The sequence below is a fragment of the Arachis ipaensis genome, chromosome B10 (genome assembly GCF_059453495.1).
Source record: "Arachis ipaensis isolate K30076 ecotype BB chromosome B10, ASM5945349v1, whole genome shotgun sequence".
NCBI lineage: Eukaryota > Viridiplantae > Streptophyta > Magnoliopsida > Fabales > Fabaceae > Arachis > Arachis ipaensis.
This window is the reverse complement of record NC_142435.1, coordinates 108524910-108596998: the sequence shown is the minus strand read 5'-3', so window position 1 is coordinate 108596998 and position 72089 is coordinate 108524910. Positions and strand designations below refer to the sequence as shown.

The window sequence follows — 72089 nt, the reverse complement described above, 5'->3', positions numbered from 1 at the left end:
ATCTAATGCCCTTATCTGTGATGAAGAAGATGCAAATCCAAGAGGCACAACCCACAAGGATAGCATTACAGATTGCAGACAAATCTGTGAAGCCTGCATACAGATTAGTGGAGAATATCTTGGTCAAAGTGGCCGGGTAAGTTCTTCCTCCCAACAGATTTTGTGATTCTTGACACAGGGGAGGATGAGAATGCCTCTATCATTCTAGGAAGACCTTTTCTAGCCACAGGAAGTGCTCTTATTGATGTGGAAGAAGATGAATTAGTGCTTAGAGTGCATAATGAGCAATTGGTCTTTCATGTCTTCAAAGATATACGTTCAGCATGTGAAGAAGAGAGGTGCATACAGACAAACACCAAACTTGAATTGTTGCTTGTCCTCAAGCAACCAAAACTAATACAAGATTAAGATGTGAATTTGCATGAGAAATGAGAGTTCAGTTATGCTTGTGTCTCTTCTTAAAGTGGGATTTATCTATTGCAATCCTGAACAGTTTTGGCATCTTACTCTCCTTTGAATCAGAGGAATGTCAATGTCATGAGGAATTAGAATCCAAATCATATTATGAGTTCTCTGATCTTTATACCTCAGTTAAATCCTTGAACACAGCAGATATCCCTTAATTCTCAATTAACTGGTGCTTTGCACCTTGAGCCTAGCTGTGACTTTAAATGTTCTGTCTCAAGGGTTAATTGACACAAGAACACCACAAGCACTTAACTAGGGAACTCTTTTGAAGTTCTAATTTTTCTTTCAGCTACTCCCAGACAGTGGTGCTCAAAGCCTTTGGCATACTCTACTAATTGCAATTGATCTTGACTCTAAATGTTCTGTCTCAAGGATTACTTGACATAAGAACACCACAAGCATATGAATAGGGAAACAACTCTTTGAGCTTTTAATCATGTCTGACCTCCCTAGTCATTGATGCTCAAAGCCTTGGACCTTGCTTTTATATCATTTTTTTGCTGTTTCTTTTGCTTCAAGGATTAACTGTCACAATTTTTCAGAAAATTCATAATACTTCTCTAAATTTCTTTTCCTTATACGTCAACATTTCTTGATTCAAATTCAAACATGCACGATTTATGTCATGCATTCAGAATCACAGAGAACACCACCACATTTGAATAAATGAGACTACTCTAAAAATTAAACTCAATTTCTCATGCACTACCTCTTTTCTTCTTACTTTTTGATTTCAAGCTCAGTGGGCAATACATGAGGTACCTTTCAACATAAAGTAAATAACAGAAAATTTCAAAATAGTAGAACTAAACTAAAACCTAGGAATTTATCTAATAAAGGATCATGCAATAAACGAGACAAAATAGCAGAAAACCGGAACATAACATAGTAAAAGCGGGAAAGAATGTAGAATGAAAGGAATTCAACCACCTCAGTTATCCTAGTGGCCATTTTATTCTTCAGGCTGTGCTCCTTCGTGAAGTCGTGAAGATGATTCGCCCCCCTTTGGTACCATAAAAATAAACAGAAAAACCATCAGTGAAGCGACAACACCAAACTTAAAGGTTTGCTTGTCCTCAAGCAAAGAAGAACTAAAAACAGAGAGGGACATAGAAAGACAAAAAAAATAGTATGATGAAAGGAGAATAAAAGGATAAAAGAACAAGAGAGAATTAGGATTGGGGGTGGATGATTTGAAATCAGGCGCTGAGGTGGTTTAATTGGGCGTCGCATGGGACGCATATGCGTGATGTTGGTTGTACGAATGGCGTGAGGGCAGCCCCGCGCACGCACAACTCTCTGTTTAGATACGCACGAGAGCCAAAATTGCATATGACGCATGCGTGTTAGGGACGCGTACGCGTGGACGGCCAGGATGGAAAAACGACGCGCACGCGTCAGGGACACGTATGCGTGATGGGGCTTGTGCGCCCAGCACAATTCCAAACCTACACCATCATAACTCTCTGGCCAAACACCTTTTACATTGATTTTTCATGGTCACGCGTGCGCATCAAGGACGCGTCCGCGTGATGGGCTGAAATCGCAAACGACGCGTAGGCTTTCAATTCGGTTATGTCTTGACCCATGGTTGCAAGCATTCCTTCTATCCTGTTTAATTGATCTTGAAATTGTTGGTTCGGATTAGGTTGGGTAGGTTGATTATTTTGGCCATGATAGGATGGTTGGGAGTAAGTGTTTTGTGTGGCTTGGTATGATCTTTGGTTGGAGTTTTGGTATGTGGACTTGTTATGTTGGTTTTGCTGGTTTCCCCACCCAAAGTTTGAGTGGTTTTTCCAGCCTGAGTTGTAAGTGTTGGAATGTGGATCATATGGTTGCCTTTGTTGATTTCCTACATAATTGGCCTCTTCCCAATCACCTCCTTCAGTGCTTACTTCCTCTTGATCTTGTGTGTGTATTGCAGCCACTTGCTTTGTTTCTAATTTCCTGGTGAGCTCTGCTAGTTGCTTGGCAAACACCTTGTTTTGGGCTAAGATTGTATCAACATGGTTCAGCTCCATAACTCCCTTAGTGTTGTGTCTCTCTGAAGCATAGTAGTACTCATTCTCAGCCACTGTCTCAATCACTTCAATGGCTTCTTCCACAGTCTTTTTCCTGTTCAATGAACCTCCTGATGAATGGTCTACAGCCTTCCTTGATTCATAAGAAAGTCCATCATAGAAAATATGCAATTGCACCCAGTCATGGAACATGTCTGGTGGGCATTTCCTTGTCAAATCCTTGAACCTCTCCCATGCCTCGTAGAGAGTTTCACCATCTTGTTGTCTAAAAGTCTGAACCTCAGATCGAAGCCTATTGACCTTTTGTGGGGGGTAGAAACGTGCCAGAAACTTGCTTTCCACCTCATCCCAGGTTGTTAGGCTCCCCCTTGGGAATGATTCCAGCCACTTAGCTGCCTTGTCCCTAAGTGAAAATGGGAACAAGAGCAGTTTATAGGTATCTTCCTGGACTCCATTGGACTTCACAGTGTCGCAAATTCTCAGGAATTTTGTGAGATGTTGGTTTGGATCTTCATTAGCATTCCCACCAAATGAACAATGATCCTCCACAAGTGATATTAGCTGTGGTTTGAGTTCAAAATTGTTGGCCTGAATGGGTGGTTTCTGAATGCTGCTACCACAATTCCCAGAGGTTGGGTTTATGTATGAACCAAGAACCCTCCTCTCGGGAATGGCATTGTTTCCATCAGCTCTCTCATGGTTGTGAACTTCTCTATCCATGTTGAGATCTAGAGCTTCCTCAAAATTGTCCTCAGATTCTCCTTCAGATTCTTCTTCTCCCAGTACTCTCTTCCCTCTTGCTTCCCTTCTAAGTTTATGAAGGGTCCGCTCTGGTTCGGTATAATGAGGAGTTGATGTCTCTCCTCTCCTACCTGTCATACAAGAACACAGCACAGGCAACAAACAAGTGAAATACTCTTGGTTAATGGAAGAGTATGGTTAGAGCAGTTGAGGAATTAATTCAAATAGTTAGTGAGTCAGTGAGTTAGTTGCTTGAATTTAAAGGCATAAAGAAAGAAAGCATGTAACAGAGTGCAGAAATTAAAATTCAACAAGTAACTTGAACTGAATTAACAAAGCAAGAAAAATGCTCAATCTAGTTAACTTCCAATTTGAGAATTGTCAATCGAAAACCAATCCCCGGCAACGGCGCCATAAACTTGATGCTACGATTTTAAGAAATTGCACGATCGGCAAAAATTCCTTCCGGCAAGTGCACCGGTTATCGTCAAGTAAAAACTCACAATAGAGTGAGGTCGAATCCCACAAGGATTGGTTGAGTGAGCAATTCGGATTAGAAGTGTGTTCTAGTTGAGCGGAATCAAGATTTAGATGAGAATTGCGGAATGTAAAATTGCATGAATTAAAGAGCGAGAAGCTAAATTGCTGAAATTAAAAAGGGATCGGGGTGATTGCATGAATTTAATTGCAGAATGTAAAGAGAAGTGATAGATCAGAAATGGGGAATTCATTGGGTTTCAGGAGATATTGAGATCTCCGAATCAAACATTTTTTTTATCCCTTCCTCAACCAACGCATTCATTGAATTTTGCTTGGCAATCTTATATGATTGGATCCCAATCCCTTGGCTCACCAATTCTCTCTAAAAACAAACAAATTCCCAATCCCTTGGTTTAAATGTTCATAAGAAGAGATGATGCTCGATCACTGATTATACCACACAGTTTCATGAACCACAATTTGGTAGGATTACATGTCACAATATCCATCCAAACCCCAATCCAATTCACTGTGAGAAAGCTTCTCTAGCATGAATCCTCCATTCCTTTCCCAAGGTTCCGAAGGATTCCAATTATGGATAGTTTCTTTCCCAAGACAACTAACCAATGGAATTAAATCGAGAAGCTTTCTAACAAAATTCAAGAGAAAAGATTGAAGAATAAGATAAAAACTATTATTGATTCATTGAATTACAATAGAGCTCCCTAACCCAATGAAAGGGGGTTTAGTGAGTCATAGCTCTGAATTCAATTACAAAAAGTATGAAAACTAGAAAAAATGATCCCCCAAATTCCCCCGAGTGCCAACCAACTTAAATTCTATCCTATTTATACACTTTCTAAATTGAGCTTCTGTTGTGTTTCTTGGGCTTTGAGGCCTTTCCCTGATTTTCTTTTGCTTTGGGTTTATGATCCATAATCCTGATGAGGCTGCTGATCCAATTCTGTAACATTCATTGAGCCAACTTAGTGATAATCAAGTAATGACACATGACTCAACAAATTGAAATTCCAGACTCATCAATTCTTCAGGCCCAATCCCATAAACCATGATATTCAATTGGGTTTCATACCAGACTACATTTAAGTTAATGTTTGTGCTCAAATGCTAACTTAAACTGCAATATCTTTGGCCCAGAAACCTTTTCAATTAGTGGCGTTTAAGTTGCAGTTTAAGCTTAAACTGCAACTTAAACGTTGGACACTCCTGGAGGTGGTATAATTCAAGCACGTTTAAGCTTCAGTTTAAGGTTAAACTGAAGCTTAAACGTGGAAATGGAAGAAGGCAAGTCTGGAGTGTGGAGTTGTCGAACACGTTTAAGCTTCAGTTTAAGGTTAAACTGAAGCTTAAACGTGGAAATGGAAGAAGGCAAGTCTGGAGTGTGGATTGTCGAACACGTTTAAGCTTCAGTTTAAGGTTAAACTGAAGCTTAAACGTGGAAATGAAGAAAGCAACCCTGGAGGAGAATGGTCGAACACGTTTAAGCTCCAGTTTAAGCTTAAACTGGAGCTTAAACGTGGAAATGGCTCCCTGGTGCATTTCTCATTTCTGGCGTTTAACTTCCAGTTTAAGGTTAAACTGGAGGTTAAACGCCACTTTCAGCTTTTCCTCAGCTTTCATGATTTTGGCGTTTAAGCTCCAGTTTAAGCTTAAACTGGAGCTTAAACGCCACTGATAGTTCCCAGCATTATATGGCTTGGTAGTTTGAGTTCCAGTTTAAGCTTAAACTGGAACTTAAACTCCACATGTGATATTCAAGCTTCCTTTATTGATTTTGTTGCTTCCTTGCCTAGCCTCTTCTTCCCTGAAATCATCCAAACAACTGCATCAAAGTCTTGCAACATTTCATGAGAAATCTTCCATTCATAGCATTCAAGTAATATAACTAAAAACTCATGGAATTTGCATCAAAATCATACTGTTTGGATGGTTCATTGCTTTGTTATTCATTTAACCATTCTTGGTTACTTTAAGCTCAAGAAAATGCATAAAACAACTAAAACTAACAGAAAAATGCTAGTGAAACTAGCCTAAGATGCCTTGGCATCAACGCGTGAGGGACGCGTGCGCGTGGTCTTGCTTGTGCGCAAGGCACGCTTTCAGCACCACTCCGGCCCAACTCTCTGGTCAATTCCTTGGTGGTGCAAACTCACACATGACGCGCACGCGTCAGGGATGCTTGCGCGTCGAACAACCCCTTTTTTTTTCGAAGTGTTCGGTTCCTGTTCTAAAATAGCTGCATGATCAGAACACACTTAAAACGAAAGAAAAATAGTAAAAACTCAATAAAAATCAAATAAATAAGAAAATCACTACTACAAAAAATAACTAAGAATACGAAATTATCGGGTTGCCTCCCGACAAGCGCTTCTTTACCGTCACTAGCTTGACGGTCAGCTCCTCTAAGTAGGAGGGTCATAAGGGGTCAGCTCTTCATCCCTTACTTTGAACTTCTTAACTATGTCTCCATAAATTAGCTCAATATGCTCCAGAGAGAGGATTCTTTTTACTGTATAAATTCACACTGGATTGCTAGTCAACACCACTTTCATTCCTGGGGAGAAATCTTCAGTGGGATCTTTTTGTTTCTCCATCCTCTGGGTACTTTCTTTTTAGGATCCTCTCCCTTGGTGGATGATGTATTCCCAACACCAAACTTATGTTTGATGTCAGAGAGAAGTTTGTTGATTGTCACCAAGGGAGATTTGAGCTGCAGATTCTGTGGTGCATCATCAGGGGTTTTTGAAAATTTGGAAAATTTCAAAAATTACAAAATCTCATAATTTCATACCGAACTTCAAATGCGCATAACTTTTTTGTTTTAAAACATTCTCCATCCGTTCTTTGAACATTATAAACTACACCGAACCAATTTTTATTCAAAGCAAGTTTACAAAATCTTGGAGGTTTGAAAGTTAAGCTATGGCTCGTTGATGAGTGGACTTTTGTGTGGTTTAGAATTTCACAATTGAAATCTCGTTGAAGTATAGTTTCTAAACCAAGTAATAATCCTTTCATACAAAAATTTGTTTGTCACAAGTACAAACCCCTAAAATCTATAAACCGAAGTATTCAAACCTTGGGTCGTTCGCCCTAGGAATTGCAATAAAGTTTCTTGTTATTGGTTATGGAGCTATGTTTGGGGTTTTTGAGATATTAGACATGAAAGGTAAATGACAATGAAAATAAACTAACAATAAGAAAAGCTCTTGGAAAGGTTGTGAAAATTGGAAGTCCTATCCTAGTTATTCTCCTCAATTGTGACCACAATTGTCCATTGCTACCACTTAGTTAACCTTTAACCATGGAGGAAAGTCAGATGGATGAATCAACTTGATTCCACAAGTCCTAGCCAACTCCCAAGGGAAAGACTAGCATTAGTGGTATCCAAATCAATTAGCATCTTCTAATTATCGACCAATAAAGGAATTAGATAACTCAAGCGTCACTAATTACTCCACCTAGGCCAAGAGGAATGAAAATCTATACTAAAATCCAACCAAGCATTTTATCAAATACTTGGGAGGCACAAAAGAAAAGCATAGTAAATTGATAACGAGGATAGAATCTAACAATAATTGAATGTAAGAAATCAACAACAACAATCAAAGAACACAAGATCTACAAGAATTACATCAAATTGCATTAAAAGAAAATAGAATGAACAAAAGTAAATCTACAAACAAAGTAAAAGAAAGTAATAACAACAATAGAGGAATGATGAATGTAGCAACAAGAAATTGAGAAGAAGAAGTAGAAAAGAGCATGAATTAAAACCTAGATCTAAGAACTAAACCTAATCCTAATCCTAATTCTAGAGAGAAGTGAGAGCTTCTCTCTCTAAAACTAAAACTAAACTAGCCTAATGTGTGTGTATGAACTAACATCATGCCTTCCCCTTCATTCCTTGGTCTTTTAATCCTTTTTCCGCCAAAACTCAACTCCAAGTGGGCTTGGAAAACCTCCCAAAATCGCCAGACACGTGTTCTATTAAAAAATCATATATCAGCACTGATGCGTACACGCACAGCACACGTACGCGTCCTTGGGCGACTTCGCAAAGTGCGCGTAAGCGCCTTGTGCGCGCGTGCATCCATGGGCGAGTTTAATTCTTTGGCTTTTCATGATCTTCTCCACTTGCATGCTTCCTTCTTTGCTCCCTCAATCCATTCCTAGCCTTTTTCAATTCTGAAATCACTAACAACCACATCAAGGCATCTAGTAGAATCAAAGGGAAATAGAAATTCATTAAATTATAGGTCTAGAAGCATGTTTTCACATTTAAGTACAACGAAGGGATCAATCACAAAATCATGCTATTCCATTGGATAAATGTGAAGAAAGGCTATTAAAATGCTCTAAATTCATCACAAGATAAATCCTACAAATGGGGTTTATCAACCTCCCCACATTTAAACCAAGCATGTCCTCATGCTTAACCAAGAATGAAGTAAAGGGTATGGCATTTATTCAATGCAACTAAACTACCTATATGCAACTATCTAAATGAATGCAGCTAACTATATGATTGCTATTGCTTGGTCAAAATAAATCAAATACCAAGAGAATACATGTAAGCACAAAGGCTCAAACAATGGGAATCAAACCCAACCCACAATTGTATTGAATTATCAAAAGAGTTTACAAACTTGCTTGAATATAGGTGATAATGGTGAATATGTAATTGAGCAATTGAATCCTCACCGGATGTGTATCCGCTCTACTCACTCAAGTGTTTAGGGGTTGATTCACTCAACTCTCTCCTAATCATATTTTTCAAGATTTATTTTTCATCTAACAATCAACAATTATTCAATGCATGCATACATTCATCATGAGGTCTTTTCATAGGTTGTAATGGGGCTAGGGTCAAGGTAAGGATGCATATTTGGTCAAGTGAGCTTAAAATTTGAATCTTTAATAAGCTTAAACTTCCCACCTCACCTATGACATCTTATACAATTTCAAAGCTAACCTAACTACCCATTTTTTCTCACTTTTTCACATACTCATGCATTTCCTTTTCATTTCACAACACTTATGTATTGATCCTTATTGAGCTTTGCTTTGGGGCATTTTGTCCCCCCCCCCCCTTTTTTTTTGTTTCTTTCTTTTTCTATTTTTTTTTCTTTTCTTTTCATTTTCTTTTATTTTTCTCATTTGTTTTTTTTCTTTCTTTCTTTCAAACTATACACAAGAACATCAATGCATAAGGTCTATACATTTTATCAATATATGAGCATGTACCCAATTCCCAATAATTTCAATAAAAATACAAAACTACCCTTTTATTCTCCCAATGTCCCAAGATTCCCACACTTAAACCAAACTCACACTCACTAGCCTAAGCTAATCAAGATCCAAATTAAGGATATTTATTGTTTTTCGCTTTAAGGCTTGTAATGTGCTAGAATTAAGAATAAGTGGGTTAATCGTAGGCTCAAATTGGCTAACAATGGAAGATAAAAGGTAAGGCTATTTGGGTAAGTGAGCTAAGTGAAATGATGGCCTCAATCATATAAATGCATGAATATAAGAAATAATTGATCATATAGAATTAAACAAATTAAGGATCACAATCATAGGATGAGAACAATTTCACACAAGAAGGTGAGTAAGCAGTTATAGGATGTAACCACATCAATAGATTCAAATCTCACATACTTGTGTTCCTAGCTCAATACATTATTCACAAAATACGAATTCAAGAAAGTTACAAAAATTTTCAATCAATTGGGTTGTGCTCTATAGATAGATTCTTTTGAAAATTTCATCATTTTGACTAAGCATTGTTGTGATTGAGAAGTTCCAAAAATTCCGTAGTTTACCCTTTTCTTTCTCAATCAAAACAGGTTTCATATGAAAAAAAGGGTCAACTAGGTCTTAACAATTCCAAAACAGTTTCTAATCACAACCACAAGCTAAAAGGCAAATTATATAAAGAAAAATCTAACTAAAGTATGAAATCCAACATCTACACTATCTACATCCAAAATGATAGAGTATGCAACATAGAAGTATCCAAAATATCCAAAACAACCAATATATACAATAGTGTGCCAAATAAGATAACTAGGAAAGCATAACTAAGAAAATAGCCGAAATGTTCACCGATCTACCGACGGTGCCAACAGCAACCTCCCCACACTTAAGATCAAGCATTGTCCCTGATGCTAATCCTCAGGCTCAGGAAGAGGTACACCGGTCGGCTCTGGCTCTGGCTGGGACTGTGGCTAAGGCTGAGGTGTCTCCTGGGTAGCCTGGGTCATCTGTGGTGGTGGTGCCACACGAACCGGCTCTGCCTCATGTGTATCCTCATCATGTAATTCCTCATGCCCCTCCTCATGGGTCTCCTCATCTGAACCGGAGGACTCTGGAAGAAGGGGTAGATCAAAACCTTGGGCCACAAATATCTGGTCAATCCGGTCCAGACGACGTATGAGCTGGCACTTGCTGCGCTCCATGAACCGAAAAAGACGCTGAACCAGTAAGTAGGTTGGCTGGGGCGCTGGTGGTGGTGGTAAAGGAATAGCTGCTGCTGCTGTAGAGGCTCCTGCTAGTGCTGATGACGAAAATCTGCTGCCATGAGGTAATGAGCAAAAATCTGCTGCCATATTTTGGCTTCTTTGCTCAGATAGGTAAAGCGCATCCCCTTGGGTGCCTTGTTCTCCGCATCCATAACCCAGGGAGCCTCCGGGGTAGCTTCCACTGCCCTTAAAGCATCAAAGTCAAAGGTCATGCAGTGGAACTCCACCTCGGCCTGCTCAAAGGTATCAGTATCACCTGCCTTGGGTCTACAAGTAAGGGCATCCTCAATGGCCTGCTCCGTGATGGGCACCTGAATACCTCGAATAAGCACCGAGTCAAGGGTGTGGCGGAAGAAGTTGCAATAGAATTCTTGCACCCAAGACCGGTTCACCCAGCTATGTTCCCGATCCACAAAGTCTAAACCCATCCTCTCAATGCGGTTATGAATAGTTTGCCTCAAATCAGATAGGATGACCAAGTTCTTTTCAATATTCAAGTTCTTTTTGTTGTAGCTTGGGAACCGAAGTTCACAGTAAATATTAGGGAACTTGACTGGATCCTGGGCAGGTAATGATTGATTTGCCCTCTCCTCATCATCAATAGGATTTTTAGAATAATCCACATAAGGAGAGAAAGTAGAGTTCGGAGCCCTTTTCCTCTTCTTGGAGGTGGCTTTGCCTTTTCTCTTATCCGACGTCCTGTAAAATAGAAAAGAGTAGAATATAAGCAACTAGACACGTAGCAGGAAGCAGGGAAGAACATGTTCAGGGTGTAAGATGAATGATAAGTAATCATGATGTGAACTAAAATTGAAAACTTGGAATGCAAGTAAGTACAGAGAACATATTCATAAACCAAGAATCAAACATTTCAAGCAATGTAGCACAATGCACACGTATTAGGCACATTAAGCATCATAACTCAAAAGAATGGTTAAAAAGATGAGTAAAATGAGAAATGAAGTTAGTAGGTTAGACAAGTTAGTTAGTTAAAAATGAGAATGATAGTTAGTAGTATGATGGAGAATGGCCTAATCAAAAGAGAGCCGCAAAATGTGTACAACAATGATGTTCACACGCATGAAAATGTAGGAATGCCAAAAGCATGTGATAACGGATTTACAATAATTGGTGTTATAAGCAATAAAGTGTATTGGTGTAACTATGAAAAGGTGAAGATCAAATAAAGTGAAAAAGAGAGTCACACCATAGTGGTACACTAATTATTATGAAAGAATGAACATTGGGTAAGGAAATTACAAATTATGGTGCATTAAAATGTTTAGGCAATTCTTTCAGTTCATTTAGTCACTGCCAATCACGAGGAACAGAATAAGAATGGGGGAAAAGCTGGCCCAAATGTCCTGGGAATTGAACTTGGTGTAAGTTGAGCAAATGTTAGTTTGAAAATGCCAAGTTCAATCCTAGGCATGATTTAAAGATTGAAATGGTTTTGGGAAAAATCGGGCAGCATCCTGGCTGTAATTTGGATGTTCCCGGATAGGCAAAAATAGCAGGATAGGCATATGAATCCAAAAAGCAAGAAGCATAGCCAATCAGTAGCGAAAAGCAAATATCATGCTGATAAGTGGAATGCACATAACGATGCAGCAGCAACATAATCAGAGAATAAGAAATACAGCAGGTAGCAGAGTCTAAAAAATGTATCATGGCAAAAATGAGCAATACCACTCAGCAAGCAATCAACATGTGCTCAATCAGGTAAACAAGTACGGCGCAATTATCAGGCCTAGAATCTTCTATCTAGAACCTAACTACCTAACAGCAAATATCTCTATCTATCCTATCATGCAAAAATCAAATTCTAATTAACAAAAAGACTAACAGTAAACTAATGAGAAAAAAATTTAAAATGAGAGAAGCAGAAACAGGGGAGTAACCTGGGAGCAGACTAGGAATAGAATGGGGGTGGGAAATAAGAAGGGAAAGAAGAGGGGACGGAGGCCTGCGACGGACAGCAGTGCTCGCCGGCGGTGGAGGGTGGTGGCACTCGGTGAGGTTGCGGTGGTGAAGACAGAGAGAGTGAGGGAGTGAGAGAAGAGGGATGAGTGAGAAAGAGAGAGGGAGAACGGGGATGGGGGTGAGAGAGAGAGAGAGGGGCGACGGCGGCGGGGCGGCCGGCGCGGTGGTCGGAGAAGTGGCTGGGAAGAAGGAGAGGGTAGGAGAAGGAGATTGGAGAAGAGGGGTGCGTCTGCGCGAATGCTCGTCGCGCCTAGGGTTATCCCAATTTTTGGAATCGACGCGGGCGCGCACAGCGCGCACCCACGTGCATTGATGAGTTTAGGGATGGATGCGGGAGCACCCCATGCGCTCACGTGTGACAGGGAAAACTTAGTGAGGACACGTACGCGTACTGTACGCGTACGCGCGCTACGAGTTGGGCTGAAGGCTTAGCGCTGGCCCAACGCCAGCATAACTCTCTGGAAAAATGTATGGGTTGGTGCCAGCAGCTGAGGGACGCGTACGCGGTATGGGAGCGTCGGACGCGTACGCGGTATGGGCGCGTACGCGGTATGGGCGCGTACGCAGTATGGGCGCGTCCGCGTGCATTGCCATATAGTCTAACGGCGCACAAGCGCGATGTGCGCGCTCTCGTGCCTTCCCTTAAAGGTGCATGGATGCGCACGCATGCTGTGCACGTCCGCGTGGGGCGAGTTGGGCCAAAGGCTTAACATTCGCACAAGAGAGGCCCAACTCTCTGGAAGATATATGGGGCTGCATTCGCTCATGGACGCGTGCGCGCACTGCGTGCGCGCACGTCTCCCCCCCCCCCCCCCCCCTTTTTTTAAATACTAAAAACAGCCTAAAATCTCCCTAACACTACCTACAACTCCAAAATCAACTACAAATGCAAAATTATAAAATTCTATTTGGTTGTTGAAGGGTTTTCAAAAATAAACAAGGAAATTTACATCACAAGTAACCAACAACCAATTTATTAAAACAAGCATATGAAAAGAAAACTACCTACAATGGTAACTCAAATCACTTATTAATCAAGTCTACAAGAGAGTGGAAGGAGTTTACCATGGTGGGGTGTCTCCCACCTAGAACTTTTAGTTTAAGTCCTTAAGTTGGATATTTTGGGAAGCTCTTGTCATGGTGGCTTATGCTTGTACTCATCCTTGAATCTCCAAGGATCCTTGCTTCTCAAATGGTTGACAGAAGTTCCAATCATCTTCTCCAAGTTCAGGCAAAGTTCTACCCAGGATATGAGCTCCCATAGTTGGTCTACATGCTTCGATCCGGGATCCCATATCTTATTTTTGCACCCGTCTTCTTGTTGATCTTCATGAATTTTCTGTTCGGGTGGTTGACAAGTATGACAAGTAAAATTCTCTTGAGCACACCAAGTCTTCTTCCTAGACCCATGTAAGGTAGCATTCATCCAATCATGGTCCCTATACTTTGAAGTTTTGACCTTGACGAGCCTAATTCCAAACCTCCAACCAATACATAACTCCTTTTTACTCTTAATTCCACAAAGAGCTCTAAGTTGACCATCATTTTCAATTAACCCATATTCAAGTGAGAAAGTAAAGTTTGAAGATAAGAATTTTACCCACTTGAATGTCATATTGGATGGTGACTTGGGGAGGTGAGCCTGCCCACACTTAGACAATGCAAGGTCGACTTTCTTAAGCTCCTTTTTTGGAAATTTCTACCTCTTGACAACTCCTTTCAATTTCTTCTTGTTTGTTGACCTCTTCCAATTCCTCCTCATCATCAATCAAGTCAAACTCTGGAAGTTGTGTGAGATCTTCTTCTGCGTCAACTTCACACTCATTGAGAGAGTCTTCAACAAGGTTACCAATAGCGCTTGGTGTTGATTTGTCTTCAATAGCTACATTTTCATGTCCCAAAAGAAGGGATTCCACTTTTGATAAGAATTCATTGATGATTGAATCTATCTCTTGATCAACCTTTTTATACTCTTCAATTTTGATATGCTCCGGAGGTGGTTAGGACTCAAATGGTGGTTTCGCATCTCCTAAATCTTCAACCACTTCTCCCCTTTCTTCAATAACCATAGGTTTCTCCAATTGCTCCAATATAAAGTTCGATTCCTCCTTGTCTACCGGAATTTTCAATTTCTCCTTCATACTTTGCTCTTCTTTTGGTTCTTCACATGTGGCCACGAAGACACCTTGAGTATTCAAACATTGGTAAGCTAAGGTGTGCACTACCTTAGTCAAATTAGTCACAAACTCTAGGGTGTTCCTATGCATGTCCGCTTGGCCTTGAAGTAGCAAGGTGAGGGAGTCATCTATTGGGGCTTGGAGTGGATAGAGAGGTTCATTATTCTAGAGAAAGGGTTCATAGTAGGAAGGTGGTTCTTCTTGATAAGGGTATAGAGATGGTATGCATTGAGGTGGTTCTTGGTAATAGTCATGATGAGGTTGCGGTGGTTTCAAAGGTTCTTGCTCATAATGGTCATGAGAATATGGTATGAGTGATTGGTCATATGATGAGTATGGATCATAGGAAGATGCTTGGTATAGAAAGGTTTGTGAGTATGGTTGAGGTTCATATTGCGGATAAGAGTCATAGGCATATGGTGGTGGTTGATTGTCACAAGAATGTTCACCATAGCCATTGAATTGACATGTATTAGGATGGTGATTATACCTATAAGTATCCGGAGGTTGTTGCCAATAGGAGTGATCAATTCCTTGAGTCTCCTCCCATCTTTGTTGGTTCCATCCATAAAGAGTGTCATCATTGAAGTTCACATTTCCTATAACACAATTAGAACCAAACTCATAGCCAAAATGAGAATTCATAATAGCAAGAGAAAATGAAAGCAAAAATCTAATAAGAAGCAAGAAAATTAAATCCTAAAACTAGCAAGAACTAACAAAAGCAAACATATTCACACTATTCACATATATACAATAACTAATAACACAACACCATTGCGAATCCCCGGCAACGGCGCCATTTTGATGAGTGGACTTTTGTGTGGTTTAGAATTTCACAATTGAAATCTCGTTGAAGTATAGTTTCTAAATCAAGCAATAATCCTTTCATACAAAAATTTGTTTGTCACAAGTACAAACCCCTAAAATCTATAAACCGAAGTATTTAAACCTCGGGTCATTCTCCCTAGGAATTGCAATAAAGTTTCTTGTTATTGGTTATGGAGCTATGTTTGGGGTTTTTGAGATATTGGACATGAAAGGTAAATGGCAATGGAAATAAACTAACAATAAGAAAAGCTCTTGGAAAGGTTGTGAGAATTGGAAGTCCTATCCTAGTTATCCTCCTCAATTGTGACCACAATTGTCCATTACTACCACTTAGTTAACCTCTAACCATGGAGGAAAGTCAAATGGATGAATCAACTTGATTCCACAAGTCCTAGCCAAGTCCCAAGGGAAAGACTAGCATTAGTGGTATCTGATGAGCGGATAATTTATACGCTTTTTGGCATTGTTTTTAGTAGGATCTAGTTACTTTTAGGGATGTTTTTATTAGTTTTTATGATAAATTCACATTTCTAGACTTTACTATGAGTTTGTGTGTTTTTCTATGATTTCAGGTATTTTCTGGCTGAAATTGAGGGACTTGAGCAAAAATCATATTCAGAGGTTGAAGAAGGACTGCTGATGCTGTTGGATTCTGACCTCCCTGCACTCAAAGTGGATTTTCTGGAGCTAAAGAACTCAAAATGGCGCGCTTCCAATTGCGTTGAAAAGTAGACATCCAGGGCTTTCCAGTAATATATAATAGTCTATACTTTGGCCGAGTTTAGACGATGAAAAAGGGCGTTGAACGCCAATTCTACGCTGGAGTCTGGAGTTAAACGCCAGAAACACGTCACGAACCAGAGTTGAACGCCAGAAACACGTTACAACCTGGCGTTCAACTCCAAAAGAAGCCTCTGTACGTGGAAAGCTAAAGTTCAGCCCAAGCACGCACCAAGTGGGCTCCGGAAGTAAATTTATGCATCAATTACTTACTTCTGTAAACCCTAGTAGCTAGCTTAGTATAAATAGAACTTTTTACTATTGTATTGAGATCTTCGGATCATCTTATGATTTTTAGTTCATCTTAGGATCATATTGATCACGTTTGGGGGCTGGCCTCTCGGCCATGCCTGATCCTTCATCACTTATGTATTTTCAACGGTAGAGTTTCTACACTCCATAGATTAAGGTGTGAAGCTCTGCTGTTCCTCATGAATTAATGCAAAGTACTACTGTTTTTTATTCAATTCAACTTATTCCGCTTCTAAGATATTCATTCATACTCCAACATGAATGTGATGAACGTGACAATCATCATCATTCCCCCCACGAACGCGTGCCTGACAACCACTTCCGTCCCACCTTAGATTGAATGAATATCTCTTGGATCTCTTAATCAGAATCTTTGTGGTATAAGCTAGATTGATGGCGGCATTCATGAGAGTCCGGAAATTCTAAACCTTGTATGTGGTATTCCGAGTAGGATTCAGGGATTGAATGACTGTGACGAACTTCAAACTCGCGAGTGTTGGGCGTAGTGACAGACGCAAAAGGAGGGTGAATCTTATTCCAGTATGATCGAGAACCTCAGATGATTAGCCGTGCTGTGACAGAGCATTTGGACCTTTTTCACAAGAGGATGGGATGTAACCATTGACAACGGTGATGCCCTTACATAAAGCTTGCCATGGAAAGGAGTAGGACTGATTGGATGAAGACAGCAGGAAAGCAGAAGTTCAGAAGAACGAAAGTATCTCCATACGCTTATCTGAAATTCCCACCAATGAATTACATAAGTGTTTCTATCTTTATTTTCTATTTATTTATTATTTATTTTCGAAAACTCCATAACTATTTGATATCCGCCTGACTGAGATTTACAAGATGACCATAGCTTGCTTCATACCAACAATCTCCGTGGGATCGACCCTTACTCACGTAAGGTTTTATTACTTGGACGACCCAGTGCACTTGCTGGTTAGTTGTGCGAAGTTGTGAAGTTATGTTTGGACCATGGTATTGTGCACCAGTTATTGGCGCCATTGGCAGGGAGAGAACGAACAACAAATTTTACAACCTGAGTAACAATTTCGCATACCAGTATCCAAATCAATTAGCAACTTCTAATTATCGACCAACAAAGGAATTAGATAACTCAAGCGTCACTAATTACTCCACCTAGGCCAAGAGGAATGAAAATCTATACTAAAATCCACCAAGTATTTTATCAAACACTTGGGAGGCACAAAAGAAAATCATAGTAAATTGATAACGAGGATAGAATCTAACAACAATTGAATGTAAGAAATCAACAACAATAAAAGAACACAAGATCTACATGAATTACCTCAAATTGCATTAAAAGAAAATAGAATGAACAAAAGTAAATCTACAAACAAAGTAGAAGAATGTAATAACAACAATAGAGGAATGATGAATGTAGCAACAAGAAATTGAGAAGAAGTAGAAAAGAGCATGAATTAAAACCTAGATCTAAGAACTAAACTTAATCCTAATCCTAATTCTAGAGAGAAGTGAGAGCTTCTCTCTCTAAAACTAAAACTAAACTAGCCTAATGTGTGTGTATGAACTAACATCATGCCTTCCCCTTCATTCCTTGGTCTTTTAATCCTTTTTCCGCCAAAACTCAACTCCAAGTGTGCTTGGAAAACCTCCCAAAATCGCCAGGCACGTGTTCTATTAAAAAATCATATATCAGCACCGACGCATACACGCACAGCACACGTACACGTCCTTGGGCGACTTCGCAAGGTGCGCGTAAGCGCCTTGTGCGCGCGTGCGTCCATGGGCGAGTTCAATTCTTTGGCTCTTCATGATCTTCTCCACTTGCATGCTTCCTTCTTTGCTCCCTTAATTCATTCCTAGCCTTTTTCAATTCTGAAATCACTAACAACCACATCAAGGCATCTAGTAGAATCAAAGGAAAATAGAAATTCATTAAATTATAGGTCTAGAAGCATGTTTTCACATTTAAGCACAAAGAAGGGATCAATCACAAAATCATGCTATTCCATTGGATAAATGTGAAGAAAGGTTATCAAAATTCTCTAAATTCATCACAAGATAAACCCTACAAAGGGGTTTATCACTCGTTAAAATTGGTTAAAAATAAAGTTTTCACTAACATTCGCAAATACTTTATCTTTCAAAACTCATGATGCCTAGGAAAATTTATCAGAATCCATATTCAAATAAAACGAGCATAAAAGTTGCAACAAAAACCAAACTTTATTTAAAAGAAAGTTTGAGGTAAAATTTTCTCATGGGTCAATAAAGAAAGAAAATGATGTGTGGCAAAAAGACAAGTTTTTAGTTGAATATGGTTCTCCGGTTTTCATGTAAAGAAGGACATACTAAATTTTACAACAACTTTATCGAAGCTTAAAGAATGATTATGAATGCAATCAAATAAGAGAAGAATGGATTTGAAATTTCTCTTTAAGAGAGTTCAAAACTTCTTTCAAAAGGTTTGAAACACTCCTAGAGTATACTTGAAATCACCACCTCACAAGAACATTCAAGAAGATTAGGATGCATTTAAAAAGGAATTCAACTTATCAATAGCAAATTCGCAAGAAGGACTCTTTGACTAAAGAACTCTTGGTAAAAACAATAAGAGGATAAACGATGCATAAGAATTGTAATAGAATTATTAGAAAAGTCAAGTTGTATTTAAATAAAGTATGTTTCTTTAAACTAGTAAAAGAATAGGCGAGGTATTAGAAATAAATAGTTTTTAAACTGTACAAGGAATTTTCAAAGTTTTATTTAAATAAGTGCATATCGAATCAAAAGTGATTTTATAAAAATTTGAAAATTGGTTATAAATATAGTCAAATAAGAGAAAAACTGAATCACAATTTCTTTAAAAATAGACTCGGAATAAGGACTTAAAAGGCACAGTACATCAAGACAAGTTCAAAGCTATATATATATATATATATATATATATATATATATATATATATATATATATATGAATCAAGAAGAAGAATTTAAACAGAGAAAGACAGATATAACAATGATTTCAAATAGGCTTATGCAATTAGGATCAAACAAGAATGCATATGAATAAAGAAACAAGGTTGGAAAAATCAAACTACTTTTCAAAAGGATTAGCAAACAAGAACTTCAAGTTAGGCTATGAAAGAACAAGTCGACTCGAACAGAATTCAAGACACATAACTGAATAACCTTGAGAAATAGTTTCTAACATTCCCAAAATCCACTAATCGCGTTACCTATTACTCGTATATCGTCTATGACAACCCATTAGTGCTCCCATATACATAATTTACTAGTTTTAAGCCGGCCAAACTTAATACCAAGAATTATACAATTGCAAGACTAACAGCGTTAATCAATAGACCGTCATATGCATCAAGTTCAAATTCTCGTCATTCGACAAGACTATTGCATGACAGACACTCAGAGTATGCAATTGAAGCATAGTCAGTCCATTCCTCAGGCTCTACAGAAAAGACCACGCTGATACCACAAATGTAACACCCTAACTATCAAAATTCACATTTCCGGCTGCGTCACTCTAATAGCTCGGGTATTATGACGACTCTTAAAATATTTAGTACTAAAATATGAGCCTGTTTAAAACTGAAACCAAATATTCAAAACATACGTCCATACGTCCCAATACAAATTATAATACTTTCAAATATATATATCATACCAATATACAAACTTCACATATCAAAACTCCTATCCCTCTTGCAAAAATTACTAAAAATAAAGGTGAGGGAAAAATAATAACTAAGATAATACAAAATAATATCGAATAAACAGAAAATGAATATAACTCTTCTGAAGTTTCATCGCCCATATCCTAAAAAAGAAAAAACCTGTAGGGGAGTGAAAACATCGTCCTCGAAAGGGTTCTCACTATAGGATCACAGAATTGCTATAATAAGATATGAAAATAAGACTGTTTTTAAAGTACAGTGATTAATAACCGCCTTATGCATCTTTTCAAAACCAAAGATTTAATATTCAAAATTTCAAATACTTTCTGAAAGGAAAGACTGTTAATTTCTCAGAAATCCAAAAGCCTTTTTAAAAGTTTTTCCTAGACAGCATGAATGACCAAACTGTTCCAAGCATAGGTTCATTAAGTCTATGCTGAACCAGTTTAGTTTTTCATACTTTTCCAAACCTAAAACTCAAATCAAACATGGTCTTCGGCCCATCTCGTAATCAACCACGGCCCTAGGCCCAAACAAATCAATCTACAACCAATTCACCACAGATTCAACCAATTTCAGTCACAAACACAAGTAGAAGGTTCAAGCACAATCAAACAGTTACATCAAGTTGAGCAATTAACAATTAAGCATAATTATTCACATAAGCAAACCACATATACAATAATCACACCAATCAATGTCACATAGATGCAAATGATGCATGCCTGTCCTACTGGCCATGAGCTCACGCGTCGGTTATGTTGCCAGACCCAGCTCGGATAAACGGGATTAAACCACCATCCTTATACGTAGGTTTCATAAACAAGCGGGATTAAACCACCATCCTTATTCAGAACACATAAGCGGGATTAAACCACCATCCTTACTAGGCACACAAAACAATATGCAAGCAGGATCACACCACTGTCGTTGCTAAACAATTTATCAATACGTGAGCGGAATAAAACCACCATCCTCACTGCAGGTGGGATAAAACCACCATCCCTGCACAACGGGTTATGCACTGAGCAAGCGGGATTATACCACAATCCTTGCCAGGCCAAAAATCGTCATCATATTCTCAGTAATATCCACAATCAATCAAGCTCAATATCTTATCATCAAAAATCATTCTTGGCCTATTTATTTTCAAATAACAAACGTATTCAATTCACCTATTGCCAAGAATCACTTTTCAAAATGGTGCCACCTTCCACATCTGTTCAAAGCTTCCAAACAATTTCAAAACCATGCCAAATTCAAAATCTCTTTTGAAAAACTCAAAATCATTCATTTTAAATAAGGATTTGGTGATAAAACTCCTCAGCAAAATCTCAAGACTTTAAGAGAGAATAACCTAACTCATTTCCTTAAGTTCATTGAAAACCTCTAAAATTTTAGCTTCTTGACTTGAATAAATAAAGTAGAATTCAAACCCAAAACCAAGTAATGTATCCAATTATTCCGACCCAATTTTAAAACCAACTTACTTATACCAAAACTAAATCATTTGAATCCAAGAACCAACTTTAATTTCATTCCAAAATCTGAAGTGTTTCCAAAGGGTTCGGAAATTGTTTTAGTTTTTCTAAATCAAGATTTCAAAGAGTACTTCAAATTTTTCCAAAAACATCGTAAAGTGAAATCAGTCAATTGAAATTTGGCTTCTTTTGAATCCACTAAAACTCTTCCAAATCTGTTTACTTAAATCTGCAACACCCTACCACACAGAGCCTTATGCTTAAGTCATAAGACAGAGGTGGCGAGGTATTACGACCTCTAAAAATAAAATTTAGTACATATAGTATTGTGAAGAATGATTATAACTAGGAGCTGAAGAAAATGGATAAAACAAAAACGTTAAATAGAAAAGCGCAACACTCTGATCGATAACGTGACAAAACACATAAAGGATGGACTAATGCGAAACCATAAACAAGAGAGTGCCAAAAATACGAATATCAAAACTCAAGATCCAGTTTTATAATGACAAAGAGAATTCTTGTATAGTTTGGAATCAATCAAAACTAGAATCAATTCGTTGGTAGCATAGTCCAAACCAACAATGAATTCTCATAATCAAATGTTAAATTCAATACAAAATAACCGAGAGTAATTAAACCTCGAGTCGTTCTCCCTGGGAATTTCAATGAAATGTTCAATTGTTGGCTATGAGGGATTGGGGGTTGTGATTGCAAGGAATAAGAAATTAAAATGCAAGAATGTAGCTTAACATGCAAGAAATTAAGAGTCAAAGCAATTAAAACAAGAAAAGGGAATTAAATGCTAAGAAGGTCTCTTGGCAAGAAGTGGGTAATTAAAGATTCCTATCCTAGTTGTGAACCACAAACATGGTAATTATGTGTGGATTAATCCCAATTAATTAGTCAATCCTACATCGAGAATAAGTCAACTAGGCATAATTAATTTCAATCCACAAGTCCTAATCAACTCACTAATAATTAACAACCCTCACACAATGTGGAATGGACATCCACAACTCAAGTTCACCCAAACCACACAATTTCTCAACCAAGAGTGAGAAAAGCTATGCAAAAACCCAACCAAGCATTTTGTCAAACACATAGTGGGTGTGAAAATAAAGCATGGTAAAATAATAAGAAATATAAATTCTACAACTACCAAAAGCAAGGAAATCAAAGATAGCAACTCAATAAAGCAATAAGGCCCAGTTTGGGTAAATAACTTAATTAAACTCCTTTTGAAAAAATAACTTAAACAATAAATGACTATATTAAAAGTAACTTATAAATAAGTTATTTTGTGTTTGGATTTTTAGTTCTAAAAGTGCTTATTTTATAAAAATGTAGTAAAAGATAGTAGTATTATGAGAGAAGTCATTTTTTTAACTTCTCTATAAGCTCCTAAATAGCTTCTTAGAAAGCCGCAATTTGGTTTTAAAAATTGCACCAGACATTAATACTACTACTTTTCATAAGTCAAAAGCTAAAAAAAAGTTACTTTTGAAGCTTCCCAAACGGGCCCTAAGTGACATGAAATATAAATTGCATTAATTAAAATTGAAATTAACAAAAATGTCCATGAACATAAAAATGACAAAAGAGAGGAAATAACAAATAGAAAAATAACAAAGGTACAATAATAATAAATGACAAGGAAAAAATAAATGAAAACAAGAATTAAAAGTAAAAATTGCAAGAAATTAAACTAAGAACCGTAGGTTCTAGAGAAAAGGGGGAGCTTCTCTCTCTAGAAAATAAACTATATGACTAAAATCTAACCCTAATTGCTCCCCTTTCAAATGGAGTGAGGCCTTGCTTAATATAGAAAGAATCAGCATCAAAAAGTCCAAAAACTGGGCCTTGGAAGCCCAGAAATTGCCGCCAGCGATTTCCATTAAATAAGTCACGCGCTGGGACGTGTGCGGACGCACACATGCTAATTTTCTTCTTATGCGTACGCACAGGTTGTCGTGCGTACGCACACATGGTTTTGTGACTTTTGTGCGTACGCACACTAGGTCGTGCGTACGCACACTAGGTCGTGCGCACGCACACTCCAATGTGTGCTTTTCCTTTGTTTTCTTCAAGTTTTCTCCCTTTGTACATGTTTCCTTCCACTTTTGCCTTGCCAAACTTGCCTTTAGGACCTAAAATCACTCATCAAACACGTCATGGCATCGAGTGGCATAAAAGTGGGATTAAAATAACTAATTTAAGCACAAAACGCATGTTTTCATATTTAGGCACAATCTAGAGAAAAAACACAAAAACATGCTATTTAGATGAATAAATGTGGGCTTATATGATAGAATCCACTCAAATCAAAGTAAAATATATCGTCAAATATTGACTCATCAATTTCCCCACACTTAAACAATAGCATGTCCTCATGCTAATCACAATCAAATGAGAAGGATAAGGAGGGTAAGCAATTTATTAAATGCAACTAACTACGTGCATGCAACTACACTAAATGCTATCTATATATATGTACACTATGGTTCCTATTTAGTTTGGTACGAAACAAACAAGAGATTCCAATTAATCCGAAACAAGCCTTAGGGTCAAGGCAAAGAGTCAATACACTATGATCAAAGTCCAAAGAATTAAATTGAGATTTTCAAAACTAACCAAACAAACAACTTGCAAGAAGATACATTCTAATGCACAAGAAACATAGAATTGAGCGACCGAACCCCTCATCGGATGTGTATTCACTCAATTCGCTCAGTGTTTAGGGCTTAATCACTCAATTCTCCTTTAGTCATATTTCTCAAAGATTTGCAAGTCATCTAACAATTAACGATTATTTAGTACATACATACAAATATCATGAGGACTTCCATGGTTGTAATGGGGCTAGGGTCAAGGTAGGATGCATATAGTCAAGTGGACTAGAATTTGAATCTTTGATCAACCTAAGCTTCCCACCTAACCTATGACAACCTATACAATTCAAAGCTAACCTAACTACCCATTCTTCACTTTTTCATACACTCATGTATTCTCTTTTTGATCATCACACATATGCATTGATTCTTATTGACTTCACTTTGGGGCATTTTGTCCCATTTTTATTACTTTTCTTTTTCTATTTTTATTATTATTATCTTCTTTTTTTTTTTTTTCTAGAATATCAATGCATATGGTTTAACATAATTCAAACATGAGTATGTACCCAATTCCCAAAATTTTGACAAAAATATAAAACACCCTTTTATCCCGACCAGTGTTCCCAAACTTCCCAAACTTGAATGATAAACACTCTCACTAGCCTAAACTAATCAAAAATCCAAACAAGGGACATTTATTGTTTTTTCACTTAAGGCTTGTAATGTGCTAAAATTGAGAACAAATGGATTTAGTATAGGCTCAAAGTTGGTTAACAATGGAAGATGAAGGGTAGACTATTTGGGTAAGTGAGCTATTTGAAACAATGGCCTCTATCATATACATGCATTCATACACAAAATAATGGACATATAGAATCAAGCAAATCAAAGATTACAATCATAAAATGAGTTTATCACACAAGAACAAACTTTATGGTTGAAGATGTGCAACCATACAATTAAAGCTCAAGTCTCACAAGGTATGTTGTTCTAGATCTTTTCTATGTTCTATGAAAAGTACTTCAAGCAAGTTTAAAAGATAATTTCTCAATTCAATCAATGGCATGCCCTAAAAGGGATTTTATGAAAATTTCTTGTTGTTTTACCAAACTAATTTAATCTAACATGCAACACGCAAATATTTACTACCCTAATACTATAAGCATGAAAGAAATATTTACAAACAAACCAAACCAAACAAAGTGCAAATAAGACAAATATTGCAAGAATTGAAGAAAAAGAACAAAAAGAATATTGCAAAGTGTGTAAGAGAAGAATTTTACCTCCCTTGAAGTTGGCGATCCTCCCCCACACTTAAATTGTAGCACCGTCCTCGGTGCTCAAGATCTTGCGAAGCGAAAGGAGTCGTCACTGCATCACCTCTACTGTCCCATGCCTCTTCCGGCTCATCACGCTGGTGGGTTAGGCGATAGAGTGGTTGTAAGAGTGATGGTGCTACTGAGAAACATGAAATTGAGTCACAAAACAGCATATATATGAAGTGAACAAAAATATAAGATTGAATGAAAGCATGCATGAAAACCAATCCGAAAGTAAATGGCAGCAACTTCCAATCAATCAAACACAAAACAGCCGCTTGACTTGCTTGTTTGTCAAAGATAAAGAAAATTGAGGAGCGTTGTTGCTATGCACACAGAAAAAGAAAATCGTTAAAAGTTAAAAGTTAATGTTAGTTGAAAAGTAAAAGGAGAGTTAAAAGTTATGTGAGTAAAAAGAAAATAGCTAGCTGAAAAAGAAAAGAAGAAAAAATAGTCAAAAGTTATGTTAAAGAGAAGAAGTTAGTTGAAAAAGAAAAAAAAAGGTCAAAAGTTATGAAAAGTTAGAAATTAATGTTAGTTGAAAAGGAAAGGAAAAATTAAAGGTTAGGTGAAGAAAAAGAAAATGTTAGTTGAAAAAAGAAAACAAAGGTTAAACGTTATGTAAAAAGAAGGGAAAAGTTATTAAAAGAAATGGAAGAAAAATCAAAAGTTAGGTGCATAGTCACAAGTTCCTTAATTCCAAAAAGTTTCAAAAAATTCAAAACAAGCAAGTTTCTATTCACTTCTCAACAATTCAAAATGCCAAAATAAGTGATGCACATGTATGTGTAGAGCACACAATCAAATAAATATCAATCACAAGTAGTTGGCATGAATTAAAACAATTTTGTGTTGGCAAGTTAAAACTATTGAGAATAAGTTACTCAAGGAACATTCAAACACCAAATTCCAAGGAAATATAAAAGTCACAAGTTGAAACAAGAATTGAAATCCTCATGATCTAAGTGACTTAATGAAAGTTAGGCAAAAATAAAATGAATCAATTCAGCCACTTAGATTTAAAACCTTCAATCTTGTGAATTCATGCAAAAGAGGCTCAAATTTTCCAAAGAATTTCAAGTTTATGGTCAATTTAAAAATTCACTTGAACTATTCAATGCATAGAAGTAAATTAGCATCACAAGTAAGCAAAGAAAGTTAGAAGCATGACCAAAACTTGCAAAGAAGTTCTTGAGAAAATTAGAAATCATATAGCAAACAAAGGTCTATTTTGACACAGAAATCCGTCAAATAGAACCTTGTGGCCCCAAATAACATAATTTCACTTAATAAAATAAGGTTAGGAAAAATTCGGCAGCATTTCAGCAGTAAATTTGCCTATTTTCTAATTCAGCCAATCAATTCAGATTTCCTATGAATGCTTTAACACTCAAATTCACAAAAAATCATATAAGACTTCATAGGAAATCAGAAAGTGAGCCAAAATACAGCAAGAACAAAAAATATACAGCACCAAAACAATGAACCATTTAACAAGCAGGCAATCTGAATTCAAACAGTCAAGTGCAAAATTGAAAGAAGGCTTCAGCAGCAATTCAGGCAAGCCAGTTCAAACCAAATGAAGTTCAAACTTAAGAATCATAATAGCATGATTAATTATCAATGAACTTGTACTAATCCTACTCCAAAGCAACCTAACAGCAGCAAAGTTTTAGCAAAAACAACTGTAACGCAATGAAGTAACAAGTATCCAAATGATCAAAACAATTCCAGACAGTTAAACATGCAACAATCACACATTATCCCGCCAATTTCAGCCTCAAAAGTCATCAAAACTGGCAGTAAATCAGCAAATCTCCACACAATCAAGAAAATTTTCAATCAAACTCAACAGCAAATTTCCAGCAATTCAATTAGAAAAATCAAATCAGAATCAGTGATTTCACATCATAAACAGAAATTCAGAATCAGTGATTCCATCACAAATGAACAACCCGAACAGCAGTGAATTAATCTAGCAATAACCAAAACAGCAGCAATGCACAACATATAATGGACTCAATCAGCATTCGTTGCATTGAATTCGATAATCGTTCCAGAAGCAAGCAGTATGTATTCAAGCAATTACTCATAATCGAATCCAACAGAAAAGTGCAAATTTAACCAAGAACTCAGCCAACAGCACTCAGAAAAAAAACAAAGCAGAAACAGATAACCAGGCAGCAGCATCAATTGCAGAGGGGCAAATCATGAAAGAGCAATATTCCAAACAGCACAATAAACAAGTTCATCCAGGACAACATTCAGAGGGAAGAAAACTAACCAGTCCAGATTCTCTAACCACCTAATCAACTAACATGTATTTCTAACTAATTTAATCAACAAAAATTAAACTAAGCTAACAGGAAATCGAATTGAAAACAGAAAAGAGAATGGAACCTGGAAGGAAGGAACGGAACAGGGGAGGGGAAGGCAGGCACTGGAAGTGTGTGGGGCAGCAGCAGAATTGGTCGGCCTGGTGGTGGTGCTGGCGCAGCTGGCTACCCTGGGGTCCAGTGAAATGGAAACAGGGGATATGTCCTGTACGCGCTCTCGCAGGCAGTGGAAGGGGGAAACAGAGACAAGGGGGTGGTTGAGAGTGGAGGTTAGGTGGTATGGGTCTCGCACAGAGCAAGGGAGAACCGGTGGCGATGTGGTTGGAGGCTGGTTCGGCGCTGAGATGATAGGGCACTGGCGGCAATGGGAAAAGAAAGAAGGAGGGCTGTGCGATGGGGATGTGCAACGGCGTTGTGGTGGTATGGTGGGTTGTGGGTTAGGGCGAAGGTGATGGTGGAGGCTATGGTGGTTCGCGGTGGTGGTTGGCGGAGCTAGGGTTCGGACAGAGGGAAGGGAGCGCGGTGGAAACAGGGCAGCGGCAGAGGCGATGAGGGTTGCTGGCGGCGCTGTGGTCCTGGGCTTGGTTTCGGTGGTTCTGCGACTGAGATAGAGAGAGGGGAAGAGCTTCGAGGGCGGCACTGGCGCGAGCGGTGGTTCGACGCGGGAGGGTGGCGCAGAAGAAGAAGCAGAAGCTGCGTTGTGTTTGAGAAGAAGCGAAAAGCAAAGAAGAAGGAGAAGAGGAAGGGGAGAGGGATGGGTGTCCGCCGGCGGTGAGAAGATGAGGGTGGTGGAGGTTAAGAGAATACGAAAAGGGAAGGGCTTCGTTGGCTCAGGGAAGAGGAAAAGACAACAGAAGGGGAGAGGTAGTAGGATGCGGACACACCAACTGTGAGGGCGCTCCCAGCAGAGGGGCGTGAATTGGAGGTGCGTAAGGTGCGTACGCACGCGCGGAAAGAAAAATGAGCAATAGTGCGTATGCACAAGCTGTGTGAACGCTGTGAGTAGAGGGTGTCTATAAGAGTGTGTGTACCCATCAGGCATGTGCGTATGCACAGCGTAAAATTTTTTTATTTTATTTATTTTTTAACAGAATTTCACCCAACAATACAAAATGTATATAAACAAAAAGTTAATAAAAATATACAACTATTTACATTAACATTAAAATTAATCTAAAATTTTATCTTTTAAATTAAAATTATGGACTATTTACAAACAAAAATCTACCCAAAATTAATTCAATCATCCAAAAACTAATTGAAAAAAATTTTAAACATGAAATTCAAGTCAAAAAGGTAATTTAAAACAAAATTACTAACTATTCACATATGCATTTTAAAACAAAAATCTATTAAGGCAAGCTAACAACCAATAGACATATTTACAAACAAAAACAAGCAACCAATCAAAAATAAACTATTCACATATTAACAATAGCTAACAATGTAACACCATTGCAATCCCCAACACGGCGCCAAATTTGACAAAGAGAATTCTTGTATAGTTTGGAATCAATCAAAACTAGAATCAATTCATTGGTAGCATAGTCCAAACCAACAATGAATTCTCATAATCAAATGTTAAATTCAATACAAAATAACCGAGAGTAATTAAACATCGGGTCATTCTTCCTAGAAATTGCAATGAAACGTTCAATTGTTGGCTATGAGGGATTGGGGGTTGTGATTGTAAGGAGCAAGAAATTAAAATGTAAGAAGGTAGCTTAACATGCAAGAAATTAAGAGTCAAAGTAATTAAAACAAGAAAAGGGAATTAAATGCTAAGAAGGTCTCTTGGCAAGAAGTGGGTAATTAAGGATTCCTATCCTAGTTGTGAACCACAAACATGGTAATTATGTGTGGATTAATCCCAATTAGTCAATCCTACATCGAGAATAAGTCAACTAGGCATAATTAATTTCAATCCACAAGTCCTAATCAACTAACTAATTAACTTAGTGAAAGAATAGCGTTAGGAAAAACCAAATTAATTAACAACCCTCACACAATGTGGAATGGACATCCACAACTCAAGTTTACCCAAACCACACAATTTCTCAACCAAGAGTGAGAAAAGCTATGCAAAAATTCAACCAAGCATTTTGTCAAACACTTGGTGGGTGTGAAAATAAAGCATGGTAAAATAATAAGAAATATAAATTCTACAACTACCAAAAGCAAGGAAATCAAAGATAGCAACTCAATAAAGCAATAAAAGTGACATAAAATATAATTTGCATTAATTAAAATTGAAATTAACAAAAATATCAATGAACATATAAATGATAAAAGTGAGGAAATAACAAATAGAAGAAAAGAACAAAGGTGCAATAATAATAAATGACAAGGAAAAAGTAAATGAAAACAAGAAATAAAAGTAGTAATTGCAAGAAATTAAACTAAGAACCCTAGGTTCTAGAGAGAAGGGAGAGCTTCTCTCTTTAGAAAATGAACTACATGACTAAAATCTAACCCTAATTCCTCCCCCCCCCCCTTCAAATGGAGTGAGGCCTTGCTTAATATACGAAGAATCAGCATCAAAAAGTCCAAAAACTGGGCCTTGGAGGCCCAGAAATCGCCCCAGCGATTTCCATTAAATGAGTCACGCGCTGGGACGTGTGCGGACGCACAGGTTGTCATGCGTACGCACACATGGTTCTGTGGCTTTTGTGCGTACGCACACTAGGTCATGCGCACGCATACTCCAATGTGTGCTTTTCCTTTGTTTTCTTCAAGTTTTCTCCCATTTTACATGCTTCCTTCCACTTTTACCTTGCCAAACTTGCCTTTAGAACCTAAAATCACTCATCAAAAATGTCATGGCATCGAGTGGCATAAAAGTGAAATTAAAATAACTAATTTAAGCACAAAAACGCATGTTTTCATATTTAGGCACAATCTAGAGAGAAAACACAAAAGCATGCTATTTGGATGAATAAATGTGGGCTTATATGATAGAATCCACTCAAATCAAAGTAAAATATATCGTCAAATATGAACTCATTAATTCCCCCACACTTAAACAATAGCATGTCCTCATGCTAATCACAATCAAAGGAGAAGGATAAGGAGGGTAAGCAATTTATTAAATGCAACTAACTACGTGCATGAAAATACACTAAATGCTATCTATATATATGTACACTATAGTTCCTATTTAGTTTAGTACGAAACAAACAAGAGATTCCAATTAATCCGAAACAAGCCTTAGGGTCAAGGCAAAGAGTCAATACACTATGATCAAAGTCCAAAGAATTGAATTGAGATTTTCAAAACTAACCAACAAACAACTTGCAAGAAGATACAATCTAATGCACAAGAACATAGAATTGTGTGACCAAACCCCTCATCGGATGTGTATTTTAGTGTATGCATACAAATATCATGAGGACTTCCATGGTTGTAATGGGGCTAGGGTCAAGGTAGGATGCATATGGTTAAGTGGACTAGAATTTGAATCTTTGATCAATCTAAGCTTCCCACCTAACCTATGACAACCTATACAATTCAAAGCTAACCTAACTACCCATTCTTCACTTTTTTACACACTCATGTGTTCTCTTTTTTATCATCACACATATGCATTGATTCTTATTGACTTCACTTTGGGTCATTTTGTCCCCTTTTTATTACTTTTCTTTTCTATTTTTATTATTATTATCTTCTTCTTCTTTTTTCATTTTTCTTAGAACATCAATGCATATGGTTTAACATAATTCAAACATGAGTATGTACCCAATTCCCAAAATTTTGACAAAAATATAAAAATACCCTTTTATCCCGACCAGTGTTCCCAAACTTTCCAAACTTGAATGATAAACACTCTCACTAGCCTAAGCTAATCAAAGATCCAAACAAGGGACATTTATTATTTTTTTACTTAAAGCTTGTAATGTGCTAAAATTGAGAACAAATGGGTTTAGTATAGGCTCAAAGTTGGTTAACAATGGAAGATGAAGGGTAGGCTATTTGGCTAAGTGAGCTATTTGAAACAATGGCCTCTATCATATACATGCATTCATACACAAAATAATAGACATATAGAATCAAGCAAATCAAAGATTACAATCATAAAAGGAGTTTATCACACAAGAACAAACTTTATGGTTGAAGTGCAACCATACAATTAAAGCTCAAGTCTCACAAGGTATGTTGTTCTAGTTCTTTTCTATGTTCTATGAAAAATACTTCAAGCAAGTTTGAAAGATAATTTCTCAATTCAATCAATGGTATGCCCTAAAAGAGATTTTATGAAAAATTCTTGTTGTTTTACCAAACTTATTTAATCTAACATGCAACATGCAAATATTTACTACCCTAATACTATAAGCATTAAAGAAATATTTACAAACAAACCAAACCAAAAAAAGTGCAAATAAGACAAAAATTTCAAGAATTGAAGAAAAAGAACAAAAAGAATATTGCAAAGTGTGTAAGAGAAGAATTTTACCCCCTTGAAGTTGGCGATCCTCCCCCACACTTAAATTGTACCACCGTCCTCGGTGCTCAAGATCTTGCATAGCGGAAGGAGTCGTCACTGCATCACCTCTATTGTCCCATGCCTCCTCCGGCTCATCACGCTGGTGGGTTAGGCAATAGAGTGGTTGCAAGAGTGATGGTGCTGCTGAGAAACATGAAATTGAGTCACAAAACAGCATATATATGAAGTGAACGGAAATATAATATTGAATGAAAGCATGCATGAAAACCAATCCGAAAGTAAATGGCAGCAACTTCCAATCAATCAAACACAAAACAGCCGCTTGACTTGCTTGTTTGTCAAAGATAAAGAAAATTGAGGAGCGTTGTTGCTATGCACACAGAAAAAGAAAATCGTTAAAAGTTAAAAGTTAATGTTAGTTGAAAATTAAAAGGAGAGTTAAAAGTTATGTGAGTAAAAAGAAAATAGCTAGTTGAAAAAGAAAAGAAGAAAAGATAGTCAAAAGTTATGTTAAGGAGAAGAAGTTAGTTGAAAAAGAAAAGAAATGGTCAAAAGTTATGAAAAGTTAGAAATTAATGTTAGATGAAAAGGAAAGGAAAAATTAAAGGTTAGGTGAAGAAAAAGAAAATGTTAGTTGAAAAAATAAAACAAAGGTTAAAATGTTATATAAAAAGAAGGGAAAAGTTATTAAAAGAAATAGAAGAAAAATCAAAAGTTAGGTGTATAGTCACCAGTTCCTTAATTCCAAAAAGTTTCAAAATTTCAAATCAAGCAAGTTTCTATTCACTTCTCAACAATTCAAAATGCCAAAATAAGTGATGCACATGTATGTGTAGAGCACACTTAGAAGTATGAAGTTTAGCTTTGAAAACTCAAAAATCAACTTTGGGATGAAAATAGGGTCACGCGTGCGCGTCGTCCACGTGCACGCGTGGTATGCATCAAGTTACAGTGACACGTACGCGTCCCTCCATGCGCACACGTGGATGGAAGAAAAGCCAAGTGACGTCTACGCGTCAGCCATGCGTACGCGTGGGTGCGTTTTGTGCTCCAGGCAGAAAACCAGCAAAACTCTCGAGAATTTGGCTGGGCCAATTGAATTCGCTCATCGATGCGTACGCGTGGGGAGTGAATATTTGAAAATGACGCGTGCGGGTCGGCCACACTTACGCGTGGGAGTGCGTTCTGCCAAAAATTTTACTAAGTTAAAAAGCTGCAGAATTCACTGTTTCATACCTCAATCTTCCGACGGGCATAACTTCTTCGTTTCAAATCAATTTTTACCCGTTCTTCGAACGGCATAAACATCCCGTATCCAATTTCATTTCTAAACAAGTTTTGTACAAATCGGAGATCGGGAGTCCAAGTTATGCTCCGTCAAAGTATGCCCGAAAATCACATTTTCATACAAAACCACAAAGTGCCATTTTCAAAACAAACCAATTCCAACCATTTTTGAAATCAACCAAAACATACCAAAAACCAACATCAAGCCTCCTCAACTCATACATTGACATTTTTATCAAATCATAACCCACCAATCCATCATTTTAACCAATCTCAACTAAGTAACTCAACTTCAAACACAATATCATAATATACATAATTTCTCATCCCAATTCCCAACAATACCATTTCCAATCAACCATCAATACACACAATCAATATCACCTTCACCATCAACATGGCCTCACCCACAATTCAACCTCAATTAATCATTACTCATATATCAAAATACCAATATTCATAATCACATATACGACCACACAATATATATATCAACCATTCAACAACATCAACCATTCAAATCCTATCTTAAGGACTCTAGCCTAAGTTTTCACACCACATTATATTTTAGATACAGGAAACCGAGACCATACCTTAGCCGCTTTTCCGCTTAAACTGAAATACCTCCAAACCATTTTTTCACAAGCTCACCAAGCTTTCACACCTCCAAGAACAGATTTTTAGCACACCAAAGCCCTTCTCCAAGCTTTCCAAAACCTCAATCACTCTTCAATATTCATATACACACTACCTAAGCCAAAATTATCACATCCAAACACAACAACTCAATACCCAACATCATAAATCAACAAATTTCACTAGGGTTGAGAATCTTACCACACCCAAGGTTCAAGGAGACAAGATTAATCTTCTCCTTCAAGAGAGTTGGGTCCTATAACATCAAAGAGCCCAAAATCTCAACACTTTTCTCCATGAAATTTGAAATTAAGAGATGAAGAAAAGAACCAAAATCGTGGCTTATTTCAAGAACAAAGTAGTGGGTTTTGTAGAGCTCTTTGCGGTGAACGCGTGGTCGCAACCAGTGTGGCAATCGGAGCTCTAGATCAAAAGTTATGGTGGTTTGAAGATCAACCAAGGGTTAGAACTTTGAGAGAGTGTTCTTCCCCCATGTTCCTCATTTCAGCGTGTATGAGTGTCAAGTGAGGAGAGAGAGTGCTGAAAATTAGGGTTTTAGGTTTAGTTTAGGTTGGGCCAAGGGCCCAATATGGGTCCGGTTGGCCCAGTTTGGCCTGTTCGGTCCAATCCTGGTCCAATTTCTATAAAATTGGTATCGAAATTCTTGTCTTAATCTCCTCTGTCATATAAAGCCATAGAAATCACATTTTTATTTTTCTAGAATAATTTCTCATTTATGGGTTAATTAGTCATTAATTAACCAGGTTTTACATTCTACCCACCTAATTGGGAATTTTGCCCACAAAATTCAAATTCAATTACCTGAGAATAAGTGTGGGTAATCAGTTTGCATCTCTGACTCAAGCTCCCAAGTGTGCTCCTCAACACCGGCTCGACTCCATGCCACTTTGATTAACGAGACCTCTTTTCCACGCAACTGTTTGATACTAGTATCGTCAATTCTGACCGGAGTCACCGGAAGCATCAGATCTTCTTTTAACTGAACAGATTCAGGTTCTAACACATGGCTAGCATCAGGAGTATACTTTCGAAGCTGAGACACGTGAAATACGTCGTGCAGGTTTGAAAGGTGGGGTGGTAGAGCCATTCGATACGCCACCGGTCCAATCCTCTCCAGGATCTGAAACAGACCGATGTACTGGGGATTTAACTTCTTTGCTTTAATTGCCCTACCTACTCCTGTGGTTGGAGTAACCTTAAGGAAAACATTGTCTCCTTCCTCAAATTCGAAGGGCTTCCGCCTCTGATCGGCGTAACTTTTTTGACGACTCTACGCAGTGAGTATCCTATTTCGGATTTTCTTGACTTGTTCAGTGGTCTCAGCTATCATCTCCGGTCCCAACAAGCCTTTCTCCCCGGCTTCATACCAACATAGCGGAGATTGACATTTTTTCTCATACAAAACCTCATATGGAGCCATTTCGATGCTCACATGGTAGCTATTATTGTATACAAACTCTACTAACGGCATATACTGATCCCAACTCGCCGGTTAGTCCAAAACACAGGCCCTTAACATATCCTCTAGTGTTTGGATCGTCCTCTCAGATTGACCATCTGTTTGAGGATGGTAAGTCGTACTCAAGCTTAATCGGGTTTCGAAAGCTTTCTGAAATGCACCCCAGAACCTTGAAGTGAAACGAGGATCTCTATCAGAAATTATAGTGGTAGACACACCATGAAGTCTCACAATCTCCTTTTATTTACAACTGTGCTAGTTCCTCAAGGGTATAATTCATCCGAATGGGTAGAAAGTGAGTCGACTTCGTCAGTCGGTCCAAAATCACCCAGACAACATCAAAACCGGCCCTAGTCCTTGGCGATCCAGACACAAAGTCCATCGCAATGCTCTCCCATTTCCATTGCGGAACTTCTAAAGGTTGCAACATCCCGGAAGGTCTCTGGTGTTCGATTTTTACTTTCTAACAGGTTAAGCACTTTGAGATATACTCCGCCACATCATTCTTCATACCTGGCCACCAAAACATCGCCTTTAGATCATGGTACATCTTAGTACTCCCCAGGTGAATAGAGAATCCGCTTTTGTGTGCTTCCTTTAAGATATCTTGTCGCAAAGTGCCAACATCCGGCACAATGATCCTATCCTTGAATCTCCATAGCTCATCTTGATCCTCTGACACTCTCCACCGCTTTCCTTGCTCAATAGCTGGCAACACCTTTGGTAACACGTCATCGTTTTCATGAGCCTTTAGGAGTTCGGATTTAAAGTCACTCGAGATCTGCAATCGACTCAAACATAGAGTTCCAGACACTTCTTGAACGCCAATCTTCAGACTCTCGAATTCCTTGAGTAACTTCTCTTCTTGAAGCATCATCCACGCAGCGTACAATGACTTTTGACTTAACGCATTTGCCACTACATTAGCTTTTCCCGGATGGTAAGTCAACTCAAAGTTGTAGTCCTTCAGTAACTCCATCCACCTAGGGATGGCAATAGCACCCGAATTCGCGGGTACCCACCCCGCCCCTACCTGCTCAGGGAGGGTAATTACCCGCCCCGCACCGGGGCGGGTTTTTAACGGGGCGGGTTCTTGGGAGGGGCGGGACGGGGTCGGATTTAGGTAATACCCGCCCCGCTATATATATATATATAATTTTAATATATAATATGTATAATATATGTAAAATAATTAGTAAATGATTAATAATATTGTATCATCTTAAATTTTTTTTTAATTTATGTTATGTATGTGATGATGGTTATATAAATTTTAAAATTTAATTTTATTTATTGAATTTTAATAATTATAGGGGCGGGGCAGGTACCCGCAGGGGCAGGTTAGGGTTCAGCATTTTACTACCCGCGGGTAGAAGCGGGGCGGATTCCATGCGGGTTGTTGTACGGCGGGGCGGGGTCGGGTAGAGCAAAAACCCGCCCCTACCTGCCCCGTTGCCACCCCTACATCCACCTCCTCTGCCGCATATTAAGCTCTTTCTAATCAAAGAGATATTTCAAACTCTTGTGATCAGAGAAAACTCGAAACTTAACCCCATAGAGGTAGTGCCTCGACACCTTTAAAGCAAACACAACCACAGCAAGTTCCAAATCGTGCGTAGGGTAGTTAACTTCATGAGGTCTCAACTGTCGTGAGGCATACGCCACCACATTACGATACTGCATCAGCATGCACCCTAGACCCTTTAGTGAGGCATCACAATATACCTCAAATGGTTCATTCGGCTCAGGTAACACCAACACAAGCGCGGTGGTTGATAAACCCCATTTTTAGGGTTTATCTTGTGCTTAATTTAGTGGATTTTATCCACTAAACTCACACTTATTCAGATAATTCGCATGTTTTACATTTTCCTTCCTAATTATGTGCTATGATTGAAAACATGCTTCTCTGGCCTTAAATTTGCTAATTTTAATCCTCTCTTATTACCCATTTGATGTCGTGATATGTTTGTTAAGTGTTTTCAGGGGTTATAGGGCAGGAATGACTTAGAGGATGGAAAGAAAGCATGCAAAAGTAGAAGGAATACAAGAAATTGAAGGAATTGCTAAGCTATTGATGAGCGGATAATTTATACGCTTTTTGGCATTGTTTTTAGTAGAATCTAGTTACTTTTAGGGATGTTTTCATTAGTTTTTATGTTAAATTCACATTTCTAGACTTTACTATGAGTTTGTGTGTTTTTCTGTGATTTCAAGTATTTTCTGGCTGAAATTGAGGGACTTGAGTAAAAATCAGATTCAGAGGTTGAAGAAGGACTGCTGATGCTATTGGATTCTGACCTTCCTGCACTCAAAGTGGATTTTTTGGAGCTACAAAACTCAAAATGGCGCGCTTTCAATTGCGTTGGAAAGTAGACATCCAGGGCTTTCCAGAAATATATAATAGTCCATACTTTGGCCGAGTTTAGATGACGTAAAAGGGCGTTGAACGCCAGTTCTACGCTGCTGTCTCGAGTTAAACGCCAGAAACACGTCACAAGCCAGAGTTGAACGCCAGAAATACGTTACAACCTGGCGTTCAACTCCAAGAATGACCTCTGCACGTGTAACATTCAAGCTCAGCCCAAGCACACACCAAGTGGGTCCCGGAAGTGGATTTATGCATCAATTACTTACTTCTGTAAACCTTAGTAACTAGTTTAGTATAAATAGGACTTTTTACTATTGTATTAGACATCTTATGATCTTCGGATCATCTTTGATCACATTTTGGAGGCTGGCCTCTCAGCCATGCCTGAACCTTTCACTTATGTATTTTCAATGGTAGAGTTTCTACACTCCATAGATTAAGGTGTGGAGCTCTGCTGTTCCTCAAAGATTAATGCAAAGTACTACTGTTTTTCTATTCAACTCAACTTATTCCGCTTCTAAGATATTCATTCGCATTTCAACCTGAATGTGATGAACGTGACAATCATCATCATTCCCCCACGAATGCGTGCCTGACAACCACTTCCGTTCTACCTTAGATTGAATGATTATCTCTTGGATCTCTTAATCAGAATCTTCGTGGTATAAGCTAGATTGATGGCGGCATTCATGAGAGTCCGGAAAGTCTAAACCTTGTCTGTGATATTCCGAGTAGGACTCTGGGATTGAATGACTGTGACGAACTTCAAACTCGCGAGTGCTGGGCGTAATGACAGACGTAAAAGGAGGGTGAATCCTATTCCAGTATGATCGAGAACCTCAAATGATTAGCCGTGCTGTGACAGAGCATTTGGACCATTTTCACAAGAGGATGGGATGCAGCCATTGACAAGGGTGATGCCTCCAGACGATTAGCCATGCAGTGACAGCGCATCGGACCATTTTCCAGAGAGGATCAAAAGTAGCCATTGACAATGGTGATGTCCTTACATAAAGCCAGCCATGGAAAGGAGTAGGATTGATTGGATGAAGACAGCAGGAAAGCAGAGGTTCAGAGGAACGAATGCATCTCTATACGCTTATCTGAAATTCTCACCAATGATATACATAAGTGTTTCTATCCTTATTTTCTATCTATTTATTATTTATGTTCGAAAACTCCATAACTATTTTATATCCGCCTGACTGAGATTTACAAGGTGACCATAGCTTGCTTCATACCAACAATCGCCGTGGGATCGACCCTTACTCACGTAAGGTTTATTACTTGGACGACCCAGTGCACTTGCTGGTTAGTTGTATCGAAGTTGTGAATGAAAAACGATTTATTAAGACGTGCGTACAGAGTTTCTGGCACCGTTTCCTGAGATCACAATTTCGTGCACCAAGTTTTTGGCGCCGTTGCCGGGGATTGTTCGAGTTTGGACAACTGACGGTTCATCTTGTTGCTCAGATTAGGTAACTTTCTTTTTGTTTTGTTTTCAAAAATTTTTTCAAAAATCTTTCTAAAAAAAAAATATTTCCCTTATTTTTGAAAAAATAAAAATTCTTTTCAAAAATATGTTCTTCAGAACTTTTAAGAATGAATTCTAGTGTTTGATGAAGCATGTGAAGCCTGGCTGGCTATAAAGCCATGTCTAAATCCTTTTGGACTGTGGTTTTGGCCTAAAATTGAATGAATTACACGCATATTCATGCTAAAGCTTGACTGGCTATTAAGCCATGTCTAACCCTCAGATTGGGGCTTTAGACTAAGATTGCAAGATTCTTGGAATTCATATTAAAAATTTTGGAATCCTTATTTTTCTTTTTCAATCAATTTTCGAAAAATACAAAAAAAATTAGAAAATCATAAAAATCAAAAATATTTTGTGTTTCTTGTTTGAGTCTTGAGTCAGATTTTAAGTTTGGTGTCAATTGCATATTCATCTTGCATTTTTCGAAAAATTCATGCATTCATAGTGTTCTTCATGATCTTCAAGTTGTTCTTGGTAAGTCTTCTTGTTTGATCTTGATGTTTTCATGTTTTGTGTCTTTTCTTGTTTTTCATATGCATTCTTGCATTCATAGTGTCTATACATGAAAAATTTTTAAGTTTGGTGTCTTGCATGTTTTCTTTGCATTAAAAATTTTTCAAAAATAAGTTCTTGATGTTCATCTTGACATTCAAAGTGTTCTTGGTATTCATCTTGACATTCATAGCATTCTTGCATGCATTCATTGTTTTGATCCAAAATTTTCATGCATTGAGTCTTTTTCATGTTTTTCCCTCTCATCATTAAAAATTCAAAAATAAAAAAAAAATATCTTCTCCTTTTTCTTCTCATAAATTCGAAAATTTGAGTTGACTTTTTCAAAACTTTTTAAAATTTAGTTGTTTCTTATGAGTCAAATCAAATTTTCAATTTAAAAATCTTATCTTTTTCAAAATCTTTTTCAAAAATCAAATCTTTTTCAGTTTTCTTATTTATTTTCGAAAATTTTAAAAATATTTTTCAAAAATCTTTTTCATATCTTTATCACATAATTTTCGAAAATAACTTCATCAACAATTAATGTTTTGATTCAAAAATCTCAAGTTTGTTACATACTTGTTAAGAAAGATTCAAACTTTAAATTCTAGAATCATATCTTGTGATTTCTTGTGAATCAAGTCATTAATTGTGATTTTAAAAATAAAATCTTTTTCAAAAACTAATTTCAATCATATCTTTTCAAAAATTCTTCTTATCATATCTTCTTCAAAAATTTGATTTCAAAATATATTTTCTAACTTCTTATCTTCTTATCTTTTCAAAATTGATTTTCAAATTTGTTTCAACTAACTAACTAACTTTTGTTTGTTTTTTATCTTTTTCAAAACTACCTAACTAACTCTCTCTCTCTAATTTTCGAAAATATCTCCCTCTTTTTCAAAAATTCTTTTTAATTAACTAATTATTTTAATTTTTTATTTTAATTTTCAAAAATTACTAACTTTTTTCAAAAACTATTTTCGAAAATCACTAACTCTTTTTCAAAAATAATTTTCGAAAATTATCTCTCTCTCTCTCTCTGAGTTCAGATTTTCTCTTCTTCTTTTCTTCTACTTACATAAGGGAACCTCTATACTTGGGTAAAAAGGATCCCTATTATTATATTTTTCTGTTCCCTCTTTTTCATATGAGCAGGAGCAAGGACAAGAATATTCTTGTTGAAGCAGATCCAGAACCTGAAAGGACTCTGAAGAGGAAACTAAGAGAAGCTAAATTACAACAATCTAGCAAGCACCTTTCAGAAATTTTCGAACAGGAAGAGGAGATGGCAGCCGGAAATAATAATAATGCAAGGAGGATGCTTGGTGACTTTACTGCACCTAATTCCAATTTACATGGAAGAAGCATCTCCATTCCTGCCATTGGAGCAAACAATTTTGAGCTGAAACCTCAATTAGTTTCTCTGATGCAGCAGAACTGCAAGTTTTATGGACTTCCATCTGAAGATCCTTTTCAGTTCTTAACTGAATTCTTGCAGATATGTGATACTGTTAAGACTAATGGAGTAGATCCTGAAGTCTACAGGCTCATGCTTTTCCCTTTTGCTGTAAGAGACAGAGCTAGAGTATGGTTAGACTCTCAACCTAAGGATAGCCTGAACTCTTGGGATAAGCTGGTCAAGGCTTTCTTAGCCAAGTTCTTTCCTCCTCAAAAGCTGAGCAAGCTTAGAGTGGATGTTCAAACCTTCAGACAGAAAGAAGGTGAATCCCTCTATGAAGCTTGGGAGAGATACAAGCAACTGACCAAAAAGTGTCCTTCTGACATGCTTTCAGAATGGACCATCCTGGATATATTCTATGATGGTCTGTCTGAATTAGCTAAGATGTCATTGGATACTTCTGTAGGTGGATCCATTCACCTAAAGAAAACGCCTGCAGAAGCTCAAGAACTCATTGACATGGTTGCTAATAACCAGTTTATGTACACTTCTGAGAGGAATCCTGTGAATAATGGGACGCCTATGAAGAAGGGAGTTCTTGAAATTGATACTCTGAATGTCATATTGGCTCAGAATAAAATATTGACTCAGCAAGTCAATATGATTTCTCAGAGTCTGAATGGAATGCAAGCTGCATCCAACAGTACTCAAGAGGCGCCTTCTGAAGAAGAGGCCTATGATCCTGAGAACCCTGCAATAGCAGAGGTAAATTACTTAGGTGAACCTTATGGAAACACCAATAACTCATCATGGAGAAATCATCCAAATTTCTCATGGAAGGATCAACAAAAGCCTCAACAAGGCTTTAATAATGGTGGTAGAAATAGGTTTAACAATAGTAAACCTTTTCCATCATCCACTCAGCAACAGACAGAGAACTCTGAACAAAATACATCTAATTTAGCAAACTTAGTCTCTGATCTATCTAAGGCCACTGTAAGTTTCATGAATGAAACAAGGTCCTCCATTAGAAATTTGGAGGCACAAGTGGGCCAGCTGAGTAAAAGGATCACTGAAATCCCTCCTAGTACTCTCCCAAGCAATACAGAAGAAAATCCAAAAGGAGAGTGCAAGGCCATTGAATTGATCACCATGGCCGAACCTGTAAGGGAAGGAGAGGACGTGAATCCCAAGGAGGAAGACCTCCTGGGACGTCAAGTGATCAATAAGGAGCTTCCCTTTGAGGAACCAAAGGAATCTGAGGCTCATCTAGAGACCATAGAGATTCCACTAAACCTCCTTATGCCATTCATGAGCTCTGATGAGTATTCCTCTTCTGAAGAGAATGAGGATGTTACTGAGGAGCAAGTTACCAAGTACCTTGGTGCAATCATGAAGCTGAATGCCAAATTATTTGGTATTGAGACTTGGGAAGATGAACCTCCCTTGTTCACCAATGAACTAAGTGATCTAGATCAACTGACATTACCTCAGAAGAAACAGGATCCTGGAAAGTTCGTAATACCTTGTACCATAGGCAACATGATCTTTGAAAAGGCTCTGTGCGACCTTGGTTCAGGGATAAACCTCATGCCCCTCTCTGTAATAGAGAAACTGGGAATCTTTGGGGTGCAAGCTGCTAAAATCTCATTAGAGATGGCAGACAATTCAGGAAAACAGGCTTATGGACAAGTAGAGGACGTGTTAGTAAAGGTTGAAGGCCTTTACATCCCTGCTGATTTCATAGTCCTGGATACTGGGAGGGATGAGGATGAATCCATCATCCTTGGAAGACCCTTCCTAGCCACAGTAAGAGCTGTGATTGATGTTGACAGAGGTGAATTAGTCCTTCAATTGAATGAGGACTCCCTTGTGTTTACAACTCAAGGTCATCCTTCTGTAAACATGGAGAGGAAGCATAAAAAGCTTCTCTCAAAACAGAGTCAACCAGAGCCCCCACAGTCAAACTCTAAGTTTGGTGTTGGGAGGCCACAACCAAACTCTAAGTTTGGTGTTGGGAAGTCTCAACAATGCTCTGAACATCTGTAAGGCTCCATGAGAGCCCACTGTCAAGCTATTGACATTAAAGAAGCGCTTGTTGGGAGGCAACCCAATCTTTATTTATCTAATTTTATTTTTCCTATTCTTTCATGTTTTATCAGGTTGATGATCATGTGGAGTCACAAAATAAATATAAAAATTAAAAACGGAATCAAAAACAGCAGAAGAAAAATCACACCCTGGAGGAGGATCTCACTGGCGTTTAAACGCTAGTAAGAAGCATCTGGCTGGCGTTCAACGCCAGAACAGAGCATGGTTCTGGTGCTGAATGCCTAAAATGGGCAGCATCTGGGCGTTTGAACGCCAGAATTGCACCCTGGAGAAGAGCTGGCGCTGAACGCCCAGAACAAGTATGGTTCTGGCGTTTAACGCCAGAAATGGGCAACAAATGCGCGTTCAACGCCCAGAACAAGCACCAATCTGGCGCTGAACGCCCAGAGTTGTGTGCAAGGGCATTTTGCATGCCTAATTTGGTGCAAGGTTGTAAATATTTGAACACCTCAGGATCTATGGACCCCACAGGATCCCCACCTACCTCCACTCACTTCTTCTCACCCCTCTTTCACACAATCCCATAAACACTCTTTCCCAAAACTCTTCACCAATCACCTCAATCTCTCTTCCCTATCACACTTCACCACTCACATCCATCCACTCTTCCCCATAAACCTACCTCATAAACCCCACCTACCTTCAAAATTCAAAATCAATTTTCCACCCAAAACCCACCCTTATGGCCGAACCTTACCCCCCTCCCTTCCCTATATATAGCCCTCCATTCTTCCTCATTTTTACACAACACAACCCTCTCTTCCCCTTCTTGGCCGAAACACATCCCTCTTCTCCTCCATATTTTCTTCTTCTTCTTCATCTATTCTTTCTTCTCTTGCTCGAGAGCGAGCAAAATTCTAAGTTTGGTGTGGTAAAAGCATAAGCTTTTTGTTTTTCCATTACCATTGATGGCACCTAAGACCGGAGAACCCCCTACAAAAGGGAAAGGGAAGACAAAAGCTTCCACCTCCGAGTCATGGGAGATGGAAAGGTTCATCTCCAAAGCCCATCAAGACCACTTCTATGATGTTGTGGCCAAGAAGAAGGTGATCCCTGAGGTCCCTTTCAAGCTCAAGAAGAATGAGTATCCGGAGACTCGACATGAAATCCAAAGAAGAGGTTGGGAAGTTCTAACAAATCCCATCCAACAAGTCGGCATCCTAATGGTTCAAGAGTCCTATGCCAATGCATGGATCACTAGGAACCATGATCAAAGTAAGAACCCAAACCCAAAGAATTATATTACAATGGTTCGGGGGAAATACTTAGATTTTAGTCTGGAAAATGTGAGGTTGGCGTTCAACTTGCCTATGATGCAAGGAGATGCACGCCCCTACACTAGAAGGGTCAACTTTAATCAAAGGTTGGACCAAGTCCTCATGGACATATATGTGGAAGGAGCTCAATGGAAGATTGACTCCAAAGGCAAGCCGATTCAATTAAGAAGACTGGACCTCAAGCCTGTGGCTAGAGGATGGTTGGAGTTCATCCAACGCTCCATCATCCCCACTAGCAACCGATCTGAAGTTACTGTGGATCAGGCCATCATGATTCATAGCATCATGATTGGAGAGGAAGTAGAAGTTCATGAAGTCATCTCCCTTGAATTCTACAAAATAGCCGAAAAGCCCTCTCCTGGGGCAAGGCTAGCTTTTCCTCATCTTATTTGCCGTCTATGTTACTCAGCTGGAGCTTTCATAGAAGGAGACATTCCCATTGAGGAAGAGAAGCCCATCACTAAGAAAAGGATGAAGCAAGCAAGAGAGCCCATTCATGGATCTCAAGAGACGCATGAAGCTCATCACCATGAGATCCCGGAGATGCCTCAAATGCATTTTCCTCCACAAAACTATTGGGAGTAAATCAACACCTCTCTAGGAGAATTAAGTTCCAACATGGGACAACTAAGGGTGGAACATCAAGAGCACTCCATCATCCTTCATGAAATAAGAGAAGATCAAAAAGCAATGAGGGAGGAGCAACAAAGACAAGGAAGAGACATAGAAGAGCTCAAGGACATCATTGGTTCCTCAAGAAGGAAACGCCACCATCACTAAGGTGGACTCATTCCTTGTTCTTACATTCTCTGTTTTTCGTTTTCTATGTTAAGTGCTTATCTAAGTTTGTGTCTTATTACATGATCATTAGTAATTAGTAACTATGTCTTAAAGTTATGAATGTCCTATGAATCCATCACCTCTCTTAAATGAAAAAATGTTTTAATTCAAAAGAACAAGAAGTACATGAGTTTCGGATTTATCCTTGAACTTAGTTTAATTATATTGATGTGGTGACAATACTTTTTGTTTTCTGAATGAATGCTTGAACAGTGCATATGTCTTTTGAAGTTGTTGTTTAAGAATGTTAAATATGTTGGCTCTTGAAAGAATGATGACAAGGAGACATGTTATTTGATAATCTGAAAAATCATAAAAATGATTCTTGAAGCAAGAAAAAGTAGCAAAGAACAAAGCTTGCAGAAAAAAAAAAGGGGCGAAAAAAATAGAAAAAAAGAGAGAGAAAAAGCAAGCAGAAAAAGCCAAAAGCTCTTAAAACCAAGAGGCAAGAGCAAAAAGCCAATAACCCTTAAAACCAAAAGGCAAGGATAAATAAAAAGAATCCCAAGTCTTTGAGCATCAGTGGATAAGAGGGCCTAAAGGAATAAAATCCTAGCCTAAGCGGCTAAACCAAGCTGTCCCTAACCATGTGCTTGTGGCGTGAAGGTGTCAAGTGAAAACTTGAGACTGAGCGGTTAAAGTCAAGGTCCAAAGCAAAAAAAGAGTGTGCTTAAGAACCCTGGACACCTCTAATTGGGGACTTTAGCAAAGCTGAGTCACAATCTAAAAAGGTTCACCCAATTATGTATTTGTGGCATTTATGTATCCGGTGGTAATACTGGAAAACAAAGTGCTTAGGGCCACAGCCAAGACTCATAAAGTGGCTGTGTTAAAGAATCATCATACTGAACTAGGAGAATCAATAACACTATCTGAACTCTGAGTTCCTATAGATGCCAATCATTCTGAACCTCAATGGATAAAGTGAGATGCCAAAACTATTCAAGAGGCAAAAAGTTACAAGTCCCGCTCATCTGATTGGAGCTATGTTTCATTGATAGTTTAGAATTTATAGTATATTCTCTTCTTTTTATCCTATTTGATTTTCAGTTGCTTGGGGACAAGCAACAATTTAAGTTTGGTGTTGTGATGAGCGGATAATTTATACGCTTTTTGGCATTGTTTTTAGTAGAATCTAGTTACTTTTAGGGATGTTTTCATTGGTTTTTATGTTAAATTCACATTTCTGGACTTTACTATGAGTTTGTGTGTTTTTCTGTGATTTCAGATATTTTCTGGCTGAAATTGAGGGACTTGAGCAAAAATCAGATTCAGAGGTTGAAGAAGGACTGCTGATGCTGTTGGATTCTGACCTCCCTGCACTCAAAGTGGATTTTCTGGAGCTACAGAACTCAAAATGGTGTGCTTCCAATTGCGTTGGAAAGTAGACATCCAGGGCTTTCCAGAAATATATACTAGTTCATACTTTGGCCGAGTTTAGATGACATAAAAGGGCGTTGAACGCCAGTTCTATGCTGCTGTCTGGAGTTAAACGCCAGAAACACGTCACAAGCCAGAGTTGAATGCCAGAAATACGTTACAACCTGGCGTTCAACTCCAAGAATGACCTCTGCACGTGTAACATTCAAGCTCAGCCCAAGCACACACCAAGTGGGCCCCGGAAGTGGATTTATGCATCAATTACTTACTTTTGTAAACCCTAGTAACTAGTTTAGTATAAATAGGACTTTTTACTATTGTATTAGACATCTTATGATCTTCGGATAATCTTTGATCACATTTTGGGAGCTGGCCTCTCGGCCATGCCTGAACCTTTCACTTATGTATTTTCAACGGTAGAGTTTCTACACTCCATAGATTAAGGTGTGGAGCTCTGCTGTTCCTCAAAGATTAATGCAAAGTACTACTGTTTTTCTATTCAACTCAACTTATTCCGCTTCTAAGATATTCATTCGTATTTCAACCTGAATGTGATGAACGTGACAATCATCATCATTCCCCCACGAACGCGTGCCTGACAACCACTTCTGTTCTACCTTAGATTGAATGATTATCTCTTGGATCTCTTAATCAGAATCTTCGTGGTATAAGCTAGATTGATGGTGGCATTCATGAGAGTCCGGAAAGTCTAAACCTTGTCTGTGGTATTCCGAGTAGGACTCTGGGATTGAATGACTGTGACAAACTTCAAACTCGCGAGTGCTGGGCGTAGTGACAGACGCAAAAGGAGGGTGAATCCTATTCCAGTATGATCGAGAACCTCAGATGATTAGCCGTGCTGTGACAGAGCATTTGGACCATTTTTACAAGAGGATGGGATGCAGCCATTGACAAGGGTGATGCCTCCAGACGATTAGCCATGCAGTGACAGCGTATCGGATCATTTTCCAGAGAGGATCAAAAGTAGCCATTGACAATGGTGATGTCCTTACATAAAGCCAGCCATGGAAAGGAGTAGGATTGATTGGATGAAGACAGCAGGAAAGCAGAGGTTCAGAGGAACGAATGCATCTCTATACGCTTATCTGAAATTCTCACCAATGATATACATAAGTGTTTCTATCCTTATTTTCTATCTATTTATTATTTATGTTCGAAAACTCCATAACTATTTTATATCCGCCTGATTGAGATTTACAAGGTGACCATAGCTTGCTTCATACCAACAATCTTCGTGGGATCGACCCTTACTCACGTAAGGTTTATTACTTGGACGACCCAGTGCACTTGCTGGTTAGTTGTATCGAAGTTGTGAATGAAAAACGATTTATTAAGACGTGCGTACAGATTTTCTGGCGCCATTGCCTGAGATCACAATTTCGTGCACCAGCTATCAAGCCTGACCTCTTCGTACTAAATCGATCATAACTTGAGATACAGAGGTCCAAATGAGGCGGTTCTAGTTGTGTTGGAAAGCTAACATCCGGGCTTCAAAATGATATGCAATTTACTATAGTTGCCATGTAGTTAAGCGATGCGCACGCGTGCATTACGCATACGCATGACGTGCGCCACGTGCAGAAATTGCAGAAGATGCTGGGGGCAAATTCTGGGCTTTTTTTGGCCCAGTTCCAAGCCTGAAAATACAAATTAGAGGCTGCAGAGTGGGGGAATCAATCATTCATTCATTCACACAACTTTCATTCAGATAATTTTAGGTTTTAGATGTAGTTTTCTAGAGAGAGATGCTCTCTCCTCTCTCTAGGTTTTAGGATTCTTATAGTTACCAACAAGCCCCACCATATGCCTATGAACCCCCTTCTCAACATAGCTTTGAACCACCATACTCACAAGCTCCTTTCCACCATTCACCTCTATATGACCCTAACCCTTATCCACCACACCAACCACCATACGAACCATGCGAACCATACCCAGAACTATAACCTCAATATAAGAAGAACCACCTCCGTATTATAAGCCTTTTCTCCCAACAGATGAACCCTCTTATCCATCCCAAGCTTCCATAGATGATACCTTTAGTGTTATTCGCCAAGGGCAACAGGAGCTTCAAACCATACTTACCTCTACTCTCACCAGTCTTACCTCTACTCTCCAAGCTCTTATATCTCGTGTGGATCCATCATTTACTCCCAAGACTCAACCCTCAAGCTCTAGTGTACTTTCTTTTCACCCATGTCCATCAATCCAAGAGCAACATGATCCCAATTATGCTATTGACATGGAATAAGAGAGAAGGGATCGTCTTAGGGACGTAATGGATCGAGTTCACGCATACATACTTCAAGAGAAGCAAGAGTAGGTCCAAAAAGTGGAGGTAGGAGAGACCCTTGAAGATGAAGAAGTAGTTGAAGAATTAGGGGAATTGAAGAAAGTTGTCAAAAGGTGGAAGTTATCAAGGAGGAGTTAGATTTTGTACTAGAGCAAGTGGAGAAAACCAAAATTATCGAAGAAGAGGAAGTGGTTGAAGACTTAGGAGATGCGGAACCTCCATGGAAATCTCAAGTCATAGAGCCTCCTTCCTAAACGTTTGAATTTGATATTGAGGAGGGTGTACAACCTCCAAGGCATGTCATGGTTGAAGACTTGGAGGAGGTTGATCATGAGATGGATTCAATAATTAATGAGTTTTTACCTATAATTGAACCCTCTCCTATTGAACTAGAGGAAGAGGTTAATATTGCAGAAGCTTGTTAAGAGGTGGAGATCATCAAAGAGGGGCCCAAGAGAGTGAAGCATACATTGGCAAGGCCGCCACTGGAGATACCTCCCCCCAAGCCATTACCATCTAACACAACATTCAAGTGGGTAAAATTCTTATCCTTAAACTCTACTTTCCCACTTGAATATGGTCTGCTTGAAACGGATGGACAACTTAGAGCTATCTGCGGTTTTAAGAGTAAAAGGGAGATGGTTAGCGGTTGGCAACACCATCCTAGGTTCATTAAGGTTGGAAGCTCAAGGCCTAATTGCAGGGTTGGTATAATTCTCAATTGATTTGATCTAGGAGGATGTTTGGGTGCTTAAATGAGAATTCCAAGGCTAAACCACCCGGATGGAATCATCATGATCAACTTGAAGACGGGTGTGGAAACAAGATTTGAGATCCGGGCATACAAGAGAATCAACTTTGGGAGCTCAAAGCTTGTGGAGAACTTCATCAAGGCTTGGTAAATTTATTTGGAGATGTTAAAGCTTATTGGAAGTCCAAGCGTTGGTGGAAATTCAAGGATGAGTTCAAGCACAAGCCACCATGACACGGAGCTTACCAAATGTCCAACTTAAGGACAGTAAATAAAAGTGCTAGGTGGGAGATAACCCACCATGGTATAATCTTTCTTTTTATTAGTTTTAATTTATTTCTGTCAGTTTTAATTTCCAGTTCTGCATATTTACTTTTATTTTGCATTTAAAAAAAAAGAAGAGGAATCGACGCGCACGCGTCGTGTGTGACTGCGCAACAAAGAGAAAACGAATAGAGAGTTGCGATGGAGACATGCGGGAGGGGGCCTGGAGCACGAACCACCCCACGCGTACGCATTACCTACACATTATTCCATCCACACGTAAGCGTCAGTGACGCGTTTGCGTGGGATTCCCAATCAGCGTAAAAGAGTGTCTGAACAGAGAGTTGTGATGCCATGGCACTGGAGGCGTGCGAGTGGTCATGCGTACGCGTGACCGACGCTCACGCGTCAGTTCCTATTTTTGGCCACTCACGCGTACGCGTGGGCGACGCGTACGTGTCGAGTGGATATTTTAGTTTACACGCATACGCGTGATGCAGGCGCGCGCGTCGACTCCATTTTCTATTTTCTATTTCTCTTCTTTCTTCTCTCCTCTCTTACTCCTTCTTCTTCTTTTCTCACTTTCTTCTCATACTTATTCACTTTCATTCTCTTTTACATACTGCATTTGCATATTTTCCTTCATTGCATTTTAATTTTATTCATATTTTTATCTCCTTTTCTAATTTCCTATTTTACCACTGGTGTTAAATGTTCTTATTCAAATGTTGTATCTTTTCTGATATTATTTTGGTGCTTAGTGACTTGTTTTACACTGTTGGGTGATATTATTTATTTGTCAATGCCAATTTTTTATGATACCTGTGTTCCTTTTGCATTGACATGAATTTATATTGTCTTTCATGACCCACTATCTATCCCCCATTGTTGCAATTTTTGCACTATTGATATGCCATGTGCTTATACTATTTTCTCTCTCTCTAGGTTTTAGGATTCCTTTTAGTTCTTTTCAATTTTAGATTTCTATCTTAGTTTAATCTAGTTTCTCTTCTACTTTTATTTGCTCTAGCATTCTAGTTTATTTATTTTCCTTGTTGGTTACTTTATGTTGCTATTTTAGTTTTATGAATTCTCATGTTAGTTAAATACAATTTGAGGTATTTCATATTTATGATTGCTTTCTTCAATTTATGATATTGATGCTTGCAATTGGTTGTTTGGATTTTATATTCCTTGTTAGTTTTCTATGTTTTTATGTTGTGCCTTCCAAGTGTTTGATAAAATGCTTGGGAGGGTTTTAAGTTAGATTTTTCTCCTCTTGGCTTTGGTTGAGTAATTGGAGACTCTTGAGTTATCAAAATCCTTTGTTGATTAATAATTGAATGTTGCTAATTAATTTGAATTCCACTAAAGCTAGTCTTTCCTTAGGAGTTGACTAGGACTTGAAGATTCATGTTGATTTATCCACTTGACTTTCCTTCATAGTTAGAGGTTAACTAAGTAAGTACAATTTACAATTACCGTCACAATTGAGGAAAATAATGAGGATAGGACTTCTAGTTCTCATACCTTGCCAAGAGCTTTATCAGCTATTCGTTTAATTCTTGCAATTTACTTTTTCTTGTTCCTTATTCAAAACCCCAAAAAACTACTTTTCTATAACCAATAGTAATATACTTCCCTGCAATTCCTTGAGAGATGACCCGAGGTTTAAATACTTCGGTTATTATTTTTATTGGGGTTTGTCACTTGTGACAAATAATTTTTTGCATAAAAGAATTCTTTGTTAGTTTAGATACTATACTTGCAACGAGGATTTATTGTGAAATTCTAGACCGTCGAAAATCCCATTCATCAGTGGTCAACTTTCGCTTCAACGCCTGAAAACTCTCTTCACACTCAGGAGTCCAAACAAACGGCGCATCCTTGCGGGTTAACTTTGTCAACGGCAAAGCTATTTGTGAAAAGCCCTTGATAAATCTCTGGTAGTAGCCAGCTAAGCCCAGAAAACTCCTTATCTCAGTAACTGAGGTTGGTTGCCTCCATTCCATCACTGCTTCCACCTTAGAAGGATCTACTGCTATCCCATATTTACTCACCACGTGACCCGGAAACTTCACCTCACTCTTCCAGAATTCACATTTAGACAGTTTTGCTTAGAGTTTCTTTTCCCTTAGTATCTGCAACACGGTCCTCAAGTGTTCCGCATGCTCTTCTTCAGTCTTGGAATAAATCAGTATGTCATCAATGAAGACAACAACAAATTTATTCAGAAATGGACAGAAGACTCTGTTCATATAATCCATAAACACTGCAGGAGCATTTGTCAACCCAAAAGACATTACAGTGTACTCATAATGACTATAACGAGTCCTGAAAGCGGTCTTAGGGATGTCCTCACCCCTCACCCTTATCTGGTGATAACCGGATTGCAAGTCGATCTTGGAGAAAATCCCAACTCCTTGTAATTGATCCATGAGATCGTCAATCCTTGGCAATGGGTACTTATTCTTTATTATGACCTTGTTCAGCTGTCTGTAATCCACACAAAGTTGCATACTCCCGTCTTTCTTCTTTACCAGTAACACCGGCGCCCTCCACAAAGAAACACTTGGTTGGATGAAGTTCTTACCCAACAGATCCTCTAGCTGAGACTTCAGCTCGGCCATTTCCAGCGGTGACATCCTATAAGGAGCACCCGAGATTAGGCCAGCCCCAAGCACTAACTCAATAGCAAATTCAACCTCTCGATTAGGTGGAAATTCATCAATATCGTTGAGAAACACCTCCAGAAACTCACACACAACCGGAATTTGTTCCAATCTTTGATCATCACCCGAAACACCCGCGGTTAACAACAAAATACCCCGACATTCGTTCCCAGAATAATTCACCGTCATAGAGTTCAAGTAATAACTATTCAACACAACCGGCCCTTCTGTATCTTCTGGCATAAAATACACCGACTTTGCAGAACAGTCGAGCAAAACATGGTTCTTAGATAACCAGTACAAACCCAAGATAAGATCAAGACCAGTCATCGGCAAACAGATTAAGTCATGAACAAAATCACGTTGCTGGACCCTAAATGAAACTTGCGGGCATCCTAGCCTAGTTATCATGGCTTCATGGGTGGCATTATACACCTTTAGGTCATAACCTAAGACTACAATCTTCAACCCTAACTCACTAGATTTTTCGAATGCAATGAATGAATGTGTTGCTCCCGAATAAAATAAAGCATTTAAAATTTGACCAACCATTTCACAGTTACCTCAGATAAGTGTCTCAGATCCCTCGACGCCAACAGCCGAGGTGGTGAACACCCGACCAGACTGCTATGCTTTTCCTGCACCTTGCTTCTGCTTCTCCGGATAGTTTGCGGCTTTATCCCCCATTTTACCACAAGAATAGCACAACCTCCATCCGGCCTTGCATGGGGCTCCCAGATGGTGACTTTCGCACCTAGCACAAGCTTGCTCATTCTGAGGCTACTTCCCAAAACTTTTCCCTTGTGAGTTGTTGTTGTTGGTCCTCCTGAAAGAGCCTCCCCGCTTGAAAGGCGGACCTCTAGGAGCAAAGCTCTTTCCACGGTTCTGTGGGAATGGTCCCCTATGGCTTCCTCTCTCTGTAGCTGCCTTTTTCTCACATTTTTCTGCAACCCTGCTCTTATTCACCAACTCTGAGAAAGTTCTGATCTCCATTGGTCCCACTGAGCTAAAGATATCGCTCCAGAGTCCTCCTTCATACTTAATGCACTTCCATTCCTCAAAGTCTCCCGGAGCTCCCTGACACATACGGGAAAACCTAAATAGCTCATCAAACTTGTCAGTATACTCGGATACGGACATAGTACCCTGCTTCAGCTGCAGTAACTCGAGTTCCTTGGCTGTCCTGGCAGAATTCAGAAAGTACTTCTTATAGAACTCATCCTGAAAGGCATCCCAGGTGATAGGGTCATCACCCTGCTGTAGGAGACGTTGAACTCCTTGCCACCAATGTGATGCTTCCCCAGTTAGCAGATAGGTAGCAAACTCAACACACTGCCCTTCAGGTACCATTTGTGCTTGCAATGCTCGCTCTATAGCCTGAAACCAGGTATCGGCTTCAGTCAGGCTAGTGGTTCCCTTGAACTTAGGTGGATTAACCTTCAAGAAGGTTGCCAGTGTCATCGGGCCCTGAGCTCCACTTCCCTCATTGCCATGGTTGTTCATCTGTTGTCCAAGGGCCGCAGCAGTGGCCTGCATAGCAGCAGCCATATTCTCTAACGCCGCCATAAAATCTACCGAGTTATTTGGGTTAGCTCCCAGTCCCTGAGTACTAGTATGACCTCTCCCGCAACCTCGACCGCGTCCACGAGGCGCCATCTGGTTCCTATACACACCAAACATTCAATATCAAGTTGATCAGTTTCAATATCGGAAGTCTAGTGTTTCAAAGTCCCAAATGCATGCTCATGAACGTTTATGCCAGTTATATCAATTAGATATCCTAATAGCACATATCACACATACAGAGAATGCACAAAAGCATAGTCAGTCCGTCCCTCAGGCAATACAGGAACGAACTGCTCTGATACCAAAATGTAACACCCTACCACACAGAGCCTTATGCTTAAGTCATAAGACAGAGGTGGCGAGGTATTACGACCTCTAAAAATAAAATTTAGAACATATAGTATTGTGAAGAATGATTATAACTAGGAGCCTTTGAAGAAAATGGATAAAACAAAAACATTAAATAGAAAAGCGCAACACTCCGATCGATAACGTGACAAAACACATAAAGGATGGACTAACGCGAAACCATAAACAAGAGAGTGCCAAAAATACGAATATCAAAACTCAAGATCCGGTTGCGAAGATAACTGATCCGAGCATAAGAGTATACAAATATATCTATAAACATAAAGTAGGAAATCCAAGGGAAACCCCAAGGACAAACTAACAAAACCTGTTCTCCAAAACAACCTCTAAGAGGAGTCAAAACAGTATATATATACATTATTTAGTGGAGATAAAAGTATCTAAGTGAAAACATGAAACCAAAGTAAAGTCCCAAAAACCAAGGATCTTCGCTAATCCAGAAGTCTCCAGCATGCCTCAGCGAGAAGCCTCACGTCCTGCATCTGAAAATCACAAAATTTGCATGGGTGAGAACCGGAGGTTCTCAGTATGGTAATAGTACCCACATATCTAACATGTAATGTCCTGGAAAAGCCGAAGGCAATCCTAGAACTTCCACCAGATAAATCAAAGCTTATAAACAGACTAAACCATAAATGACAACTGACTATAGATCTTCAGTCTAACTAACATTCCCCTTTCTAAATCCTGCAAACCTTCCAACCACCAGCAGTAATATAATATGACAAACACAATTATATCAGACAAGAAGATATACAGATAGGAAATATATATGACATTTAGACAAATAGCAGGTAATATGCAGTCAATTAGGCAAATCCAAACAATTCACATAGTATGCATATGATGAATGCATGTCCTAATAGCTGATGATATCGTCTGTCGGTTATATAGCCAACCCGACAAGTCCTGGTAGCTAACCATTGGACTGTCCCTCTGTTGTGCATCCTCAACTCGAGTTATACTCAATCATAAATCATAATTCATATCCAGCACCCTCACCGGTGTATATACACGGGGGCGAGCTCATCCGAAACTTTCACAGTGTCCGGCCACACTTACGACATAGGGTCAGCAGAGTATCGAGTCTCCACCTAGAGCACCTGGTGGCTAGCTATTGCTTTCTCCCAGGGAAACTCGTATCTCAGATAGTGGAAGTGCAAGATTCACATTTCATTCAATACGCATATATGCAATCATACTCAGCCATAATTCAATAATAGCTCAGCCGTAACTCAGCCATATCTCAGCCATTCAGCTCAAAATACAATCCATAACTAGCCAATTCATTAACAATTACAGCCCTTCGGCTCATGGCATATCAAGCACTTCCAAATTCATCCTCCGTATCTCATACAATGATCCTTGATCATCATTCATCATTAATTCTCCCCTTTCTTCATTCACAAGTTACCACATTTCTTAGCTTCATACCATTGCTAGGCTTATCATAATGATTTAAGACATAAGGGGTGAGATCGGAGGCTTAAAAGTATGAAATTTGGCTTTGAAAACTCAAAAATCAACTTTGGGATGAAAACATGGTCACGCGTGCATGTTGCCCATGCGCACGCGTGGATGGAAGAAAAGCCAAGTGACGCCTACGCGTCAGCCACGCGTACGCGTGGGTGCGCTTTTTGTGCTCCAGGCACAAAACCAGCAAAACTCTCGAGAATTTGGCTGGGCCAATTGAATTCGCTCATCGATGCGTACACGTAGGCCACGCGCACGCGTGGGTTGTGAATATTTGAAAACGACACGTGCGTGATGAGCGGATAATTTATACGCTTTTTGACATTGTTTTTAGTATGTTTTTAGTAGGATCTAGTTACTTTTAGGGATGTTTTCATTAGTTTTTATGTTAAATTCACATTTCTGGACTTTAATATGAGTTTGTGTGTTTTTCTGTGATTTCAGGTATTTTCTGGCTGAAATTGAGGGACTTGAGCAAAAATCAGATTCAGAGGTTGAAGAAGGACTGCTGATGCTGTTGGATTCTAACCTCCCTGCACTCAAAGAAAATTTTCTGGAGCTACAGAACTCGAAATGGCACGCTTCCAATTGCGTTGGAAAGTAGACATCCAGGGCTTTCCAGAAATATATAATAGTTCATACTTTGGCCAAGAATAGATGATGCAAACTGGCGTTCAACGCCAGCTCTCTGCCCAATTCTGGCGTCCAGTGCCAGAAAAGGATCCAAAACCAGAGTTGAACGCCCAAACTGGCACAAATGCTGGCGTTCAACTCCAAGAAGGACCTCTACACGTGCAACACTCAAGCTCAGCCCAAGCACACACCAAGTGGGCCCCGAAAGTGGATTTATGCATCAATTACTTATTTCTGTAAACCCTAGTGACTAGTTTATTATAAATAGGACCTTTTACCATTGTATTAGAGATTTTTGGATTATCTTTGAATCTTTTGATCATCTTTGGACGCCTGGTTCTTAGATCAGAGGGGCTGGCCATTCGGCCATGCTTGGACCTTTCACTTATGTATTTTTAATGGTAGAGTTTCTACACTTCATAGATTAAGGTGTGGAGCTCTGCTGTTCCTCAAAGATTAATGCAAAGTACTACTGTTTTCTATTCAATTCATCTTATTTCGCTTCTAAGATATTCATTCGCACTTCAACCTGAATGTGATGAACGTGACAATCATCATCATTCCCCATGAACGCGTGCCTGACAACCACTTCCGTTCTACTTTCGATTGAATGAGTGTCTCTTAGATCTCTTAACCAGAATCTTCGTGGTATAAGCTAGATTGATGGCGGCATTCAAGAGAATCCGGAAAGTCTAAACCTTGTCTATGGTATTCCGAGTAGGATTCAATGATTGAATGACTGTGACGAGCTTCAAACTCGCGATTGCTGGGCGTAGTAACAGAAGCAAAAGGATAGTAAATCCTATTCCAGCATGATCGAGAACCGACGGATGAATAGCCGTGCCGTGACAGGGTGCGTTGACCATGTTCACTGAGAGGATAGGATGTAACCATTGACAAGGGTGATGCCTCCAGACGATTAGCCGTGCCGTGACAGGGCATTTGGATCATTTTCCCAAGAGAAGACCGAAAGTAGCCATTGACAATGGTGATGCATTACATAAAGCCAGCCATGGAAAGGAGTAAGACTGATTGAATGAAGATAGCAGGAAAGCAAAGGTTCAGAGGAACGAAAGCATCTCTATTCGCTTATCTAAAATTCTCACCAATGATTTACATAAGTATTTCTATCACTATTTTATTAATTATTTTCGAAAACCCCATCACTATTTTATATCCGCCTGACTGAGATTTACAAGGTGACCATAGCTTGCTTCATACCAACAATCTCCGTGGGATTCGAGTGTTACTCACGTAAGGTATTACTTGGACGACCCAGTGCTGTTGCTGGTTAGTTGTGCGAAGTTGTGAACCATGGTATTGGCACCATGTTTTTGGCGCCATTACCAGGGAAAGAAAGAGCGATGAATTTTACATAATCAAAGTGTAGTCACAATTTCTGCGCACCAGTGCGCGTCGGCCACGCCTACGCGTGGGAGTGCGTTCTGCCAAAAATTTTACTAAGTTAAAAAGTTGCAGAATTCACAGTTTCATACCCCAATCTTCCGATGGACATAACTTCTTCGTTTCAAATTATTTTTCACCCGTTCTTTGAACGACATAAACATGTCGGATCCAATTTCATTTCTAAACAAGTTTTTCACAAATCAGGGATCAGGAGTCCAAGTTATGCTCCGTCAAACTATGCCTAAAAACCACATTTTCATACAAAACCACAAAGTGCCATTTTCAAAACAAACCAATTCCAACCTTTTTTGAAATCAACCACAACATACCAAAAACCAACCTCAAGCCTCCTCAACTCATACATTGACATTTTTATCAAATCATAACCCACCAATCCATCATTTTAACCAATCTCAACCAAGTAACTCAACTTCAAACACAATATCATAATATACATAATTTCTCATCCCAATTCCCAACAATACCATTTCCAATCAACCATCAATACACACAATCAATATCACCCTCACCATCAACATGGCCTCACCCACAATTCAACCTCAATTAATCATTACTCATATATCAAAATACCAATATTCATAATCACATATATGACCACACAATATATATATCAACCATTCAACAACATCAACCATTCAAATCCTATCTTAAGGACTATAGCCTAAGTTTTCACACCACATTACATTTTAGATACAGGAAACCGAGACCATACTTTAGCCGCTTTTCGCTTAAACCGGAATACCTCCAAACCACTTTTTCACAAGCTCACTAAGCTTCCACACCTCCAAGAACATATTTTTAGCACACCAAAGCCCTTCTCTAAGCTTTCCAAAACCTCAATCACTCTTCAATATTCACATACACACTACCTAAGCCAAAATTATCACATCCAAACACAACAACTCAATACCCAACATCATAAATCAATAAATTTCACTAGGGTTGAGAATCTTACCACACCCAAGGTTCAAAGAGACAAGATTAATCTTCTCCTTCAAGAGAGTTGAGTCCTATAACATCAAAGAGTCCAAAATCTCAACACTTTTCTCCATAAAATTCGAAATTAAGGGATAAAGAACTGAACTAAAATAGTGGCTTACTTCAAGAACAAAGTAGTGAGTTTTGTAGAGCTCTTCGCGGTGAACGCGTGGCCATAAACGGTACAGCAATCGGAGTTCTAGATCAAAAGTTATGGTGGTTTGAAGATCAACCAAGGGTTAGAACTTTGAGGGAGTGTTCTTCCCCCATGTTCCTCATTTCAGTGTGTATGAGTGTCAAGTGAGGAGAGAGAGTGCTGAAAATTAGGATTTTAGGTTTAGTTTAGGTTGGGCTAAGGGTCCAATATGGGTCCGGTTGGCCCGGTTTGGCCCGTTCGATCCAATCTTGGTCCAATTTCTATAAAATTAGTATCGAAATTCTCGTCTCAATCTCCTCTATCATATAAAGCCATGGAAATAACATTTTTGGCTTTCTAGAATAATTTCTCATTTATGGGTTAATTAGTCATTAATTAACCGGGTTTTACAAAATCAAATTCCAAAACATAAGAATTTTCATATTTAAATCGACTTTAAAACATAATTCTTTTCTTAAATAAATTACATTCAAAATATAATAATTTTCTTAATAAGGTAAGTTGAAATATAATTTATTTATCAGACATTCAATTGAAAACATAATTTATTACTTTTAAAATAATGCTACAAACAAAATATCAGATTTTATAGAAATTTCAACAGCATCTCCCCTAAAACATGGACTTTGCCACCCTTTTTGGATCCCAACCAAACCAATCATCAACTCTTTTTCCAAGTGATTCAAGACCAAATCAATTTTCAACAAGTAAAATTCAGACTTCAAATACTAAAATTCTTTCAATTCAAAACAACCAAAAACTTCCATTTTGGACAAAATCAGACATTATTTCAATTAAACAGGCAACCATATTCATCCAATACAAATCAAACAATTCATAAGACTTACATAATCACCAGAAATGCATTTCGCACATCATATCTATTTATAACAATTCCAATTTAAAATGAATTAGTTTTTATAGACAGCCCCTACCTCGACAAATCGAAACCATAACCCAAAACACGTCAACGAAACCTTTTCTCTCAACCCAAAACCAACAGCAACCGTAAACTCAGTCCATGATCACTTTCGCAGCACTCACAGCAACTTAAAAGCGATATGCAACGGTCAGAACACGACCCTAAGTTACCAAAACCTCAACGTTTATAACCAAACATAACAAAATACTAACGCAGGGGTTTCCAAAACATAAACACTTACCAAAATAAGAAAAACAAAACAGCAACGATCTCTGAACTGATCTAACGGCAGCCCCGGCAGCCATCCCAAACAACAGCGGCGACCAGAACTCCGGCGATGGTGATTGTAACAACCACGCAGCGTTAAAAACCTTCCCGGAACCCAAAAGAACAGAAACTAAACTTAAAATCCCTTACTGGCAGTGGTCATCAGCGACGGCAGCGGGGTTCTCCGACGGCAAGAGCTTGGCGGCGCACCCCCATAAGCGGCGACGAGACTCGCGACAGCAGCTGGGTGCAGTGGCAGGGACAACTCCGCGACGGTTCTTCTCCTCCAGTGTGGCTCTCTCTCCTTCTCGCGACAACGCCGACGACGTTGGCGACGTGCAGACCGGTGACGACTCCGCACGGACGGCGACTTGGTAGCGCGACTCCTTCCCCCATCGCGGTCCTGTCCCTCGCCTCAGATCTGATCCGCGACAGCACAGGGACGGCGGCGCGACTCCCTCTCCTCGCGGCTCTGGTTCGTGCTCTTCCTCCTTCAACAGCAACACACGACGGCGGCGACGGGTGGTGGGCTGGACGCGGCTGGGCGGTGACGCGACGGGCATGAATGGCGAGCCCAAGGCTGGCGGTGGTGGCATAGCTCCTCGCTCTTCTCTTTTCCTTCACTGATCTCTCTTCCTCTCTGCTCTCCCCGTTCCCTCTGTTCCTTTTCTTTCTTTGGGGGTGTGTGTGTGTTGAGAGGGTGAGGAAGAGTGACGGTGGGTGTGGGTTGTGTGTGTTATGTGTGTGGGTTGGGGAAGCTAGGGTTAGGTAAAAAAAATTAGGATTTTGATTTGAGGATTTTGGGTTTAATTAGAGTAAGATAATTTTAATAAAATTAGGACATAGGGTATAAATTTAAATTCTAATTAAATACTTAAAATTACTTCAAAAATATTATTTATTATATCAAAATATTAATTAATATAAAATCGAATACTTTAATTAAAATTATAAGATAATAAGATTAATTTCCTTTATTTCTAAAATTTAAAGTATTGAATTATAAAAATATTAACTATTTAAATTAAATTATATAAAATTCTTATTATTTTATGACTGTCAACTTTATAATCCAAATATAGAAAATAATTCAATAATTGTATAATTGGATAAGGATCTTAATTTATTTCAAATTCAATTAATCAAAACTTACTTTAAATATTCTTTAATAAAATAATTTCTGAAATTAAAGTTACAAATAATAATTAAATTTAAAATTAGTTTATAATAAACTTTTTTAAAAATTTTGGGTCTTACAGTCGTAATATTTTTGCTATCGAAATGATACAGTCAGAAATATGATGTTCTAATAGTGAGAGTATTATATTATGCCAAACTTTTTTCTATTTTAGGGTTTAGAATTTAAAATTTAAGTATATATTTCGTGTACAAATCTAATAGTTTTAATTATATTTTTAACGCATTATTTCTTTTTATACTTCAAATGTAAAGTTTGACGTGATGTTCATGTATAAAGGTTAGTGATGGATATCAAGTTAAAGAAATATTATTCTACAATGGCCAAGGATCGGAGAATTAGTCAAAGATAATAAGATCATTATTTATACTCTATATATATATATATATATATATATATATATATATATATATATATATATATATATATATATATATATTTTAAGCATTCAAATATAAATTTTACCTAGTTTAAAAAAATCGCGAGTTATGTTATTAATTGTGCATATTTAATGGATGGATGCAGTATTTTATTGTGTAAGTTTTAAATTTTGTAGAAATATTTATATAATAATTATTGCTGGATTTATTTTATAGGTTTCGTGAAACTAAGTACCGTTTATCAATTGAACGATGATCTATTTATCAGAAAAAAGTCAAATGTGAGGTCATATATTTAGAATTTAGAATTTAGGGTATAAAATTTAGGGAGTATAGTTTGGAGGTCATGAATTTTTTGTTAAAGGTTGTGATTTTATGAATTATGATTTAGAATTTAAAAATTTAGGATTTAGGAATTTATTGTTTAAAATATGGTAGTTAAGGTTTAAGATTTTCTGTATTAGAGTATGTAGTTCAGGATTTAGGAGTCTTTGGTATTTAAGGTTTAGAATTTAGGAATTAGAGACTTAGGGTTTAATTTTTAGGATTTAGAGTTTAAGATATAGAGATTAGTATTTAGAATTTAAGAATTTTTATATTAAGGTATGTGATTTGTGGATTAGGATTTAGGATTTAAAATTTGTAGATTAAAAGGTTTAGGATTTAGTGTTTTGGGTTTAAAATTTTTTTACCTAGGGTTTGAAATTTAAGAATTAAAATTTAGTATTTTTTGGATTAGAATATGTGGTTTATGATTTAGAAGGGTTTCGTATTAGGATTTAGGGTTTAGTATTTACAAATTAGGAGTTTGGTCTTTTGCTTTTAGAATTTAAAGTTTAAGGTATAGAGTTTAGAGTTTAAAGTATAAGATTTAGTATTTGTATTTTTAAAGTATAATTAAGTATAAATATAAAAGAAAAAGAAATAAAAAATATCAAAAATTACTGTATACTTAAAATAGTTTATTCTCTCTTTATAACAAGATTTACTCTGTAATTATATTATAATAATTATGATTTAAAAAGATTTACTCAATTAAATATTTACATAAAAATATTTTATGGTAATTATATTATAACTATTTGTCCAAAGGACAAATGGCTCTTCTAATTAGAGGTAGTTGAATATAAAGGTAGTTGATTAATTTAAGTTGTAAACGTAATGTAATTTTATAAAAATTAAATGAAAGAGTAATGATATAAAAAAAGAAATAAGTTAAATTTAATACTCACAAAGATAATGTAATCAGAATTTTTATTGAATAATTTGAATTATACAAAGAATATAAAAAAAAGCTCAACAACGATAGAGAGTATAATAAAGGAGAGTGGGTATAAATTCGCATGCCTACAACTAAACCTAATTCATAGAAAAACTAATGACAAGTATTACATGAATTTTTTACAATTTTGTCCCTAGTTTTATTATTCTAAATGCTCTTACTGTTTGCAAAATCTTGTGTGATATGCTCTTGTTTAGAATTTAGATACGGCTGACACTCATCTTGTGCTCCTGTTGTTTCAGTTGAGAGATGTTTTCCAGATGTAGCTGCTAGTAGGGCCTCCGTTTCAATACAGTTTAACAATTATTGACTAGGTGAAAAAGGATTTTTTATAATTAGTGTTTAGCTAAGAGAGAGTATATCTTGGCCCTCAAGCCAGAGCAAAATGACCTTTCTGCAATCTGAATACAATGCTCAAGTTCCATGCCACATCAAAAGAATCTTGCGGCGATTTCCGACAAAACTCGGCAACACCAGCACCGTGACCCACGTCACTATGATGGCTCGGAGAGCCCACACCATCACTGATGCCACATCGGCAGCCACTGCCACATGCGCAAGAGACCGTGGAGCTTCCACATAAAGCCTTTCAGCTTTCCGATCATCGCATAAAACATGGACAACAACATAGGACACGGTCAAGACTACCAACAGTGATACAGTTATGATAGAGTTAGTCATACTTTGCATGCTGCTGGTAGGAACAAGAATATGAGGCAGAGGCTAATAATCACAACAATTGGGGTTTATATTTATGAGGAAAATGCTATTTGTACACCAAAATCAGTCACTAAAATCAGCCACCAATGTATTTGTGTATAAATACATGTGTAGTTTAATTTATTTTCAATGTGTATTTGTATTTCAATATGTATTTTATACTAGTGGCTGATTTTGGTGTACACGTAGCATAACCCATATTATGAACTTTGGTCTATCTTTTATTGTAGTATGTATGTGGTTCAAGTAGTGTTAGGTAATAAGTGATGTAGCAGTATATATAACATGTGTGGTTGTATGAAGCACTACTGGAGTTATAATGTAACCAATGTGCGTCCAACCTCAAAGGGAACTTTTTTTTCTGTCACAGCTTGAAATTCTTCCAATTAATCACCATCAAGATTACACCCGCGTTATGTGATAAAATAATAAAGGTACTCTGACAAAATTCTAGAATTCACAGACCATATTTACACTGTTGTTTTCACTTTTGGACTAAGTTGTATGTCTATAAACATCAGACTTTTCTTAAGGATACACATATATAGTACTCATCAATTTAATGCCTTTGCCATATCTAAATTCCTACAAAAGTACGAAGTCCCTCAAAAAGCGCAAATTGAGGGCAAAGAAAAATATAGCTAGAACTGAGTTGCTGATTATGTTAAAGAAAGAATCATATGAAAGACGACAAAACACCAGTTGATAGAATCAGATACCATGCTTGAATTTAAGTTGGGAAAAAGGAATATGCTAATCATTGATATAAAATTTGCTCATAAATACAAAGTTTTGATACTAATTTATAGATAGCATTATTTGAAATTAAATTTATATTATTCATTTGCCATTTACGTTTTCATCTCTTCTTTCCAGCTTAAACACCAGGGTTAAAGATTTTCACATGAAATTAAATAGGTATAATTCTCCATGACCTATTCAATCATTAATCTAACTTTAGAATTCCTATAAATTTGGAACTCATCATATGGTGCAATTAGTTGATTAGTCTTTAATTAGTTTGTTATTAGAAAAGTTTGTTGATCTAGATAGAGGACATTTTAGTATTCAGGTTATGTGTATGTGCAGAAAATAATATAAACCAGTTAAAATTAGTGATAACTCATTACTACATATAGGCAAGACTAGTGTAAAGATGCCATAGCATTATTGCTTTTAGTTTCAGGCATAAGCTCTCATAAATTATGCAGGGAAAACTGAATAGTAAAAGAACAAAACATAAAATTACAAATTCAGTCTCATTAGTACTTGCTTGCAAAACTTCTTTATTCAGTGATCTAATAAAACCAAAAAGTTGCCTTAACTTCCACCTTCCACAAGGCAAAAAGGATGCACCAACACCAACAGCAATAACTGATTAGCAATAGATAGTAACAAGTGTTGACAGAAAGTTCCCAAAATTTCAAGGAATGCCTCTTAATAAGTTTATAGCTGCTGATTGAGATAAGGGTCTTTGGGAGTTTTAGGGGATATATTTCCAAGAATCTCACTTACATTGGTAGATGCATTCTTCAACCAGGAAGTGCTTCGTGTTAACCATCCGTTATCTGCTTGTTCTTGTGCTTCCTGCAGCTTGCTTTGTCTTTCTTCTTCCATTTTATCAATCCACCTTTTGGCCATGAAAGTCTTTATGGCTTGCACACCTTGACCTACAATCTCCTTTGGTGGCAATTCAAGAGGGTTCTGCTCTAAGTTAAGCTTGGTCAAGTAATGAAGGCTGCCGAATGTATCGGGGAGCTGATGAATCTGGTTGTTGCTGATGTCCAATTCCCTGAGGTTAATCAGATCACCAAATGTCTCTGGAAGTTCTTGGAGGTCGCTGAAGTTACTGCCAAGGTTGAGAATTTCAAGATTGGTTAATTTCCCTATTGCCTTTGGAAGGCCATTTAGCTCATTGAAGTGAGCATCCAGGTAGCGCAAGGACTGCATCTCACATATGGATGAGGGGAGGGAACGGAGCTTGTTCAATTGAACTGAAAGCTTCTGTAAGCTCTGTAATTCATATCCAATGTTAGTTGGCAAATATCCCAGACTGTTAAAGCTCGCATCTAGCTCCACCAAAGACCTGATCATTTCATATAAGTAAAATCAGTTCGATCAATGATAAGTTTTACATCAGTAACAACAAACAGAGTTGGATCTCACTATATGGGGCCTGCTGCAGATAAGTTTTACATATGGAGGGACAAAACCTTGTGAGTCAAGTTACTTCGTCAAGCTTGAGTTTTTGGAATAACATGATATGTCATTAAGTTTTAAATTAAAACCTTTCCATGAATTTTATCATGTATAGCATCTACCAATTTTATATGATCTCAAACCAAGGTTATAATCCAAATTGATGAAACAGCCAACAGTACATAAACAATGACGCTCTTATGAATTCAAGTATAGACTTCTATCTTTCACATGCATACCTGCACTTACAGATGGAATCAGGAAGGGAAGTTAGCTTGTTTGTAGATACGTTGAGGATTTTAAGCTTCTGTAGCAAGCCAATCGACTCTGGTAGTGACTCCAAAACATTTGATGACACGTTAAGCTCTTCAAGATTTTCCAATCCACCTATTGATTCCGGAATTACCTATTTGGCAGCAAAGAATTATAGTCACATAAAAATAGCTAGGAAGTACATACTAAGAGAATCAATATTCCCAGTATTATTTTAGACATATCAATGCAGCATGGGAAAGCCTATACATTCAAGATAAAAACCATAAATTCACTGTCAATGACCGATGCAAATTTCTAGAATAATATTAAAGATTAGCACTCTTATTTCTCCATTCTTGCATATTTGATTAAGATAAAAAATTTCACGTGAAAACAATGCCTAGCTAAATTAACTTGTCAAACCAGGCTTTTATACCATTCAGTCTCTTATTTGCAAACTTATAACTATTTGCACATTTATAAACAGTTTGTAAAGAATGACAATTTAGTAATAAATTTCCAAAAAGAAAATAAGCAAGATGGTATATAAATACCTATCAAACCTTAAACAAAACAGTCCGTTAGCTCGCATCAACTTTAGTTGGTAACCAACAAGAGATGCAACAAATTGCAATTAACTAGCAATTTTTCTTTTTGAATTTTCTCTTTAGAAAAAACTTGAATGCTAATTATCATGGAAAACATTCATATTAATAATGCTACACATTTGTAAAGCTTTTTAGAATTCTCATGATCTTGTTTCTAAAATTTAAAATTATCTCAACTTATAGAACCTATAAATAAGTCATCATGGAGTTCATTGTAACTAACTAACAAACATTTTAAATTCCACTAGTCTTTATACTTTGTCCTTAACCCATCAATAATATAACTATCAAATTTCTCAAACCATTTATCCAAATTATTTATTCATCAAAATTATCCTCATTACAATATTCAAGTTCATAATACACTCAACCAATATCAAACTATTTCATAAACTAACCATTCAAAATGTAAAAAAAAAAAAATCTAATGAAAAAGACATGGAGTGCGTGGTTACCGAAAGCTGGTTGCCGGAAAGAAGGAGCACCACCAAGCTCTGAACACGTCCGAATCCCACCGGTAGAAGCTTGAGGTGGCGGCCAGAAAGGTCGACTCTCTCGACACCTTTCACGTTAGCCTCCTCCAGTATCCAGTTAACTTCTTCATTGACCTCATCCCCTCCACCAGCACCATCATCATCATCGTCGTCCACCTTTCCCTTCTCATAAATCTTGACCAACCTCTTCTCCGCATCGCTGAGCAACTTCTGGTACGCAGCATGCATCTCTTCCAACTGTATGAGGGACTTGTACATTCTCATCTCTTGCTCCGCGGCGTCCTTGCACTCCTTCTCCCTCTGAGCAATGTGGTCGCGCCACATGGCAGGGGAGGACTCCGGGGGCATTTGGAGGGCGACGATCTCCTCCAGCTGGCGATTGAGGTGGGCATCGATGTCAACGAGCTTGGTCTTAGCATTGTCGATCTCCTCGTGTGTAGGGCGCTCGCCGATGAGTTTGAGGACTTGTCGGGCTTGGGAGACGTCGGCGATGGCACGTGTCATGGAGGCGAGGAGGGCAGGGTCAGTTAGCTGAGGCATCTGACCTATGATCTCGGAGTGGCGGTGAGGGTGGGGTTGTTCAACGTCGAATTGGGATTGGGAATTGGTGGCATTAGTGGGGGAGGTTGTGGTTCTTGGACTGAAGGAAGGGAGGCGGGACATGACGTAGGAGAGGATCGGGAAGTTTCCTGGGTGGGGATCCATGGTCATGGTGAGACAAATGTAGGTTCAGAGATTGTTTATTGTTCGTGTGTGATGTAGTTTCTGGAGAATAATGCAGGAAAAGTTCGTTGAGATTGGGATCGGTATGGAAGAAAAAGGTTAAGTGATTAATTAGTTAGTTAGTTTGTTTCGAATTGTTGGTTGATGCGGGAGTACGTAAGTGGACTGGATCAAATTGCATTATTATTAAGCACCTAGGATTGCCTCACGTGGACGTAACCACAGCAACCAAGGTATTCATTTTAAATACTAGTCCAATCCCCCGCGTCTTGCGTGGTAATAATTGTAATAAATAACTGCATCAATTAAAGGTACTAAAAAAACTTAATTCTTTTTTATTAAATTCTTTTTAATTTAGAAATAAAAAGTCCATGTACCTTTTTAATTAATCATAATGCAAACCTTTTAAAAATAATTTTTTATCAAAACCTAAATTGATTAAGACCTGTATCAAGTTTAAATACGGTTAGTGTCGCTAAGAATCAATAGCTATTTTGTATTAAATAATTTATATAAGTAGTCAAACTATTGAATAGTTTTTTTAACTTTTTTTATAACCTAATTTTCTATTTTTTAACAACTTTATTTATAAGTATGTGAATTTTTTTTAAAAGAAAACATATACATACGTAATTTATCTCATTATCTAGTAATTATCTCTAAACACTAATAACTACTTTTTTATCAAAAATAATAATCTCTATAGATTGACTCTCATTTTTATTATCTTTTCAAGAAGTATCCACAACCATAACTGAGACATTCATATCTTTATTATGGACAAAAAATTTGACTATTCTGCTGCCTAAATTTTCAACCTGTTGTATATATATAAAATTTTTTATGAAAAAAATACTACACAATTTGAAATTTAAGGACAAATTTAAATTTTAATATTTTATAATAAATATTTATAAATATTTTCTTTTGTTTCTTAATTTGCCTGCACACTTTCTCAATTTTCCTACACCAATATAGAGTAATATCTTTATGCAATGATAATTTAACTAATGATTTTATACATAAATATAATCAAATATTTCAGCAACGTGGTTCGTAATAACCATACATGACACTAACAGTGTTTCAATATTTAATATTTTGACACTTAAAAAGCTTCTTTTTTCAGACTACTCAAACAAAATTGATATTATATTTTTAACTAGATTGTGATGTATTAATTAAGAAAAAGACATTTTTAAATTATTCTACTAAATATTATGAAATTAGAGAGTGAATATTTACTCTACTAAATATTATGAAAAAATTACCGAAACTATTGTCGAGGCAAAAAATGAAAGGAGAACCGTAAATTATAAAATCTTTAAAACAAAAGTCTATAAAAATAAAGTCTATTTTTCAACCACTTTTTTGCTAGCTAAATAATTTTTTTTAACGGATTATATTAGATAACTTTTTTACCCTTTTACTCTATTTTTTGAAAGTAGATAAAGAAGATGTTATTACTAATTACATACCAAATCAATCTATTTTATTTGAACTTATACAAAAACACAATTACAGGAAATAATAATAATTTTGCAAATCAATATAATAGAAAGTAAAAAAGAATAAATTAATTTTTTAAACAAAAAATAATGTATAAAAAGGTAGAAAAGTAACTAAAATTAAAGTCCAAAAAATTCAACATATGATAAGGGATTTAAATAATAGAAGTTAAAGAAAATTATATAGTCTAAATTCCAAAGCATTCTATCATAGGAATTTGCATGAGGTATTCAATTGTATAAGGATAATTTTAATAAAAAGAACATTTTCACTAAGGCAAAATCTATCCAGATGAATAAAGAGTATTTAAAATATATTATAAAAAATTCAAAAATATATAGATAAAGAACTAATTAGACTATCCAAATTTCTTTAGAATTGTGTCAAGTTTTATGTAATGAAAAAGAAGAGTCTCTACATTTATAATTAATTACAAACTTTTAAACAAAGTTTTAAAATAAAAAGATATCCCTTATATAATAAAAATGACTTAATTAAAAAATTAAATTATATTACTATCTTTTTTAAATTTGATCTAAAATTAAGATATTATCAAATTTCAATAAAAGAAAAAGAAAAAATAAAAAAATATTTTTATAGTTCATTTCGATTATTATGAGTAGAGCATACGAAATGTCTTAAGGATTAAAAAATGCACTAAGTGAATTTCACGAAATTATGAAAACCTGAACAATTCTTGAAATCGAAATGAGAAGATGGTTTTGTCGTTATGAGATAAAAAAAAATGAAATTTGATACATAATTTATCAATATTGCTTTTTTTATTCAAAAAACCTTCTCCATGTTAATTATAACAGTAACTGTCAGTATATGTAAACCTTAGAATATAACTAGAAATTGTTACAGAGATAATATCTATCGGGTATTATATGCGGAATGGGAGCAGGTTTGAAAAAGGATCTTAGAGCGTCTAGGGTGGGGTCAGAAGGGTCTCTTAACGCCTTCTTTTTTCTTCTCATCGGAATTTTTTTAGAGTAAAATATTAGTTTGGTCTCCAATATTTGGATTAAGTCCAAATTTGATTCCCAACACTTCAAATACCCTATTTTAGTCCAAAAAAGTTTTAAATGTCTTATTTTAGTCTCAAAAAATTTTAAACAGATTCAATATTATCTCACCATTAAAATTTGACATGAACAATTCGCATATTGACCAATAATTTTCAATTTCAATTTGTAAGTGAAATCGACCTACCAATGATCACTAATGTAAAAATATTTTCTAAGTCTTGAGTGCTAATGATTGATGGCTAGGATTTGGACGCTTTTGATTTTTGGTGTGGGAGAGAGAAAGGTGTATATCAATATGGTGTGAGCAGAGGAGTGTTTTATTTGGTTATGGGATGATACAAATCGGATGCACCGATTTGTTTGCGTTGTTTTGTTTTTTAAACAAACAATCACAAATCGGACGGTCCGATTTGTGATTTCGAAAATAAAAAAAAAATTAATATTAAAATCGGACCGTCCGATTTTTATTTTAACAAATAAAAAAAATAAAAAATACAAATCGTACCATCCGATTTGGAGTTTAATTTTTTCTTTAAGCAAATCGGACCCTCCGAGTTGTAATTTATTTTTTTCATCAAACAAATCGAACCGTCCGATTTGAATAAAACACCATATGAAAAAAAACACCTAATTTTTCAATAACAATGTATTACACATCTATTTAACCAATATAAAAAAAAATTAGCCGGATTTGGAGTTTTGTACAAAAAGTATATTCAAAAGAAGTGTTATTTATAAGATTTTAGTTATATTTCTCTAACACATAGAAAAAGATATGACTTAACTAATAACATTGTAATGTTTACATCAATCACTCCTTTAACTATTCGAACCAAATTTAAGGTTAGAACAATATTGAACTCGTTTAAAACTTTTTGGGATAAAAATAGGACGTTTGAAATTTTAGGAATTAAATTAAA

General features: G+C 37.5%; 3 protein-coding genes and 2 non-coding genes across 6 annotated transcripts; 1 reads left to right on the top strand and 4 right to left on the bottom strand.

Annotated features, from left to right (window-relative positions):
• Positions 1-2679: 2679 nt before the first annotated feature.
• LOC148581252 (small nucleolar RNA R71) lies at positions 2680-2783 on the top strand. The gene has a single exon (XR_015896191.1). It is a non-coding gene; the product is annotated as a small nucleolar RNA R71 (small nucleolar RNA).
• Positions 2784-22977: 20194 nt separating this feature from the next.
• LOC107620828 (uncharacterized) lies at positions 22978-28760 on the bottom strand. 2 transcript variants are annotated; one of them, XR_002355086.2, is made up of 3 exons: positions 27783-28760; positions 25347-25521; positions 22978-23598 (listed from the first exon to the last, which is right to left on the bottom strand). XR_002355086.2 is itself a non-coding variant. In XM_016322936.3 (2 exons), the coding sequence occupies exons 1-2, from the start codon at positions 28758-28760 to the stop codon at positions 25519-25521; spliced, it is 981 nt and encodes a 326-aa protein (XP_016178422.1). In that variant the 3' UTR covers positions 22978-25518. The 2 variants fall into 2 exon arrangements, 1 of the variants encoding a protein (XP_016178422.1); XM_016322936.3 differs by having other exon boundaries at positions 22978-25521.
• A 3270-nt stretch (positions 28761-32030) lies between these two features.
• Positions 32031-53307, bottom strand: LOC148581250 (uncharacterized). The gene is made up of 5 exons (XM_088492336.1): positions 52789-53307; positions 36281-36700; positions 34905-35136; positions 32169-32342; positions 32031-32041 (listed from the first exon to the last, which is right to left on the bottom strand). The coding sequence occupies exons 1-5, from the start codon at positions 53305-53307 to the stop codon at positions 32031-32033; spliced, it is 1356 nt and encodes a 451-aa protein (XP_088348462.1).
• On the bottom strand, positions 41650-41757 carry LOC148581251 (small nucleolar RNA R71). The gene has a single exon (XR_015895737.1). It is a non-coding gene; the product is annotated as a small nucleolar RNA R71 (small nucleolar RNA).
• A 12158-nt stretch (positions 53308-65465) lies between the features above and the next one.
• On the bottom strand, positions 65466-68760 carry LOC107622348 (plant intracellular Ras-group-related LRR protein 9-like). Its single transcript, XM_016324209.3, has 3 exons — positions 67868-68760; positions 66789-66955; positions 65466-66436 (listed from the first exon to the last, which is right to left on the bottom strand). The coding sequence occupies exons 1-3, from the start codon at positions 68615-68617 to the stop codon at positions 65797-65799; spliced, it is 1557 nt and encodes a 518-aa protein (XP_016179695.2). The 5' UTR covers positions 68618-68760; the 3' UTR covers positions 65466-65796.
• Positions 68761-72089: the final 3329 nt, after the last annotated feature.

What these genes read in the sequence shown, in the direction of transcription:
- LOC107620828 (XM_016322936.3), bottom strand. Translation starts at nt 28,760, where the DNA reads ATGCCTGATGGGTACACACACTCTTATAGACACCCTCTACTCACAGCG.
- LOC148581250 (XM_088492336.1), bottom strand. Translation starts at nt 53,307, where the DNA reads ATGACTGGTCTTGATCTTATCTTGGGTTTGTACTGGTTATCTAAGAAC. An exon ending in ATTACAGACAGCTGAACAAG is followed by an intron (nt 36,701 to 52,788) that starts GTCATAATAAAG and finishes ATATATATATAG; the next exon opens with CGGGGCGGGTATTACCTAAA. An exon ending in ACGATGACGTGTTACCAAAG is followed by an intron (nt 35,137 to 36,280) that starts GTGTTGCCAGCT and finishes CACGTGTCTCAG; the next exon opens with CTTCGAAAGTATACTCCTGA.
- LOC107622348 (XM_016324209.3), bottom strand. Translation starts at nt 68,617, where the DNA reads ATGACCATGGATCCCCACCCAGGAAACTTCCCGATCCTCTCCTACGTC. An exon ending in TTTCCGGCAACCAGCTTTCG is followed by an intron (nt 66,956 to 67,867) that starts GTAACCACGCAC and finishes GCTGCCAAATAG; the next exon opens with GTAATTCCGGAATCAATAGG. An exon ending in GATTCCATCTGTAAGTGCAG is followed by an intron (nt 66,437 to 66,788) that starts GTATGCATGTGA and finishes TGAAATGATCAG; the next exon opens with GTCTTTGGTGGAGCTAGATG.